General features: G+C 41.0%; 1 protein-coding gene across 2 annotated transcripts; it reads left to right on the forward strand.

Moving 5' to 3' along the window:
* Positions 1–20,563: 20,563 nt before the first annotated feature.
* Positions 20,564–56,362, forward strand: GDNF (glial cell derived neurotrophic factor). Of its 2 annotated transcripts, none has more exons than XM_044657769.1 (3): positions 20,564–20,597; positions 26,875–27,048; positions 55,707–56,362. In XM_044657769.1, the coding sequence occupies exons 2-3, from the start codon at positions 26,901–26,903 to the stop codon at positions 56,183–56,185; spliced, it is 627 nt and encodes a 208-aa protein (XP_044513704.1). In that variant the 5' UTR covers positions 20,564–20,597; positions 26,875–26,900; the 3' UTR covers positions 56,186–56,362. The 2 variants fall into 2 exon arrangements, with proteins under 2 accessions (XP_044513704.1, XP_044513705.1); XM_044657770.1 differs by having other exon boundaries at positions 26,875–26,973.
* The last annotated feature ends 15,727 nt before the right edge of the window (positions 56,363–72,089 follow it).

Consider the following 72,089-nt stretch of genomic DNA (forward strand, 5'->3'; position numbering starts at 1 on the left):
TCTCTAGGCCTGGATTTCTATCCATTGAGCAACCCAGCTACCCCTTACATTCATTCTTGATATGTGATCCTATGTGTAATGTATTACTTATGGTCTATGTTTTTGCTCTTTAATGAATAACTTTATCATCCTGCTAACTATAGCTTTAACATGGTACCTACAGGTGGCTTTTGTCATTGGAATACTTGCCTTTGATTAGTCTATATGCAAATAAACAGCTGTTTTTGATATTTCCTTTCAAATGTACTTAGGAAATCATTTTGAATTTTTGTTTGTTTGTTTAGTCTTGTCCAACCCCATTTGAGATTTGGGGGGGGGGGGCAAAGACACTGGAGTGCTTTGCCATTTGTTTCTCCAGTTCACTTTGCATTTGAGGAAACTGAGGCAGCCAGGGTTAAATGACTTGCTCAGGATCACACAGCTAGTAAATGTTTGCATTTGAATTTAAACTCCTAACTCCAAGCCTGATGCTCTATCCATTGTGCCACCTAGTTGCCCTTATGTCGTTTCCTTCAAAGAGTGGATTAGGTATACATGATAACATTTGTATAACCCAGTGGAAGTACTTATTGGATCTTGGAGGGGGGAACAAAGAGGGGAAGGAAAGAAAATGAAATATGTAAACATGAGAAAATATTGGAAAAATAAAGTAAATAAAACAAAGGGTGAATTAAAGTAAACAGAGGTCAAGAGACTTGCTCAGAGTCACACAGCTAATAAGTGTCTGAGGCCATATTTGAAGTCAGGTCTTCCCGAATCTGGACTTCCAATGCACTGCCTTGACTCTGAGGAAGTGTACTTTTTTTTTGCTCAGAAGAGGAAGCAGTGGAAATGAGAAAAGTCCACAGGACTTCTTTTCCCTTGGTGCTTATAATTTGAAAAAAAAAAAAAAAACAGGGAGAGAAATACACTGGCTAGGTATCTAGTCTAAGATGGGTGGCTGTATCAGATAAGCACTCTGAGCAGTAAGAGAGTCTTCTGGATAATGGGAGATCAAAAAAGGAGAGCTGTCCTTGAAGCAGGGAGACAAAAGGAATGTGCGGGCCAGGATAGCCATGGTATTTCTGAGCCCAGGACTCCAGGCAGAATTCTGTGCATGACTGTGGACCCAGGCCAAAGGCTTCACTGATCTCCAGCCTGCCTTTAGAGACATTAGTGGAACTCTATAAGGACAGTAGGAGGCCATAAGCTTTTTAAGGACACACTGAGCTTCGTGTTCTGAAGCAAACCTGTCCCTTCTCCAACAGGCTGTGGGGATTAGACTAGAGTCGATTTAGACAGGCTTAGATTGTAATCCCCCAGGTGCCTTTAAGGAGATAAATCCATTTGTGTATAGAAGCAGAAAATGATTCTATTGGTTTCTAATTATCTTCTAGGCCATTGATTTTCTAGTTATTTACTCTGATTTTACTTCTAAAATGTTTTGTTTTTCAATATGGAAATAAGTTTTGCAGGATAATATATGTATAACCCAGATCGAATTGCCTGGGAGTACCAGGATGGGGAAGGAGAGGGAGGGAGGGAGGGAGATAAATTCGATCATATGACTTAGAAAAACTTGGGTGGAAATTTGTTATGACGTGTAATTGGTCAAATAAATAAATGACACACAAAAATGAAGAAAAATGCTTTGCACGGGCAGCTGGATAGCTCAGTGGAGTGAGAGTCAGGCCTAGAGACAGGAGGTCCTAGGTTCAAACCTGGCCTCAGCCACTTCCCAGCTGTGTGACCCTGGGCAAGTCATTTGACCCCCATTGCCCACCCTTATCAATCTTCCACCTATGAGACAATACACCGAAGTACACGGGTTAAAAAAAAATGCTTTGCTTTTTTATTTCTTTGCCTCACTGAAGAGCAAACATTGCACATTTGGGGCCCTGACCAGAATTTACAAAATTGCTTATCCATAAGAGGCCGCAGTGATCCTGGGAGAAGTAATAAGGAGTTCTAGGATCTGGATTTTCACAAGGTCTTCAGGTACCTGATAAATAATAATATGAACATTTATATTTTTCCAAATCCCTTCACCTATATCCTCACTTAATCCTCACAATAAATTTATTAGATAAAAGAAATTAATGGGTTTCCCTTTTACAAATGAAGAAACCAAAGCTCAAAGGTTTGTCTAAAATTCCCAAACCAGCTAGTGATGGATCCGGTCCTAGAAGCAAGGTATTCCAACTATCTTGATCCAGCACACTGTGGTAGAGTTTCCAGGAATAAGTAATGGAACTCTGTACAGACTAGACTATGTATCTGGAACCTTGTATTCAGTTCTAAGTACCATAATTTAGAAATGGGATTCATGAACTGGAAAACATCCAGAAGAGAACAACCAGGACAGTGAGTGAGAATAGGTTGAAACAACTATGACTGCTTAGCCGGAAGAATATACTCGAGGAAGAACATGATAAATGCCTTGAACTCAAAGCCTGTTTTGTGGCATTTGGACTTGTTCTATTTGGCTTGAGAAGGCAGAATCTGGAGCAATGGGAATGAGTAACAGAGAGGTAAAATATGCCTGAAGTCAGGAAAAACTTCCTCCCAACTAGAGTTGTTCATAAATGAAATAAGCTGGCTTGAAAGGTTCTGACTCTCCCCCCACCCCCAGCCATTGGAGGTCTTCAAGGAGAGGCTATATATAACTCTTACTGGACATTCTGGAGTGAGAATTCCTTCTCAGTTATGGATTGAACATGATCGCTATTGAGATAGCTCTAAATTCCATGGTCCAAACTCTCCATCCCCTTTCTTCCTACTGCCAAATTCCTTTGCTCTCCCTTCAAATATATAGCAGGAGCTAGGTAGAGAGCTGAACTCAGAGCTTCATCTTTTATACTTTGGTACCATAGCAGGTAGGAGGCACAATAGAGCATCAGATCAGGAGTCAGGAAGACCTGAGTTCAAATATGACTCCAGACATTAGCTGTGTGACCCTGGCAAGTCACTTAACCCTGTTTGCCTCCATTTTCTCTTTGAGCTGGAAAAGGAAATGGCAAACCACTCCAGCATCTCTGCCAAGAAAACCCCAAATGGGGTTGTGAAGTGTCAGACATGACTGAAATGATAGAATAACACTACTTGGGATTTTTGTTTTCCACTTGACACTTTCTTCCAACACTTACATATGACCCTCCTAACCTAGCACACTCTTCAAATGCTGGCAATAGGAAGGTGTCTTAATTAGCTACAATCATTTTGGCTTGGATTCTTCCCTTCAGTAATAGCAGAACACACCTGTGTGTGAAACAAGCATTTTGATGAACTATGCCTTTACACAAATACAAACACAGGCACAAGTGCTCACACATACATCCCTGAAACTCCATGTCAGCCTGCACCATTTTTTTTTCTTTCCTAAACCAATTTTTGCCATTGTATGATCTAGATCGAGTAACGAGTTTGAGAAGTAACATAGGAAAGATTCCATGTACTACAAGTTTAGTGAAATTAAATCAGCTACAATTTTCAAGTTACAGTGCATAAAAACTATTCTTAATATTTCTGTGACATAATATATACAGTTTAGTCCCGTCAAGAGCAGCAAAGAAATTTCTTAAAGGGCAAAGCAATTAAAGTAACAACAAACAAAGGCATCTTTAGGAGAGACTGAGTTCTGGGAGCTTGCAGTTCATTAAAAATCCATCTGAAAAAATCATTTTTCCCATTTTGGGTAGTTTGAGATAAGCCACTTCAAAAAAAAAAAAAAAAAAGAACACAAGCCTCCAAAAGGCAAAATGTAAAATTTCTTCCAGGACAAACCAAGATGGTTTTGTTGTAGTTTGTAAATTTGTGTAATTATTATAAAACAGAAATAATAATAATAAGGCCAATCCTTAAAAATTCATTTAATAGTTCTAAAGCAATATTGTACTTACCCTACTATTATCCCCAGATAAGGGCAAAAGTTCTTCATGGCAAGGGGTTCTTTTCAGAATTCTATGAACACTTCCATTTGTTTTGCAAACTACCGGCCCCATGTGAGCTGGAGAGCCCAGTGCTTGGAGCTTATCTGTTCCCTCAATAACGGGTAATTATCAGGCTCCAAGCACTGTGCTGACATCTCCTGTGATAGGAGTACACAAGTAAGGAAATAAATACAAACAGCTGTGCTAATTCCAACAGTATTCAAAGCCTAAGAAAGATTGGGGGGGGGGGGAGGGTGGAGAGAATTGAATTCATGTGAGAAAAAAAAATCTGCTCTCCAGAAAATAATTCTGCTAAAGTCAAAAAGAATATAATCATGGAATAGGAAAGAAAGAAGTACAAAAACTATAGACTCAGAAAAAATAATCGTTGAAAAATGTTCTTTCTCTTCCTAATACATATCTGTAATCTATGAGGCTCTCTAATGGAGATCACATTCTCACCTGCCAAGTTTGCACTGTAAATAGCTCACTCATTGAAAACATTAGATGAGATGTGACTTGTCTACAGGAGATATGGCAGAGACCCTTCAATTGGGGGGGAGGGGGCACAGAGGGGGCTCCTTGAACTGTTTGTTGAAGATTGTGTACCCCTTGACTGAATGCTATTTTTAAGTGCATACAATAAAATATGTAGGATTACAAAGGAAACCAATGTAATTTAAATACATTTATCTAAAAAGAATTTTATAAATCTCATAGACCTTAGGTTTGGTGAGGGGAAGGGGGATGATGTGTGTGTATTAAATAATAAGCATCCTAAAATTTCCAATATACCTCCAGCTTAATTCTACACCCTTCAAAGTGGATACCTTCAACAACTCTATTTAAAAAAAAAAAAAAAAAAAAAAAGATCTTGAGAAAGTAAATGCTGGGTAGCTCAGTGGATTGAGAGCCAGGCCTAGAGACAGGAGGTCCTAGGTTCAAATCTGGCCTCAGACACTTCCTAGCTGTGTGACCCTGGGCAAGTCACTTGACCCCCATTGTCCACCCTTACCACTCTTCCACCAAGAAGCCAATACACAGAAGTTAAGGGTTTAAAAAAAAAAAAAGGAAATGTATACTCTATACTTAAAATAGTGAAACTACCATTTTTGTTTGTTAATTAATCTCAAAATCAGTTTAGGAACCAACCCCAGAAGATTAGTTTCTATTTTATAGTCACACTCTCACTTATTTTTTTCTTATTTGTAAGATACATTTTATTAATGTCTTTACATCACAGACATGGGGAGGACTTCTCCCTCTGACTGAATCCCTCCCTTGTAACAATGAAAAAATTAATTTTTAAAAGTCACCTGATACAATAACAATGTCAGATAAACATACCAACATTTTGCCATATTTATTCCCTACCTCTGGACCAAGTGGACAAAGTATGTTTCATTGTCTATCCTCTGGCACCATCACTTGTTTTCCAACTTGACTTCCTTTTATCAATCTTTTCTTTTTTTTTTAAACCCTTACCTTTCATCTTAGAAAGACTACTGTGTATCCATTCCAAGATAGAAGAGAGGTAGGCAATCCTAGGGTCACACAGCTAAGAAGTGTCTGAAGCTACTTTTGAACTCAAGACCTCCAATCTCCAAACCTGGCTCTCAATCCACAAAGCTACTCAACTGCCTGCTTATGAATCTTTCCATTTACATTACTAAAGTCACTGAACTAAAGTGAGTATGGGGTAACTAGGTGGGGAAGTGAATATAGTGCCAATCCTAAAGACAGGAGGACTCATCTTTCTGAGTTTACTAGCCTGTAAAAGTCACTTTACCCTACCTCAGTTTCCTTATCTGTAAAATGAGCTAGAGAAGGAAATGGCAAACCTCTCCAGTATCTCCTTCAAGAAAACCCCAAATGGGGTAACAAAGTGTTGGATACGAGTGGACAACAAAAGTCATTGAACATATTGTTCTTTTGGTTCTGTGTATCTTGTTCTCTGTGTTAATTCATATAAATCTTTTCGTGTTTCTCTGAATTTCTCAGAGCTTTTGTTTCTTTTAGTACAATAGTTTTCCATTATATTCATATATCATAATTTTTTCATCCATTCCAAAGTTTTTAGAAGTTCTTTATTACCACATTACCACAAGGAGTCTTGTTAGGAATGTTAACATATATTAAAACTTTGCTCTTGTCTTTGATCTTATGCCCAACTTTGATCCAAGAAATATTTTTCTAAGTACATTTTTATTGATCATTTGTTCTTACACCACTTGGGTTTTCCTTATATTACTCACCTCTCTGAGCTTTCTCTTACAAAAAAAAAGGGAATTTTCAAAAGAAAGAAAGAAAACAAAAAGAAAAATTCAATAAAACCAATGAAAACATTGGGGAAAAAATGACTTTATATGCATTGCTCAACATCTATAGGCCCCTCCTTCTGCCTCCTGCAAAGGAACAAGGATGGGGTGTCTTCTCATATCTGCTCTTTTGGACCAAGCTTGTTCATTATAATTTTTCGACATTCTTTTTCTACTATTTCATGGTTGCTTTTCTTTGCATTTCCTACCTTGCAGTCTTCATGTTTATTGTTTTCCTAATTCTACTTGCTTCACTTTTCATAGGTTTATTTGTCTTTACATGCTTCTCTGTATTCATCATGTTTGTAATTTACAACAGAGAAATTATTCCATTATCAGACCAAAAAATTCTATTGCCCCAGTTAGTCACTGTGAAAGATTCAAGCTTGGGGCCTTAGGCCTTACTGACCTCTGTCAGTTAATGAACCCCACCTCCTCCTTGCAATGGATCCAAAAGATCTTGCCCTTAGGCCTCAGGAGTTGCATCTTTCACACATTTCTACATTTCACTCATCACTGAATCCCACCTACCTCAAGGCCCTGAGTCTCCTGATCTCTCCAGGTTTCTGAGCCTGCTTGGCTCCCTGGGTTGAGAAATCTGTCCCATTTAAACCCTAATTCTGTTTTTCCCTTTCATGCCTCTGCCCTAAGAGCTGAATTGCTTGTATTTGTTCTTTCTTCCCTTTCTTACTGCTGCTATTCTATACCAGAAGGATTGGGGGGGGGGGGGGGAGGGAAGGAAGAAAGAAGGAAAGAAGGAAAGAAGGAAAGAAGGAAAGAAGGAAAGAAGGAAAGAAGGAAGGAAGGAAGGAAGGAAGGAAAGAAGGAAGGAAGGAAGGAAGGAAATATAAATTCAGCACAAATGCAAGAGGGTAAGATAATTAGGAAGGCATCAAAGAAAACTAGCCAACCATGGTATTTGACTTCTTATTCTATCCAGTTACATTTCTCAAAAGCCAAGATTATCCTATGCGTCTTCCAACTATATGAAACTGCCAGCTGCCTTAGCCACTCTAGCAAGAAAAAAAAATCTTTTTCTAGAAAAGACCTCTGCTGATTTTTAATAGACTAGATAAAATTCATTAACCTATTTTGTTCTCTCAGACTCACTCTCAGAAAACCAGAAAATACATCTTGGTTACTGACTGATGTTTGATGTTTCTCATATTACTATTGAGTCAATCAATCAACTACCTAAGTAAAACAAGCTATGTCAATATATCCCAATAGAGGGTAAGAAGAAAAAGAAAATGTCTTATTTAATTAGTATTTCCTATTATCTCTCCAAAAGTACACAAAACAAATTAGAATCGCCCAGTTTATTCACCTGAGCTGGCACCAAAATTATTTCTGGATTTTTCCAAAATGCAAAGTTTATAAAAACAAATAAGACACAAGAACTTGTGTCTTTCTGCCATCTTACCCTCTTGTATACCTCAGTGTCCATCATATTATCCCACATATTAGAAGCACTAAATAAATCTTTATTTCTCAAAAGTTATCAAATGCTACTTGCACACTCTAAAGTTAGTTCCTAACAAGGAGTTACAAAAATGGTTTGGGCAAAATTAGCTAACCCTGAGGTATCACTTCTGGGTCAGCCTTGGATCTGTTTCAGTTCTGGTAAAGCATCCTTCTAATGACAGGAGTTAGACTCCTAATTATTGAACCAATTATCTCATCCAGTTCCACACTCCATGCTCCTCAACCCTACCCTTGGGACAGTTTTACTAATTGGTTCACATTTAGGAATGCTAAACACAGGAAAGCTATGTGCCACAGTGGATGGAGTCTTTCTGAGTTTAAATCTGGCCTCAGATACTGTAATAGATAAATAGACTGAAGCAGATTTTGCAAGCAGGCTAGAGGAAAAACCTTGACTGTCAGCCATCTACATTCTAAATGGAATAAAGAAAAGAAAATTGTTTGCCCTTGAGGACTCTGTTCAAGCTGGGAAAGGGAGAGGGTGTGGATGCCTTTACCTGCCCAGTGAGGAGCCCAAGGAGTGTGGAGTTACCACTGAGAAGGAAGGGAAGATCAAGTGAGCAAGAAGATCTAGCTGGGGTGGTGGATATCCCAGTCTGAGACAAGCTCCTTGATTAGCATTTCCTGGACTTGCCTTCTTGTGGACCTGTTTTCTATACCATCAAGAGGAGCTGAAGTGGACATGGCTTTGTGAGAGAGCCATTTTCCCTTCTAGTCTGTAATAGTCTGATTAGTGAAGTGTAGGCTTTAACCCATTCTCCCAGCCCCTGTGTGGTCCCTAGTGATTAGATTCAGTGTGACCTTTCCCCATTATCCCTGACCCTCAATTATTATTAAAACCCTGTGTTTATAATTCTTTTGTCCTTGTACTACCCTGTCACTTGTTGGTTTCACAGACTCCCTGGCTAGGTGGATCAGTGTGACAGTTAAGACTCAACAGTCACTCCTCTCAACTGCCATTCCCCAAACTGTCAAACCCAATTTCCTAACTTGTTTGGTCCCAGTCTATTGTCCATTCCTGTCTCCTACTCACCCTTCTGAACCCAGATAAAATATATAAATTAATGTATAACTTAAGAATACTTACCAATTGTGTGACCCTGGCTAAGTCACTTAACTCAGTTTCCTCATCTGTAAAATGAGCTGGAGAAGGAAGCAGCAAACCACTCCAATATCTTTGACAAGAAAACTCCAAATGTAGTCATGAAGAGTTAGTCATGCCTGAAAATGGCTGAACTTCATAAAAACACAGGACCCACATAAAAGTACATTTGACAAAGAAGATCCAATGATTTAAATACTGTTAAACTTTTCTGGGAGTCTGACAGACCCTTTTAAAGCATAAAACGGTTTGCAAGACTACTAGTTAATCATTTTACTTTTGCCTGGTTTCGCTGTTGTCTAAACAAATCCTGGTGCATCAAGGTTTGAAACAATTTCTTGTCAGCTGTTATCCTTTTAGAAAGAGAAGTAGCTTCCCCTGCCACTAGCCAACTCCAACTTCATGAAACTCAAGGCCTCCAGACCTCTCCAACTCACAATGTCACCTTCAAGCCTGAACACATCCATCTTGATGTTGATTCTTGGTCACATATTCCTGAAAGGAGACGTTTTTTGAAAAGAAGAAGCCCAAGCCTAGGTTCAGGCTAATCCTTGGAGCAGAAAATGTGCTTTGCCTGTCATAAACTTGAGGCTACCTGGGACCAACCAACCCAGTTCCATCCACCTCTCAGGACACAGTTCAAAAGACTCTTTCTTTCTTTTTTCTTTTTTTTTTTTAAACCTTACCTTCTGTCTTAGAATCAGTACTGGGTATTGGTTCTAAGCCAAAGAGTGGTAAGGGCTAGGCTATGGGGGTTAAATGGCTTGCCCAGGGTCACACAGCTAGGAAGTGTCTGAGGTCATATTTAAACACAGGACCTCTGGTCTCTGGGCCTGGCTCTCAATCCACTGAACTACCCAGCTGCCCCCCTCTTTCCAAATTAGCAACCAATCCCTTCTGTATATCCACTAAGTCACCAGTTACTTCTCTGTAGCCAATAAGGGGGTTCATCATTTTATTTGAGTATTAACCCTCAGCAATGAGTCACATGTGGCCAAAACCAACCCCCCCACCCCAGTTTTCATTCAGTTGCTCCACCCGGGAATAGTAATCCTGAATATGTTCCATGGATGGAGGGGCAGGGAGAGGGGCAGGGGAAGGAATGAGAATTAGTCCCTGCTACTCCAGCTTCATCAAAACAAACATAAAACTGACAGAGACGATTGACTATATTTTTTTAATATGTCCCACTATTTTCTGTAAGATGGAGATAATAATGCTTGTTGTACCTAATTCTCAGCATTGTTTTGAAATTCAAAGGAGATGATGCATATAAATTGCGTTGCTAACTTTAAATCATTACATAAATATTAGCTACTAAAAAAAAGTTGCATTTTTATCTACTCAAAATAATAGTTTCAGGGGGCATCTAGGTGGCTCAGTGATTGAGAGCCAGGCCTAGAGAGGGGAGGTCCTAGGTTCAAATCTGACCTCAGACACTTCCCAGCTGTGTGACCCTGGACAAGTCACAGAACCCCCTTTGCCTAGCCCTTACCACTCTTCTGCCTTGGAGTCAATACACTGTATTGACTCCAAGATGAAAGGTAAGGGTTTTTTAATAATAATAATAATAATAATAATAATGATTGCAGCTATTTGTGATGATCACTTCCCTTAGTCTTTCCCCAGCTACTGCCAAGCTTTTAAATCGTGGTTCAGCTTCAGTCTACTAAGATTAATGATTAAAAGTCCTGAATACATCTACATTTTCTCCATGAAGTCAAAGCCACAAGATCCTATCCTAGGAGTTCATAACCTGAGATTCATGAAATTATTTTTAACATATTTCATTAACTGTATTTCAGTGTAATTAGTTTCCTTCTTAATCCCATGTATTTTTTTTACATTTTAAAACATTATTCTGAGAAGGGATCTATAAGCTTCACCAAACTAACTAAACCTCTGATTGACTCAACAAGCTCAATAAATGGGCACCTACTATCTTTACTGAACGTATATTTTATGGGCCTTCAGAGGCTTCTGATAACACTTTATCAATACCCTTTAAAATAGTAGAATGTCTGATAAATAAATACCAACCCCTTTGCCCTGATTTCTTGGTATTGTTGGTTCCTTAGATTCTGTGCCCAAACCTTGCTGGGACTGTTTGAGGATGGGTCTCACAAGATCAAGAGACACTGGGCTAGATCTGTTTCTGCTACTAATTAACTTTATGACCTTGAGCAACTTAGCCTTGGTGTACCTGCCTCTGTTTTTCTTTTTTCTTTTTGTTCCCCCTTTCCCTTCTCCCTCCTTCCTCCTTACAAGAACAGCAAGAGAATAAATAAGATAATCAGCCAGATTTTCTAAATTCATAAATGACTCCTTGGGAATAATTTACATTGCATTAACTCTTTCATGCCACTGGGGTACCATTTTGTAAATTGCTATACTCCTGCAGTGTACTAAATGGTACCCAAGTGACCTGAAAGAGTTAACTCCTCCTTTCCAAATGATTAACTTACTCCTGGGGCATAATTTGTACTCTGAAAGGATTTGGCAGACCATATGGGAAGTGCTTTGAGTTCTTTGGAAGAAAGTTAGCTGCAGAAATTCAAAGAATTAGCATTGTATTCGACACATTAGAAGACTTGCTTCAAGGGGTCCATCTTAACTGTTTTGGGAGGTAGGCCATTATTATCCTTTCCAAAGACAAACAATAGACAACCAAAAAACAGTCAAGAATATAGCCAAAATGGGTCTGGGGAGTGTCATATTTGTAGAATGACTTCCATACCTTTAAGGGGTCATAGTAAAGTATATGGGAGGTGAGGAGGAGAAATTGTTTATTATAAAGTATGGATATAGCATTCCTCCTCAATCTTCCCACTGTGGAGAAAGTAGAAAAGACAATCAAGAGAGAGTAAGAGTCAGGATTAAAAAGAAAGACCCTTGCAGCTACCTTTTTTATCTCCTTCCAAAAATGAAAATACAAAGTACCTTATCCTCTATTGATTACAGGAAAAGAGAAAATCTAGAGTTGTATCTTATAATTTACATAGAAGACTAGAGTGGTTTTTTTTTTTAATATTTTTGCTTAGAACCCCAAAACATCTAGGTCCACCATTGACTTTTCTGATTCTTGACATGAAAAAATCCAGACACTAGTAGTCAAGACATAATGTAATGGAAAGAATTTGAGGGCTAAAAGTTAAAGATATGGGTTCACTTATTAGCTCTATTAACCTGGGCAACTTGCTTTACTTCCCTGAATTCCTTCTTCTCTGACTTCCTTCTTCTCCCCTATTTGTCTTCATCTGCAAAATGAGGCCATTAGACTTGGCCTCCCTAATTCATCCAGTTTTTGTGAGGAAGGCACTTTGTAAACATAAAATGAGTCATTGTTGTTATCATCATCATCATCATCATGATCACCATCATCATCATCATCTTTACTTGTGGTAATTAGCTTTCAGAGCCACCATTTCCCTTAGTTTTTCATTTATTAGAAAGGCAACACAATCCATTTACTTTGCTACATTCCCTTTCTGTTCAGGATCATTGTGCAAGTCACTTGGCCACTCTGGGCTTCATTTTCTTTATCTATAAAATGGCCTCAGAGAAGGCTCCAACTCTGTAGCCCATAGGCCTGTGGCTCAAGTATACAGAGTCTCACTTAATCCTCTTATTTTCTTGACTCACTTAGTGACGGTGTAAGCTCTAAAGTCACTTCTAGCCCCATAATTCTACACTAAGCATCATGATTATAATTATTTTATAATTATTATTATTATCCATTAGGTTAGAAATTCTCTTACCAGATTTTTCTTTTAAGATTTCTGATTTTCTCACAACCATGTCAAAAAAAAAAGGCTGAATGAATGAAGAATGAAATCAATGAATGAAATTCCTGGTCCTTAGTGAAAATTGATGTAATCATTGGAGGTTCTTGGAGGTTCTCCTGTTTGAGTAGATAAATGAAACAACATTTATAAAGTGTTTCAAAAATGCTGAAGTGCTATTTAAATGGTAGCTGTTACTATTATTAGTGTCATGGTTATTTTAAATTGTTATTAGAAATGTAATAAACAATGTGGCATAATGGATAGAGAAATAACTTCAAGGACTGGAAAACCAGGAAAACTGTCTCTGCCACAAACTGACTAAATGAATCTGGACAAGTCTCTTAACCTCTCATAAATTATGGGAAGGTACAAACTATACTAGTAGTGGAGGGTTTCCTCATGTGGGAGTTCCCTAGACCAGTGATGGGCAAACTTTTTAAAGAGGGGGCCAAAGGAAAGGAAATGCTCATCTGTCAGTCTGTTTCTAAGGTAACTCTTTCAAAGTTTCGTTGTATTGTATCCTACTCATTGTATTCGTCAGATTAGGAATAATGTCACATGGCCTGATAGAATATTTCAGGCCCCACCCCCAACCGCATCTGGTCTGTGGGCCATAGTTTGCCCATCACTGCCCTAGACCAATAAAATCACAGCTCCAGTCCCCAGTCCCCAGTTCCCATCACTAGTCATATAATAATAATCAACAAAACCAGAGGAAGAGTCTCATTCCTAAACTCCCCTTACCACACTCCACCTTTTAGGTTTGTTTTACTCATTGTTGTTTTTCATTTTCAAAGAGGACCAGTGGTATGAAGGCATCGTGGGGTGAAGGCTTGACTTGCTCATGAATTGGATTTAAGTGAGGCAGAATTGCACAAAGTCATCACCTCTCTCCTCTCTCTCTTCCAGAGTCATCAAAGTCCAATGGCAGGACAAAAGTCAAGACAACTGGCCATTACCCAGATGCGGTGGATGACTTTGGTGTCCACAACATCTGACCAAGCTCTAAGCACTCCACAGCTCCTGCTTCAGCTGCCTTCATGGCCGTTAGAACAAAAAAGAAATAAGGGTGGAAATGAGATCCTTCCAGGACTCTCCAACTTTCAACCTGTTTTTCTTCCTTCTTTCCAGATAGATCAATATAGCTATGGATACAGATATATCAGTATGTATGTATGATATGATATGATACGTGTGCATATATTTTTTGTTAGAATATAAACATTTTGGTTCTGCTGTATTTCATTTTATATTACCTCCTATAGGTTTTTCCATATTTGATTATATATTTCATATTTGTCATTTTCATGGTACCATAATATTTCATTATGATAATATGCCACAATTTATTCAATTATTTTCCAGTTGTTGGAGAGAGGGCATTTCCACTTTCTTTTTACTATCACAAATAGTTCAGCTAAAGAATATTTTTATATTTATATTTCATATAAAATATGTTTTATATTTTATAATAAAGAATACAGATTGATTCTTATTAGAAAGAAAAAATCATTTTCTCCAATAAATCTCTCCCATTATCAACCTCCAAAGGAACTGCTCCTTATAGTCTTTTTAAATAGACTTGAAGTATGATGGCAGACTTGGGTTTTTTATTTTTAAGCAGCAGTATCACTGGTAGATAATGACTGCCTCGTATTGCACATTAGATTTTATAAATTAGCCTGCTGCCAAAGTAGAAAGAAAAAATATTATTTCCTTATTCTACAGATGGAACAGAGATTGTCATTTGATGATGATTTCATATCTAGGAAATGCCAGAACCAGGATGTAAACTCAGGGCTCTCTTGGTTCCAGTCCTTCTCTCTTTCCTCTTCTCTCTCAGATTACTATAGAGTTGGTAACTCCAATAGAGTTGGTGTCATATCATATCATACATAGATGCTGATATATCTGTACATTTAAAAATGAAATACCTACTAGAAGTCAATGACTTTGCCAGGTGCTATAGATACAAAGATGAACTAAGACTTTGAAAGAGTTTACTATCTAAGGGCAGGGGAGTAAGAAATGCATGTCAAGAACTATATCATAGAAATGTGACATAGAAAGATGGCAGAGTATAATGGAAAGAGGGTCAGCTTCACAGTCAAGAAGGCCTGAGTTTGAGTCCTACCTCTGCCACATACTAATTAGACGACTAAAAAGGAACCCATTTTACCTCTCAATGCCCTAGACTACTATCAAAGAACATAAATTACTTCATTGTTGTTCAGTCCTTTCAGTCATATCCTATTTTTCATGACACCATTTGGGGTTTTCTTGACAGATTGGTTTGCCATTTCCTTCTCCAGCTCATTTTACAGATTAGGAAACTGAGTCAAACAGTGACTTGCCTAGCATCAAACAGCTGTGACCTCAGTAAGTGTCTGAGGTCATATGTGAATTCAGGTCTTCCTAACTCCAAGCCCAGTACTCTTATCTACTTCACCACCTAGCTACTAGATAGGTAAATTAATTAGGAGTTACCCATCTGCATTACTGGAGAGAATTTTAATGCCAAGAATTCTGATATTGATGAAATCAGAAATTCAAACCCCCCCAAATACCATGATATTATAAACTCATTACCTCTTCTCCTCCACCTTTTAGACGGCTTTCAAAGTTCAGCTTAAATATTAAAGCTACATGAGGGGCAGCTAGGTGATTCAATGGATAGGGAGCCAGCCTGGAGACAAGAGACTGCCTAGGTTCAAATTTGACTCTAAATATTTCCCAGCTGTGTGACCCTGGGTAAGTCACTTAACCTCAATTACCTAGCACTTATTGATCTTTTGTCTTGGAACCATACTTAGTATACATTCTAAGGCAGAAGGTAAGGGGTCTTAAAAAAAAAAAAAAAAAAAGCTATGTTAAGTCTTTGGATCACCTCAGACACTAGTATCTTCCTCTTCCCCATCAGATTGAATTATTTTTTAACATATTTCTACATGTTCATATTTTCCCAGATTTTTTAAATTATTATTTTTTAAACCCTAACCTGCTATCTTAGAAGTAATGCTGTGTATTGGTTCCAAGGCAAAAAAGTGGTAAAGGCTAGGCAATGAGGGTTAATTGACTTGCCCAGGGTCACACAGCTGGGAAGTGTCTGAGGCCACATTTGAACCCAAGACCTCCTTTCTCTAGGTCTGGCTTTCAATCCACTGAGTCACCCAGCTGCCCTCATTTTTTAAAATAAGTCCTTAGTGGACAGTGAGGAGCTATTTCATATTTGTCTTTTTATCACCATCACCGTGCCTGGCATGTAGTAGACGAGTGACAAATGCATATTGATTAATCAGATGATTGAAAACCCCATGAGGAACATGAAGGGTACATTATTTTAACCTGATTACATCATAAAAAGCAGAGGAAGAAGTTTCCCCCAAGATACCCTTGAAGGAAGGAAAGGCTCTCAACAGGTGGAAACAGTAGGAGAGAGCAAGCAATCACCCCAGACATGGGGACCTGTATGAACAAGCTCAAAAAGGCAGGAGAATTCATGCAGCCCAGACTCCTATCAAATAAACTTGTGACTTTAAAAAGACAAGCTCCCATGAGGCAGTGAAAAGCAACCTTGATTTAGTCAAGAGCCTGGATTTGTATCCTGCCTTCTCAAGCTTCCTGGTCATATGAACATTGGCATGTTACCATCTGTAAAAGGTGAAGAAGAGTAAGGCTTGCAATGCCCACTTCATAGGGCAGTTGGGAGGATTAAATGAGATAATGGATGCAAAGTGCTCTATAAACCTCTCAGTGTAGTGGAAAGACCACTTGGCTCTGGAGTCAGGGAACCTGTATTTATATCTGATGCCAATTATCTATGTGACCCTAAACAAGTCACTTAAGCTCCCTTGGCTTAGTTTTCTTATCTGTAAAATGAAAGGGATTAGACTAGATGGCTTCTGGGGTCCATCTATGGTCCTATGATCTTGTAGAACTATGAGTTAGTTATTATTGCTATGAGAACTGTGATGACCAATGTTATAATGGAGCCCAGGGACACAGGTCCTGGCTCTTACAAGAAAAGCAGCTGCACCCTGGGCAAGAGCACATGGAGGGCTCTGTATATAGACAAGGACGGAGCCATAATCCCTGCCACCACCCCCCTGCACTTGGCAGCCCACAAGAATCAAAGGAGTCTGGGTATGAAAGTGTGAGGAGTGAATTGTGTGTTGTAAACCATCGCAGCTATAAACAGTAAGGCCTTTCCAATACAGTGATGTTATTCCCCCTGCCTGGAATGTCCTCCCTCCCTACCCTAGTCTGAGTCCTATCCTTCCTCTGAGACCTAGTTCAAGCCCCATCTCCTCTTCCAAAGGCCTTCCCTGACCCACCTCAGTTCTCTTGGATCATACTCTCCTCTAGGCTCCCACAGCAGTTACATTATTGCAGGACCACAGATTCTAGAATTGGAAGGGACCTCAGGGACAACTAGTCTAGATCCTCTTAATTTTACAGATGAAAAAACTGAGCCTCTAAGAGGTAAGGATTTGGCTGAGATCACCCACAACCAAAAGGTGGCAGAGCTGGGATTGGAAACCCGGTGTTCTCAGACCAAATCCATTGCTCTTTCCATTTAAACATCCCATTTATTTGGCTTTTTGTTGTTGTTGTTGTTCAGTCATGTCTGACTCTTCCTGTCCCCATTTGCAGTTTTCTTAACAAAGTTACCTGGCATGGTTTCCCATTTTCCCTTCTTTAGTTCATTTTACAAATGAGGAAACTAGGACAGAGTTAAGTGACTTGCCCAGAGTCATACAGCTAGTAAGTGTTTAAGGTCAGATTTGAACATAAGGAGATGAGTCTTCCCGATTCCAAACCCAGTGCTCTATCCACTGAACCACCTAGCTGCCCTGTTTGGCTTTTAGTCATCAACAAATATTCACTTAACAAACTTTAAAGGTCTAAATGGGGATTGTTCTTTGTCTCTTTACCGTTCTATGTTATCCACTCCCTCCCAACTAGATTGTAAGCCTCTCTGGGCAGGAACCAGATTGCCATGTCTTATATTCCTTTGTAACTCCTTTGCCTAGCATGCATCATATGGTAGATACTCTATAAATATACTTTGCCCTGGACGATAATGATGATGAAAACCTCTCTGAGCTTTGAAATGCTTGTCTCAAGGAAGGGGTATGATGAGCTGAGCTGTCCTGGATTTCCTGCTAACCAGGGATTTACATTTCTGCAAAATGGCAGGTTGTGGCCCAGGGTTCAATCTGGGACCACTGAGCAGTTTCTCTCCATGCAAAGCTCAGTGGGAATTAAATCCATGATGAGCAGGGACCTTATTAGCATACTCTTCTCACCAAATGACCGAATGACCCAAGTAGAAAGTTTTCTGGAGGTATAAAAAGACACAACTGATGAGAAGTGTTTAATGTCTTCATCTTCAAGTTCCTAAGAGTGACCCTCAGATCCTAAAATCTTAACCATCAACCTACAACGCTGCGAAAATAAACCAAAAGGTGCCAAGCTCCCATTTTCTCATTCTCTAAAGGTATGCCATAGACCTATCAAAGAAAATAAAGGTGCCAACATTTCACGGGGCTACCAAAAAACACATGAGGGATTCTGGGTTAGCTGAAGTGAAGATGAGCATAGATCATCAGACCTTTGCTTCCTCACAAACTGAAATCCCAGGAATGCTAGTAGGAACAATTTTCCTCCCACACTAGTTTCAACTAACAAGTCTCCAAAGTAGCTGATCTTTGACTTTTACAAAGAGTTTAATAATACATGATCTTCCTTCCCTCTCTCCCACACTACCCCACACTTCCCGGGTCTATTGTCTGTATTAGCTAGTGAAGACCCGCAGGCTCCCCACCAACCGGATGAGTCATAAATATAAGAGGTATAGGGATGTAAACTGACACTGTTTATACTTCCTTGGCCTCCTGCTGATCCACTGAACTTGATTGTATTGCCTTCTGCAATGCAAGTTACTTCTTATCAAAGAAACAGTAACCTTATTAAGTATCACCTCTTAACAGATAAAGCTAATTTTACATCTCACTGAAAGAAAAGTTCTCTCTGAACCACTGGAGAGGGCTGTTGGAACTGGCAATAGAAGTTTGCTAACCTTCCTTCCTCTATAAAGAAAGGAAGACTGGTTCCACGTATTTAGACGGAAAATGGTCCTGCCTCTGCTTTTCAAGGCTCTCCGAAGCAGGTATGATTCCTGCAACCCAGAAATTCCAAAGACCACTTGCAGAGAATTGGAGTGTTTTTCTTAAGATTTTTTCCCCCTTTGCATTTCTGAAAACTTGGACAAAATCAGGCTTAGTCAACCTCCTGTGACCTGTTCTCGCAGAAATGATCTTATGATTCTGGAATTGCGATTTCGAATGTATGTGCCTACCCCAGTGTCTGGTATTATATTACATCAGCATGAAAATTAGCCCAGGCCTACGGAGCCGGCCAACTTCAGAAGCCTTCTTCATTGCTTGCCATGTAATACATGATATGTAGAGCCTCTGACTTCAGCCAACAGACATTTGGAGACCGTGTTGGCCCTAGCAGAGGGTCTAATCTAGCGTGTGTTTAGGTCTGAAAGCGAATCAGAAAAAGCACTCGAGGGCACGTCACAGAATAAGAGCCCTATAAATTCATCACCACTTGCAGCTTCCCCTGGCAAACCGACTGCTCATATTGGACGGCTGCACATCTGTCCTCTGTGATACACCTCCAGCTGGCAACTCTCACTCCTCTTTCCTTCCCCAGGAGAAAAGAGTGAGTGACTAAGAGGAATAAAAGGAGACCAGGAGAAAGGACAAAGAATAGGAAAGAAGAAAAGCAAGCATCCCCCTTCCCCTCCCCCCAAAAAAAGACCAAACCACCATCAGGTCGTTCTCCTTCTCTCCGACCCCAGAGACTAGAGAAGCGGATCCAGAAGCCCGGAACCCTTTGGTCAAGTTTGGATTGCCCTAGTTGATCGACCCTCTGAGCTCTTCCCACATTTCATTCGGATCTAAGTCTGGCAATGTGATTCAAGCCCTCGCCTGCTTTCCGGGGATCCTGCAGCGTCTCCATGCACTGCTGATCCGCACCTCCGCAGCGCCCCTCTCTCCTTCGACCTCGCTTAGTTGTCTACTCCTGACATCCACTCCCACCCACCACCCACCCCCAACTCGGAAGTCTCACCACGGTTGCCTCCTTTTTCTTTTCTTTTTCTTCTCTATTCCCTAGTTCCCACCCCCACCCCCTTCCACCTCAAGCCCGGGTGGTAAGTGTGTGACTGTGGGCTCCCTCCTCCCCCGTCTCCCATCCCCACTCTCTTCTCTCTTCCCTTCCCCCTCCCCACCCCATCCCCAATATCCCCTCCCTTCCCCGTCCCCCGCCCCCGAGCCCAAACTCGGGCTCTCCTGGACCAGCCGCTGCTCCAGGAGCCCTGATGTCTTCATTGGACTCCCCGCAGGGGTTGATGGGGTGTCTCGCTCAGCTTTCCAAGCAAGAGGATCTCGGCTTCGGCGGTAGGAGCAGCAGCAGGAGCAGCAGCGGCGGCAAAGACAGCATCCTTCAGCCCCATCTAGTGCTCCCAGGCGGCGCTCCCCGCGGCGCAGAGCGCTGCCGCGGCTGAGCTACTGAGCGGCTGGGACTCGAGCCAGCGAAGCCCGGAGAGCGGAGCGCGGAGAGCGCGTCGCGGCCAAGCGCAGCGCAGCACAGTGGGATTGTCTCCCCCCACCCAAGGCAGCAGCGGCTGCACAGACTTGGTACTCTGGGGGTGGGGGGGAGCAGCAGGGGAGCTGTCGGCCGTGAGGATCCCAGCAGCAGCGGCAACACGCAACAGCCTCCGCCGCTGCAGCCGCCTCCAACACCTCTGTCCTCCCCTGGCTTGGCTCTTCTCGGCACTGCTTCCAGCAGGGATTGCGAACTTTGTCCCCAGACCTGCTCCGAGGGTCTCCGTGGTCCTGACCTCCGCCCCCATGTGTTTCTTGGCTGGCACTCGGGCTTCCTCGGGTTAATGTCCAACTGGGGGTCTGCCGAGACCGGATCAGAGGTAAGCAGGGCTGTAGCGGACGGAGGGCGTAGGTCTCTGCCCAGCACCCACCCCAATAGAATGAGGGTGGGGAGAGGCAGGGATGTAGAGGAAATGGGTCTCCCTGACCGGCCCGGGAGCACCAGGAGTGGGACCAGGGAGCAAAGGAGAGAGGGCAGGAGGACATGCGATGGACAAGAGGAGCGAAGTAGAAGGATAAACAGGGTGGGAAACTAGGACGAAAGAGTGGAAAGGGAGAAGTTGAAAATGAGGAGGGCCTTACCTAAAAGGGGACTTAGTTGAGCTTCAGGAGACGGTTGTCTTCACTTAAAGTGCAACCTCTCCAATCCTCCCCCTTCCAGAGTCCAGGATGCCTCCCTCAGGAGGCATGGCTGTGCCATTTAATCTTTTTCTGTCCTGGGGCAGGGCGCAAGGGAAAGTGAAATCTTCCTCTTCCCACTACTTAAAGTGCCTGGGCTGTCTGTCCCTCTGTGCTCGTGTCTACCGTGAATCTAGAAGGAAGCGACTATTAGTGAGCTTGATTTAGTTTCCCCTGGGTTGAAAAGAAATGCAGATACCTGGGAGAGTGTGGCAAAGATGTGTAAAAATGGAAAGTAAAGAAGATTCTCCTGGTGACTTTTGACCGTCATGTTAACGCGAACTAAATTGTTAAACTCATCAAAATAAGTTTACTCTACTTAATGTTGTCCTCCTCATCTAGGAGGTTATGGAAAGATGATTGTCCCTTTCCTCATCATGTACACCTGTATGGGAGTTCATCTTTGCATTCTTCTCCCTCAGGACTTTCCAAGCCTCTTCTGAGCGACATACTTTTCCCATTGATGTCTCTCAAACCCACTCCACTCGCTCCCCACCCCCACTAAAACTGGTTTGGGGGTGGGGGCGTTCTGCAGCTATTTTCCTTTTCTGTAGACAAATTGTCAAATTTAAGGCTGTTAGGCATAGCATGTGATAGATGTGCCCCTGGTCCAAAAGACTCTGATCAATAACCAACTGACTTTCTATATTTTTAAATCTTGTATGGAAAATTTGTTTAAAAAGCTAAAATCCAGCTATGACATGAATCTTTTATTAATGCTTTGATTTTTTGGACTTTTATTTTAAATGTAGCCCCCATAACATCCTGCCCCCCTTCACAGATAGGGTCTCCAAAATAGCTACTGCATATCTCTGTGGATATGTCTTTTTTCAAAAGGATGTGTCTACTTTTTCTCTAGTCTTGGCTTCAAGTCTCTCTCTATATAAATTCCAAGCTGAGGAGCCTAAGGAAATTCTCCATCCATGCAAATCCCACAAAATAGTAGCTGCTTAGGAATCCTAGCTAAATAATCTCAACTTCAGCCAGTAAGCCTGGGCCTTGATCTGCTATGCCTCCACTTTATGAAAGTAGGGGTTAAGGCTGTCAATGTAACAAGTGTCCAGTGAGGGGAAAACTACAGGGTGAGACTAAACAATCTCTGTGGTAGAGCAAAACTCCCACCAACTTATTCAGTCCAGGACAGACTTTCAGTATTTAAGACATCACTGCTCTAGTCTGTTTTGGACTTTCTCTTTTCTTCCATGTTTTTAATAGACACCTTCCACCCTGTGTCTTGGGATAGTAGCCATAACCTAGCAAGAATCCAAACGGATAAACTTGAAAAGCATGGGATGAAAACCAACATGCTCAGTTCTTAAGAGGATAGTGGATCGAAGCTCATAGGGTTAAGATAAAAGGTTCACCTTATCATAAATGTAGAGTTAGAAGGAACCTCAGAGACCAGAGATGTTAAGTGACTTGTCTTAGATCTCCTGAGTGAATAGCAGTTAGTTACTCCTTTCCTCACCTTCTCCTTCTTACTGCCCGCTCCATGCACACGTTTCTCAAAGTATGCAATTTAAAGGCCCATTGTTGTGATTAACGTGTTATTTACAAATCTCACTGTGTGAATACTTTCTTTACTCCTTTCCAGTCCTCCTTCCCGACAGAGATTGGTTTAAAGCTAGCAGGGCAATCTTCTCAAACTCTATATCCTTTTTTAAAAAATGTCAATCTTGAAACTAAAGCCAAACATAACTTTCTCAGACTTAAGAATTAAGGAGAAAGGAATTCTGGTGATACCGGTGTTCACCTGGATGTCTGATTGACTAGGTTGTGTTAGGTGAAGTGTGAGGAGGGACTTCAACTTCCAAAGAGGAGTTGCAAAAAACTAACTCAGAGTAGGAGGGAGGTGGATTGGGGAAGAGAGAAAATCGGCCTAAGAAACTAACGAACACGACGGTGGTGAAGTATATCAAAGAGTTCTAGGGATAACTCCATAAGATTTTAAGGTGAACATTTTCCCCCTTCTGTTATACTTAAAATGACAAATGACCAAACTTCCCAGCTATGTAAGGCCGTCTTAATGCACTATGGTGGTTTTTAGTGCCCCCTAGTGCCCAGAATGATGAAAAGTTATTCAAACATTGGGCTGGGAAGAAAGCGGTCTTGTATTGCAAAGTGACCGACCCTCTTTCCTATGCCACTGATGCAATTCCTCTCTGGGACCTGTACTGCGCAGTGCACCTCAGATTTAGGTGCTTACCAGCACACCGATCTTGTACATAAAATTGTTCATTAGCAAAAAAAAAAAAAAAAAGCCAGGAAATCTGATTTCTTATCCTAGTTCTGACACTAACTCCTATGTTGACCTTAGACAAGCTTCTCTGGTCCTCAATTGATATTATTATATCATTATCATCATCATCATCATCATCATCATTAAGCACTATACTCCAACGCTATATTTTTACTTAGTTTTTGGAGAGTAGTTTAATTTATCTCAGTGAATCTTTACAACAACCCTGCAAAGTATTATTATTATTCTCATTTTTATGATGAGGATACTGAGGCTTAACGGCTAAGTGACTTGTGCAGAATCATCTAGCTAGTCAATGTCGGAGTGCCTTATAAAATGAGGTGATTTGGGACTACTTAATCTCTAAAGTTCTTGTAGTTTTCTAATAATTTACTACTCAATGACTTTTTCACTTTCTTTGTGAGGATTATTTTCTTTTTAAAAAAAGTGATAAAGCTGTATCTATCTGAAAACACTTTGGAGAATATCATAAAGGCGCCTGTGCAAATGCAAGACGCTGTTATTCATGGTTTGCAGTTAAGCAGGCTATTCTGAAAGGGAGTGGGGAAAGAAGCAAGAGGCACATTTCTTTGGGGCAACTAAACGGGAAGAGTGAAGAAAAGCAGAGAGAAAAAGAAGGCAGGGAGAGAGGGACAAAACTCGGAGAGCTAAAAAGAAAAACAGACCTAAGCCTCTGAGAAACACATCCAGGCAAAGCTGGGTCTGCTTTTTGCACCCCTCTGGAGCCAGGCGGTTTGCATAAAAAGAGCCTGCATTTGGTTTCCTCCCCAGAGCATGGACAAGGCATTAAATAGGCATTCTAGCTCAAGAGCCTTCTTCAATGAGGGCTTCCTCGGAAGAAAAGAATGCGCTTTCCCCAGCCCAGGGGGCCTGTTTCGGGGACAGGAAAGAGTCGGGCCGAGAGCGGGAAGACAACCAGGAATCGGGGAGCCTCCTCTTTGGCGGAGCGTAGAGTTTTCCATTTCCCTCCCTTGCCAGCTTCGCCACACTCCTAATTGAGAAGCTCCACGTCCAATTTTTGAAATCTCCCATCCGCCCACAGCAGGGGGAAAACAGGGGAAAGCCCTTTTAATACGGAAGGGAAATCTGCCGGCTCCTTCTCTTCCTGTTGGTGGGCGGGAGGGGGACTCTGGCGGGCACCTGGATTTTGAACGATGCATTAACCTCGTGCCCGCGAGCTTTTGGAAGGCTGCAGGCTTGTAAGCAGGATGGGAGAGAGAAGGCCCTTACGTTCCCTAAACGTACCCCTCCAACCCCCCCGCCAGTCGACAGGGAGCTCGATGTTGTTCTGTTTATTTGAAGGCGATGGAACCATGACCTTGCCTCCCTCCCTCGGGAGTCGCTCGTCGCAGCCCACTCCCCCAACCCCGTCCGTCGCCACCGCCCAGCAAACAAGCCCAGACTGGATTGGGAGACTCGAGCCGCGGGTCTCTCAGAGTTTCTTTTTCCTCCTTGCTAGTGCGGCCAAACAGCTGCTTAGCTAACAAACAAACGCCAGGAGAATGGAAAACGCATCCATCTCCGCCGATCTAGCCCCAGGGCGGAAAATGAGCACCGTGGGAGGTGGCGGCCCAATTAAATGCTTCTCTAGTTGGCCCTGGACTGGCACTGAGGGTATGGGTGAGGAGACAAGAGGAAGGTCTGGAGTGCCTGGGAACCAGAAGGGGAGGGGGCAGGAAAGATTTTGCCTAGATGACACCGGCCCAAGGCAGCTACCAACTTTTCATCCAGTGTTTGCTGATAACTCTCCTTGCCGCATCTCTCCTTCCTAATCCATCCCTTCTCTTTTCTCTTTCCTATGGGGGCAAACTTGTTCTTTTCTGACGGGTATGTCATTTAATAGGCAAGAAAGGCAGAGGTGTGGCGTTAAACTTGAGGCGTTTCAGCTGCAGGGTCCGCCACCAAAAAGCCAGAAGCATTGGAAGGGAGAAAGTGACTTTGGAAAGCTGGAGTCAGCGGGCGTCTAGTAAAGACCTTGACTGAATTAGCCCATAGAGGTCCCCGCCTGGGAGAATTGGCAGGCACGCACAAGCACACGCACAAGCCTGCCTTTCCTCTTCCCTCTCCACTCCATTTCACCCCAAGTTCTCGCGGTGAGGGAAGAGGGGGCGCGAGTGAAAGATTAAGATTCGCTAGTAACAGAAGTTGGACGACACAACTTTCTTTCCGCCTTGACTATGCCTTTTTTCGGGGGGAGGGTGTTGGGGGGTGAGGGGAGTGTGAAAAGTCCAAATGGTGCCCCCTGGCTGAGGGAAGCTCATATTTATTGTATCACGCTCCTCCTGCCCTAAACCCCCACCCCGCCCCAAACTGGAGCCGGAGCTCGATGTGAAGCGCCAGCCCGGGCTTCCCAGTGCCTAGGTCCCCTGCCGAGAGCGAGCAACGCCCCAGAGGCGCCGCGGGCACGTCCTTTTCTGCTTGCTCCCTGTCGCGCATCCCGGGCGATCCCTCCCCTGGAGCTGTGAGCAAATTGCATTGCTTTGTGCCTTGAGAGACTTGGCTGGGTCTGGGTGTGAGAGAGCGCGGGAGACTTCAGTTGGTCTGGTCTCTCTGGAAGGGAGAGGACACGGGGAGAAATTCTCGGTCGAGGTGGGGGAACAAATGGGGGAGGGGGGAGATTTGGAGAGTGGCGATGCTGATCAGATGTTAAGACAAGTGCCATCGCTGCCTTACACTTACACAGATTAAAGTTGCCAGATGCCTACTAACATCTCTTTCCTGTCCCCAATAAAAGTTGGGGGGGGGGGTCCTCCTTTGGTGGGAGGTAAGGAAGGGTAGTGAAAGAAAAAGAAAAAAAGAACGGGCTTCCAATAGACCAAGATGCAAGTGCATAGAGGGAAACTGGCTGTAGCCACTTATTGCAAGTGATGGATCAGGAAACCCTTGGGAGAAATTTTATTCTAGTTCTACCTATAGCGTGGGTGAGCTGAGGGGTGGGAAGAAAGAGCCGCTTTCACCGCGGGGCTCCCCACAGAGCGAAGGAGTTTTTTCTGGGAAGTTTGGTTTCCCTGAGCTGATTTTGGGGAACTGGGGGTAGGTGTTAAAACTGAATCAAGGGGCGGGGTGGGGTAGAGAAGAAGGAGCTTGGGCTTGGAGGCTGCAGCCTGTGCTGCAGATGAGGGGCAGGGCAGGAGCAGCAACCCAGTTCCAAAGCTCCCCCACCCCAGAGGTGGGGGTTGAGTCGGAGAAAAGGAGGGGACTTGAAAAGAGACCTGCACTGGCTGTCCAGTCCCCAGGAAAACATGAGAAGTGGAAGGCGCCCCTGGCAACAACTATGTGGCTGCAGGGATTAGGGACCGAGCTCATTGCCCCAGGGTTGGAAGGTGTCGTCTGAGGGACCTCTCCCCCCTTTACATAGATGAAAAATGGTTGCATCGGCAGCCTGCATTTCCAGCAGAGAAAGATTCATACCTAACTGGAAAGTCTGCTGCCAAAGGGAATGGTAATCATAATATTGGGGGTGGGGGAGACGAAACCTTTAAGGAAGCAATCACCTGGGAGTTCGAAGGTGCATGAGGTGGCATGAATGTGAAAGTTGGAGGAGAGGGCTGGCTTTGCTGTGGGAGGGAGAAGGGACTCTGCGGATGTCCATACCCCTGGAAGGTTGACCTATCTCTATCTCTCTCTCCTGACCCTTACCCCCACTCCCCCACCCCCAGGAGCCGCCGCTGGACGGGAATCTAAGATGAAGTTATGGGATATTGTGGCTCTCTGCCTGGTACTGCTCCACACTGTGTCCGCCTTCCCTCTGCCTGCTGGTAAGAAGCATCCCGGAGGGCCAGAAGAAGAGTACTCCCCCAACCGACTGGCTCCCTATGCTGTGAGAAGTGACTGTAAGAAACGTTCCCCAATTCATAGCCACCCTTTCTGACCTACTAATCATGCAAAAACCGTAAGAGCTTCAGAAAAATAAACAAACCGTGCCCCCAGGGGTAGTGAGGCCGCTTGCTTTAGCTTTTTGGGGACCATGGGAGGGCTAACAAGTGTGTACACTCATAAAAGAAGATGGAAGGGTGAGCTTTTCCCCAAGCTAAGTAATAGGGAAGAAAGGTCCAGGGGAAAGACCAGTGATTTTAGCATCAGGTGCCTTGGGTTGGGATCCCAACTCTGCCACTTGGGAATAAATTTCATCACTTTTCTGGACCCCTGTTTTCTCTGCTGTAAAATGGAGTGTTCAGGGAAAGGGCTGTGAGGACAGAGGTGTGTGTGTTTGGCCTGTGTTTGTAGTCTGAAAAGAGCACTAGATTTGGAATTGCAGGACCTGGGTTCAGAACCAGACTTCATTGTATACTGCCTGGGTGGTGTAGGGGCAAATTCCTTCATTGCTCAGGGCCTTAGTGTCCTCATATGTAAAATGAGAAATTTGGACTAGATGACTTTTGAGCTTGTCCCTTACATCTCTAAATCTATGATCCTGTGACAAGATAAGCTCTAATGTTCCTTCCAGCTCTAAATCCCATGATCCCTACGAGGTTCAGAGTTACGGGATTATTTTTAAAGTGCTAGCTGGTAAAAAGAAGCAGAAAGTAGATTTCAGGAGGTGGGGGAACTTGGATGGCAACATTGTTTTCTTGTTTTCATTAGCCTGTGATTGAAAGTTAGTATTTTTTCCAATTATTTTTAAATATTCTGAGATAGGGTCCATGAGCTGCACCAGACTACCAAAGGGAGATGACACACACACAAAAATTTAAGAACCCTTATCTTACACCTAGCTATTTAGTTGGGGAGAAAATTATTTAGTATGTAAGCCCCTTGGGGGCAGGGACTGTTTCATTTTCATTCTTAATAAATGTGTGTTAACTGACTGAGGTTCACCATGCAGAATCCCTCATCTGCCATACAGTTTACCATTTTAGTCCACCTTTTCCAAAAGGAAATGACCCGATTTCACATATGCCCAGTCACACACAAAGTGTCTTTATAGAGAGGGCACGTAATAGGCAGGGTCTAATCTAGACAAAAGTCTCCATTCCAGTCATAGGTAAAATTATTGCCAAAGTAAACTCTGAAGTGCTTCTTAAAGTAGATTCCCAACTTTTCTTCCCCTACCCACCTCATCATGCTTACGATGGGGCTTCTGTATTCACTGGACCTTTGGGGATCTGAAGTTAGAATCATCTAAAGTGTGTCATTCTATGTCGTGCCTAGACTTATTTCTGATGTAGATGTGCTACTCCATCCCCACATCTTGTACCCCTTTCGGAAAACCCAGATTTGAATTTTACAGCAACACTTAAGTCTGAAGTTCTGATCTATGTTTTCGTCAGCATGGAGAACTTCTTCTGCTAACCTAGAGCATACTGGTGCCATAAAGGGTTAGAAAAGGAAAGTGTCTTAGTCCCTGAGGTTATTCACTTTGTCTGAAGTCAATATGTGTCAGAGGCAGGACTTGAGCAAAAGTTTATTTGATGCTAGATGGCTCAGTGGATAGAGAACCAGGTCTAGATATGGGAGATCCTGGGTTCAACTCTAGCCTCAGGTACTTCTTAGTTGTGTGACCCTGGGCAAGTCACTTAATCCCCATTGCCTAGCCCTTACCACTCTTCTGCCTTGGAACCAATTCTTAGTATTGATTCTAGGACAGAAGATAAAGGATTTAAAAAAAAAAAAAAAAAGGTCTATTTGATCCCAGTGCTGGCCTCTATCCACTATACTTACTTTTGCCTACAACAACAAATAAATTAGATGATTACTCACATTTCAAAAGGAGTCTTTAGTTTATTTTTTTATTTCACAAAAATATTCACATCAGAGAGCCTATAAATAGCAAGCTGTATAGCATTTCTTTAAAAAGGTGATTTGACTAAGTGAAATGTGCTCCACTCAAAAACTTTCAAAAGCACAGCTTGATTGAATGAATTGATATATATCTATATTATAATGATTAATGATAAAAAGTTCCCATTCAAGAAACTGACCTGATGACTCTTTTCTTTTTTTTTTAAACCCTTCATTTCTGTCTTAGTAACAACTCTTAAGTTAGAAGGGCAAGGGCTGGCAAAAGGTGCTAAGTGGTTTCTCAGGATTACAGAACGAGGAAGTATCTGAGACCAGTTTTGAACCCAGGTCCTCTCATCTCCAGGCCTGGCTCTCTATCTACTATACTACCCAGCTGCCCTTGGCTCCTTTCTTTTCAAAGTTCTAGGGAACAGAAAGAGACAATTCAGAGGATAATTAGCGATAGAAAATTCCCATCCACGGAAACGACCTGATAAATCCTTCCTTCTCTTTTCCCAAAGTCATTCTCCATGTAGGCATGGCCCACCATCCAGTCTAATCCTGTGAAACATACTTTGATCATAATCATAGCAGAGGCAGCCAGAACGCTCTGGCCATATGGTAGGAGGTGGAGATTAATAGTCAGCTTAGACCCAGAGGCCTTAAGGCTAGGAAACAGCTTATGGAATGTGACGTGCACATTATGGGCCTAATTACAGCAGCATAACCATCTTCTTTCCAAGGGCCCCAGGAAAGAGGAGCGAGCTACATTGTTTATAGTGTGCCATAGATGAACACAGATAGGTAAATTAAGGATGGAAGAGTGATTTCTCAAGGATTGAAAGAGGCAATACTGTTGACACCTTGAAATTAAAGTACCTGTTATGAGAAGTCCTGCCAAAAATAGTTGTTGTAAGCCTATTTTTAAAAGTGCTAGCTAGAGCCATCGATTGGAACTGCTAGCTCACCTCTTAGTAGGTGTAAATTTCCTAATCATTTGCAAGAACCTCTCACGGTAATATTAAAAGGAATAGTGCTGCCTACTCACCCAAGTTCCCTTCAAACCCCATATCCAGAGCAATACACATAAGAAGGGCATTAACAGCCCTTTTTATACCACCCAATAGAACAATAGATCAGCATAGGTTGGGAAGGAAAAGAACAAAATGGAAGATAACTGCCTGCCAGCCATTGTGCAAATAGGATTTATTTCCAGCCCAGGCTGGCTAAAGCAGTGGTGGGCAGAGAAGTGTCTTGGTTTTGGTCTTAGAATTGTGGATGGCTTGGAATTGGATGGATGTGAATTGGAACCCCAGCTCCAAAATGGAGGAGCTATGGGATCATGGGCACAAGATTCACATCTCTGAGTTTCAGTCTCCTTATCTGTTGAAGGATGCACCTTACATCAAGAGATCATTGTGATGAAAACTGTGAAAACCTTAAATAGATATATAAATGTTATAAGCCGTTAGGAAAAGAAGTCTGATATAGTGAAAAGAATGTGGACTTGGATTCAGAAGCTAGAATTTGAACTCAGCTTCCACACAACATTCAGTCACTGTGAGGACATAAGTAAACTATTTAAATGAATCCCCTCTGAGTCTCATTTTCCTCAGCCATAGAAGGGGCATGCTACCTACTTAAATTGCCCGTCTCACAGTCACCAGGAAATCATCAGGAAAAAGGTGTCTTACAAACCTTAAATGGCTGTGTAAACAAGAACTACTCACACATACATATACTATACATATATTTATAATACATTGTTATTCTTAATTGGGCAGCAAAGTGGCACCAATGGATAAAGTGCCAAGTCTGGAATCAGAACGATCTGAGTTCAAATTTGACCTCAGATACTTACTAGCTATGTGATCTGGGGCACATCACTTTACCCTGGTTGCCTCGGTTTCCTTAATTGTAAAATCAGCTGGAGAAGGAAACGGCAAACCACTCCATTATCTTTGCCAAGAAAACCCCAAATGGGGCCACAAAGAGCCCGACATGACTGAAAAAAGGACTAAAAAACAACTATAAGAAATTGCCTTATGACAGTGAGCCCCCCATATGATTACCTAATTAATAGCATATATCTTTATAATATGTTATTATTAACTTTTTCTATATTATACACTCTTATAATAGGACAAATATTATAAATGTATCTGTATCATTTTCATATATTATAATGTATTAATGTATAGTTAATTAATTGTATTGTTGTAATAATGCATAGTACTATTGTATAGGTAGCATAAAGGGATCTTGAATGAGAAAACTGCAAGACATTCTTAGACTCTTTGACTTCATTCCAGGTCTGTCAGCCTACAAGATAAATGGCAGTGGGTCCACTTTGAACACTCAGCCAGTGCAAGCAGTTGGCAATAACAACGCCAGTACCATTACAGTTTATCGCTGAGGTTCATGCTTTTCTTTGTTCGTGATGCACAAAGACTTCTGTAGTAACCCATCACACATGTTTCTAAACACTGGATTCCATTGGAAAGTAGGAAGGATGCCCATGGCTGAATCCATGGGTATAATGGTAAATGTTTAACAAATAACTCTCTAAAAAGGAAAAAAGGGGGGGAAAGGACCTGTAACACACTTTTAAGTTTAGTTTTCACAATTAACATTTTTTAAAAAATCTTTACCTTCTGTCTTAGAATCGATGCTGGGTATCAATTCCAAGACAGAAGAGTAGTAAAGGGCTAGGCAACTGGGGTTAAGTGACTTGCCCAGGTTCACCCAGCTAGGAAGTGTCTGAGGCCAGATTTCAACCCAGGACCTCCTTTCTCCAGACGTGGTTCCCTATCCACTAAGCCATCTAGCTGCCCCCTGTTAACACTTTTTCAAATATAGATAGTCAACAAAACTATAAATCTTGCCCCAATTTGTATTGTTGACCATTTTCAGAGATACATACGCTCATAATAAAAATTAATCATCTCTCAGGAGCTAGTTGGAACTGGCTCTAGCACACCCCTAGTTGAATCTTTCTGATTTCTCAAAGGCTGGCAATTTTTTTAAATCCAAAGTTTTTTGAGTCTGTGAAGAAGAGAGGGAATACACTGTGGTAGAGAGAACCTACCCACAAAGTCAGAAAGAACTGGCTTCTAGGTATACCTCTAACCCATACTAGCTATGTGATGCTGGGTAGATCCCCAACTTCTCATGGCCAAGTAACTCTCTAAGACTACGGATTGCAAAGTAGTTGCTCATCTGTGTTGGAAGAGAGAATTTCTTCTCTGGGAGTTCAATATATCAGCAAAATAACAAGTCAAGACTAATAATAATAGTAGTAGTAGTAGTAATAAAGTTTGCTGGAGAAAGAAATGGCAAACTACTCCAGTATCTTTGCCAAGAAAATCCCAAATAGGGTCACAAAGAGTCAGACAGCCGAAACAACTAAACAATAATAGTAGTCAAGTTTATAAAAAAGAAATCCATGTACATTGTGCCCAGTTCACTCTTAAGTTTGAGATGAGAGATATTCTGTTGGTTCTGATGCAAATGAGGCTATTAAAGCAATTCAGATGGGTGGGTTACTGATCTAGGGCCTGTTATGGAAAATATTTATAACTCCTTCATTGCTATATATAAACTTAGCTTACCTTACAATTTTTTTGTTCCCTAAATGAGAGGTACTTGGACCACACAGCTTCTATATTTCCTCATTTGAGATTTAAGATCGATTTGTGAGTTATCAGAAATTTCCTTCATTCCTGAACTCTACTCACCAATATCTTTAAAAGAGGAAGAATCGTGGGTGACCCTCAAATTATTCAATTTTGATACATAGGGGGAAAACTTGATGGAAGGAGGAAGTCACAAGTTCATAGGAATGGTTTAGCAATTCTAGCATCTAGCCCCTTCATTTTCAACATGAAGAAATTCAGCCCCAATTTGAGAGTTAATTTGTGTCTTAAATGTTTATATGAAGACACCACAACTAGCTATTCTTATCCCTGGGAAATGCTTCAAGAACTGAACTCCTGAAAGGCTCCTGAAAGGGGTCCAGAGCCAGAAGTTAGGTACAGAGGCACACAGAGCCTGGAACAGTCTCTTTCTGACCAGCAAACCTGTGTCCTTTGATCCCCAGCTTCATTTTTGCACCAACTCTTTCTGGGCAAATATGCTTATAAAATTGTGATAATGCAATATAGGACCAACCTAAAATTGTGCAAGGGATGAGGCCTCTTTTTAATGTAAAGGCTCAGTGGCACCTGAGGTCTATTTGGGTCAAGGTTTATGATTCTGTGAGTTGTTCCTGCTTTTCACAGTTCCTTCCCTTCTGCTTTTGAATCCCTAATTCACTAAGTCATTTTGTGGTTTCATTTTTTAAATCATTCCATCTAGCTATTTTGTACTTTTAAAAAAATTATAGCTTCATGAAAAATAAAACCTTGAAGGAAGGTCACCTGGTTTGACTCCCTCATTTTACAGGTGAGGAAATTGAGGTTTAATCTGTTTAAGAATAAAAGCTATCTTTTATCTATCACTTTAAGATTTGCAAATTTTTTCCACTTTACAAATATTATCTCACTCAATCTTCCCCAACAACCCTGGGATGTAAGTGCTATTATTATCTTCCTTTTGCAAATGAGGAAACTGAGGCAGACAGAGATTAAATGACTTAGTCAAAGTCACAAATCTGAAGCCATACTTGAATTAGGATCTTCCTGACCCCAAGTTCAGTGTTCTATCTGCTATGCTAGCTGCCTACATCCCTACATCGATGAAATGTTACTATTAAGATGGCGCCTAGAGGCAGCTGGGTAGCTCAGAGGATGGAGAGCCAGATCTGGAGATGGGAGGTCCTGGGTTCAAATGTGACCTCAGACACTTTCTAGCTTTATGACCCTGGGAAAGTTACTTAACCCCCATTGCCTAGCCCTTATCTCTCTTCTGCCTTGGAATAAATACAACTTATTGATTCTCAGATGGGGAGTAAGGGTTAAAAAAAAATGTTATATAACATTTGTTATATAACATATAATGTCAAGTCCAGGATCAACTGAGGTAGCCTCTACTGGTCCATATTGTTTAGGTTTGTACCATACTCTGATATTTCACTGGATCTGGGATCCCACCTAGATGGGTCCTCCCTTAATTAACGCATCTCATATCCCAACCATATTCTCTTCCTCTTTTGCAGTAACTCTTGTTGGTGCCCTCTTACCACAGTGGAACCCAATGTACTGGGTTCTCCTCCTAGATCAGTGGTTCTCAGAGTGTAGTCTAGCAATCCCCAGAGATCATTTCAGTGGGTTCATGAGTTAAAACTGTTTTCATCATAATACTAATGTATTTTAATGTATAACATGGTAAATATAGATCGATCGATATAACCTACATAAGCAAAAGCCCTTTGGAGGATGCTCAGTAATTTTTGAGAGAGTAAAAGGGTCCTGAGACCAAAAAGTTTGAGTCCCGCGACTCCAGACTTCCTGACATTGGGTAGATGATACTAGCGGAGCACCCGAACTAGCCATGGGCTACCCCTTGCTCTCACTCCATTGCCCGGCTGGCCCGCCTCCCTTTCCGGTCACACGTCTCCCTGATGATATCCCTTACAGGTCTCTTTCCTTGCACAATTCTTGGTTGGTCATAGGTTGCATAATCACAGTTATACAAGCACATTCTCCCAGAAAGGACTGGTGCAAAGATGAAGCTGGGGATCAAAGGAAGGCAGGTCCCAGACCACGGACTCAGGTCAGGTTGCAGGTTGGAAAGGGCCTGTTCCGGACTCTGTACCCCCTGAACCTAACTTCTGGCTCTGGACCCCTTTCAGGGGCTCAGTTCTTGGAGCCTACCCTGAGGATAAGAATAACTAGTTATGTGGCTCTTCATATAAATATTTAAGACTCAAATTAGCTCCCAAATTGAACTGGCTCTCCAGCATCTATTTTATGTAGTAAATTAGAACCTTGAGCCTGAAGGATTTCCTTTAGCTAACCTAGAAATCAAAGTAGTCTAGTCACTAATTGACCTTCCCTCCGTGTACTTTATTTTGGCAAAATGCCGCAAGATTCCCTTGTTTTCCCAAAATGCATGAGTCCAGTCTGTGAACAAGCATTTGCTTACCAGCCACCCTGAGCTCCAAGTTATCCTGAGGTCTTCACAGAGAAACAGGCAAGAATCTGCTCCTTAAGGAGCTTACAATCAAACTGAGCATCAAACTTTTTGGTCGCTTCAGACATGTCTGACTCTTTATGATTCTTGTCAGAGACACTGGAGTGGTTTGTCATTTCCTTCTCCAGCTCATTTTCCAGATGAGGAAACTGAGGAAAGCAGGATTACGTGACTTGTCTAGGGTCATGGGGACACAGCTAGTAAGTATCTGAGGCTGAATTTGAATTCACAAAGATAAACCTTCCTGATTCTAAACCTGGTGCTCTAACCACTGTGACACCTAGCTGCCTGAGTATCAAACTAGAGCATTGTAAACAGTATTTAAGTAGGAACAAAGTAGTAACCTGCTGAGGGCCATAGCTGTGGGTGGGTGAAGGGAGATAGAGAGCCATTTTAGCTGGGAGGGAAGAGCACAAAGAAAGGTGGGGAACTGGGAATGAGCTTGCAGGAGGAGAGAGAGACAGTGTAGACTCTAGGCCAATTGCAGCAGAGGGTTAATATATTTGAGGGAGAAGGGCAAGTAGGGGAAGGACTGGATAGTTACAAGGGGAACTACAAAGAGACCTTTAAAAAGTGAGCGGAGGAACTTAACCTTTATTTGATGGGGATACTGGGGAGCAATGGTTAGTTCTTGAGAAAAGTAATAGGAAACCAAATCACAGATACAAAGAAATTTAAAGTATGCTTCTCAATTGCCATATCAGTCAGTCACTATGCCTAATCACCAAGGCATTTATTAAGCATTACTATTTACTAGACAAAAATAAAATAGTCCCTGACCTCAGAAATCTTATATTGTGTTGGGAGAGACAGCATGTATACCTACAAATCCATACAGATTTAATACAAGGTAATTTGTTCGGGAGACAAATTCCTGGGGAAATCAGGAAAGCTTTCATAGAAGAGGAAGCTGATAGACTCTAAGAGGAGGATGTACAGAGGGAGCACATTCAAATGACAGAAGTCTGTCTAAATAAAGGAGATTGAATGTTGTGCACGAGGAACAGTTAGAAGGCCAGTTTTGTCTGAAATGTGGATTATATGAAGGAGAATAACATGTAATAGCCTTGGAAAGATAGATGGGAGCCAGCACGAGATGAGTTTTAGATGCCAAACAAAAAAATTGACGCTAGAGATGATAGGGAGCCGCTAGAGTTGAGCCATGGGCAGTTACGTAGAGCAATGAATAGAGTGCACAACCTGGAGTCAGGAAGACTCATTTTCCCGAGTTCAAATCTGGCCTCAGACATTTATGAGGTGTATGAGCTTGGGCTAGGCACTTAACCTTGTTTGCCTCGGGTTCTTCATATGTAAAATGAGCTCAAGAAGGAAATGGCAAACCACTCCAGTATCATTGCCAAGAAAACCCCAAATGGGGCTACAGAGAGTCAGATATGACTGAATGGACAAACGTGGTCAGATATGTGCTTTAGGAATATTGCTTTTGTGGACAATGGTTTGTAGACACACCATTTGAGGGAAGGACACTTATTGAGCTACTACCATTATTCCAATAAGAAGTGATGAATGCATAAACTAGAGTGGTGACCATTTGATTAGGGAGCAGAAACAGGTAGGAAAAGCTTCCTGGGTAGAATTGACGCTATTTGGCAACTGACTTGATATATGAGGTGAAGGGAGACTAAGGAGTCTTGACTCCAAGACTGTGAATATGAGTGATTAAAAGATGGCGGTGCCTTTGGCAAAAATGGGCAGGTTTGGAAAAAGAATTGGGTTTGGAATGAAAGATGTTGAATTCTGTTTTGGACATATTGAGTTTGATATGCCTATGGGATGTTTAATTTGAAATGCCTGATAGGTGGGTGGTGGTGTGGGGACTGGCATTCAGGAGAGAGATTATGACCGGATACGTGAATCTGCAAATCATCTGCATGTTGTTATTGTTCGGTTGTTTTCAGGCACATCCAACTCTTGGTGATCCCTTTTGGGGTTTCCTTGGCAAAGATACTGAAGTGGTTTGTCCTTTGCTTCTTTGGCTCATTTTATAGAGGAGGAACTAAGGCCAACAAAGCTAAATGACTTGCCTAGGGTCACAAAGCTAGGAAGTATCTGAAGCCAGACTTGAACTCGGGAAGATGAAGTAAGTCTTCATAACTCTAAGGCCAGTGCTCTATCCACTGAGCCATCTAGTTGCCCCTGACAGCACAGAGATAATAATTAAAGCTAGGGGATCTGATGAGATTACCAAAAGAGGGAATGTAGAGGGAGCAGAGAAGGACTAAGACAGAACCCAGAGTTAGGAAGCTTTGTATGGATGGTAACCCAGCAAAGGAAATTGAGAAGATCATGCATAAACAGGGACTGTTCAGTATCGGAGTGTAGCTAGAGATGCTCTAATCTATATATGGTCAGAAGCATCTTTAAGGTTATTTTTAATGAGTTGTGTTCCTATCTTTTAATAAGTCTCTGGTGAATCAGCTTACTAAAATGCTTAAACAAGAGAGATTTAAAATGCCACCTGATAGCCTAAGACCAAATTAAACTGGAAGGCACCATTGAAATCACCTAATCCAACCTTCCTCATTTTTCAGAGGAGACCCAGAGAGATCAGGGTCATACCATTATAGATTTTGAGCTGAAAGGAAACTTAGAGCTCAGTTAATGCCCCTCACTTTACCAAGCTGGGACTCTAACATGGGTCCTCTGACTCCATCCTTCAGCCTACCTAAACCAGTTTTCAGAAGGTAGGGTTTGCCCTAAGACTGAATGAGCTTTTTTGGATCAGACAAGAAGGAAGTTCCACAGAAATTATTCCCCATCCCTACTATTAGGATTCCCCAGGATTCCCCAGAATTCCTTGCCTTTAAAGAATAATAATTGATAATAATAACTAGGATTTACATAACCATTTAAGGTTTGCAAAGTGTGTTTTATATTCTTTAACTCATTTGATATTCACAACAACCTTGTAAGGTATTATCCTCACTTTACAGATGAGGAAACTGAGGCTGAGGTTAAGTGACTTGCCCAGGGCCACACAGCTAGGAAAGTGTCCAAGACTCCAGTCTTCCCTAATTCTTAGTCCAATATTCTATTCACTGAGCCACCCAACTTGCCAAATCTTACAGATAATTTTCCAAAAAGAACTTTAGATCTCCAAAATCTGTAATAACCTTAGACGTTTGTCAGTAACACTGTTACCCACCACTAACCAGTATGGCAGCTCTTTCCACTTCTTCCTCTATCAGGAGAAAAAGAAAACGCAAACATCTACTTTCTGAAAGGATATTCAAGTTCTCCCCAAAACACAGTTTCCAGAAAAAAAACAGAGAGTAAACAGAAAGGAGGAGCTGGGAATATTGACTCTCTTTTAGGTCCAGGACATGATTTCTATTTGGGTCATTCAGGACACGTCATCCAATGATTATGAAAAACTGCTTGTTCCAAAGTACAAATCAGGAAACCTGGTCCTGAGAAACATGAATTGATTTAAGTTCTCTTGCAATACTATTGTCTTTCTTGGTGAGAGTTAAATAGTCTCACGGATGAAGCTGAAGTGAGGCATGAGGATAATGATCTGGATTTTTCCAGCAAAAGGACAGAAAGTCAAGAAGGCAACTTGCTTTGGTGAAAAGATTCAGAATCAAAGGATATATGTTCAAATCTAGGTTCTACCCCTTCACTCCCTTTGTGATCTTTATTTTTTCTTAAATGTTTATTTTTTGTATTAGTGATAGCTCTAGGACAAGAGCTAGGCAAATGGATTTAAGTCACTTGCCTAGGGTCACTCAGCTAGGAAATCTGAGACCAGATTTACACCCAGGTCCTTCCAGCTCCATGCCTGGTACTCTAGCCACTGTGCTAGCTATCTACCCCCTCCGTGGTGACCTTTGGCAAGTGACTTAACCTCTCTGAGGTATATTCTTCTCACCTGTGAAATGAGAAAGTTGGCCTTAATTACTTCTAAGATTTCTTCCATCTCTAAACCTATCACCTTGTGCACCTAGCACACTGCCAGGGTACTAAAGAAATGGTCTTTGCCCCTCAGGAGCTTGCTGTTTCATGAGGAGAAGGTAAACACTGAACTTTTGTTCCATTTGTTACAGACAGATGGAAGGTAAGAGTTAAAAAAAAAAAGTTAGCTGTACATTGTGGAATAGAAATCTACTCTTATCTTAATTAATATAGAGTAGAAATGGACCATTTTAAAGGAATAATCTAGTCCATTGTCTCAATTCTTCACTGTCTATTGAAGTTCTGACTAGGGAGAACAATGGCAAATGGTTTGACATTCTCCCTACATCATGATGTGATATTTGCATCCTTAAACATCATCACAATGAAGGGCTCGTGAAAAGGGGTGGTTCAGCAGTGAACTCCCTAAATTCAGGGATAAACACTGTCTGGCAAAGTGATAGATAGAAGAGAATCCCATGATTTGTTCCTTTGTTTATTCACTCATTTAACAACCATCTATTTCAACTGTTCGTTACATCCAGGCTACCATGCTAAGGAATGGAACTGATGCAAAGTTTTGGTATGAGGTGACTCCTTCCCTCATGGACCTTACAATCCAGTAAGACAAAGGTATAGAAGGAGACTATCAGGAGGTCACTGGAGGTCCATTAGATAAGTTGGAGTCAGTTTATGGAGGGCATTAAAGGCTAGCCTAAGTTTATATTATGTCTTATAGGCAATGTGAAGTGACTGAAGGTGTTACATCAGGAGAATGGGTTGGGGGGAGTGGCATCTAGGTAGATCAGTGGACAGAGCACCAGGCCTGAATTTAGGAGGTCCTGGGTTCAAATGTGGCCTCAAACAGTTCCTAGCTGTGAGGTCCTAAGCAAGTCACTTAATCCCAATTACCTAGCCCTTACTGCTTTCCCAGATATATGTCATAATTTGTAAAGAAGAGAGACTAGAGGCAAGAGAGATATAGTGGTCCAGCTTAAAGGTAACAAGGTCTTTAAGCCAGGATAATGGTAAAAGGCAAGAAAGGACAAGAATATCAAAGAGAGATATTGGGGCAATCCTACTTTATAGCAATAAAGAGACTTTTTCAAAATACTTCTCCCTTAGATATTATTGGGGATGTAGACACTAAACAATAACTCTAGTCCAACTATCAATAATATGGAATTAGGTCTTAATCAATGATACATGTAAAACCCAGTAGAATTGTGCATCGGCTAAGGGGGGATAAGGGGGTTGGGGGGAGAGGGAAAGAACATGAAACATGTAACTCTGGGAAAATATTCAAAATTAAAATTAAATATTTCTCCCCTAGCCAAAAAAAAGTTGTTTGAGAGATTATTAGGGCCCTGAACCACCAGTGTCCAGAAGATGAAACATCATTCCTTAAATCCTGACTGTGAGAATTTTGCACTTACATAATACTGAGACGTGCTTCTCACAGCTTACAAATTTAAAGCCTAGGGAAGGAGCCAGGATTGTGAAAATACCAATGAGACAATTCTTCCAATTTTAAAAAAAGAAAACCGAGGCAGAGAGGTTGTGCAATTTGCTGTAACATTAGAACTCTGAGGCTTCTGAGGCTCTTTGGTGGGTGTATTTAACTTCTGTCATGTCGATGGCAAGGTTTGGATGTAACTTATGATCTGATTACCCGGAGACTCCTGGGCTAACTTTCCAAAGAGCTCACTCATCAGACAAGGATATGCCCATCAAACTGTTCCCATTATGAAGGGCATGTCCATGTATCCCCTTCCAATCCTCCTATCCTCCCTCTCCTTCTTCTACCACCCTTGTTTGCTCAGTCCCTCAAGGACCCCATTCCCTTCTGTCTAATTCAGCCAATCACTAGGTCTGGAGTAAGCTGGGAAAAGCCTTAGAAGGGTCAGTGAAGGAAGAAAGGAAAATGGTCAGAGTGTAAGGAGCAGCTCAGTGATGGCATACGAGGCTTTACTATGTTCTCCGCTCTGCTCAGTTGATTTAAATAAAATCTCAGGGGGTTATTCTTTTGGAAGATCATTCTATAAACTTTTCTGTGAAACTTTTTCTTCCTTCCAAAGCACCATATTTTACAAGGGCAGTCCATAGTATGTATGCTTATTTTTTTAAAAACTGTTCTTTTTGGGGCAGCTGGGTAGCTCAGTGGATTGAGAGTCAGGCCTAGAGACGGGAGGTCCTAGGTTCAAATATGGCCTCAGCCACTTCCTAGATGTGTGACCCTGGGCAAGTCACTTGACCCCCATTGCCTACCCTTAACACTCTTCTGCCTTGGGGCCAATACACAGTATTGACTCCAAGACGGAAGGTAAGTGTTTAAAAAAAAACTGTTCTTTCCATCTTCGAATCAATATTGTGTATTGGTTCCAAGGCAGAAAAGTGATAAGGGCTAGGCAATGGGGGTTAAGTGACTCACCTAGAATCACACAACTAGGAAGTGTCTGAGGAATTGTCTTGAACCTAGGACTTCCCATCTCTAGGCTTGACTCTCAACCTACTGAGTCACCCAGCTTGCCCTCCCCATATGTACATTTACTAATGTTAGGTGTTTATTACATCCTTGAACATGTTGAAAACCTTAGACTTCTGTCCTATTAGAATACACCAGGTGTAGATAAGTTAATAATGATGATGATAATGATGCCAATAAAGATGATAATGATGATGAAGATAGATAGATAGATAGATTAGATAGATAGATAGATAGATAGATAGATAGATAGATAGATAGATGACAGATAGACAGAGACCAACAGGTACACACCCTGTTGCTTGTTTTGCTCATTTATAAACAGGAAAATGAGGATCATTTATCCAGGGGAACCCTACTGCCTTGCTCCTGCATTGTTATTAAGGAAGCTAGGAAATGAAGAATTGGCCACATATTCAGAAATCAGAGCAGGCCAAATTACAATCAGATCTTAGATCCTCCTAATTAATGTAACTTCACTCTCCCCAATTTTGGGGTTTGTGGTGATCTATGTTTCTACAGAAGCATTTCAGGAGATTTGTTGCCAACTATCAGAAAGGCAGATTTGGTCTCAATATAAGAAAAAAGTATCATAGTCATCCATGCTATCCAAAAGCAGATCTGAGCTACAGCAGGAAGCAAAGTCATGTGTCTTCTTAAGTTAAAATCATCAAACCAAATGGATGGCGACTGTTGTTATTAAGTTGTTTTCAGTCATGTCCAACTCTTCATGATCCCATTAGGTGTTTTCTTGGCAAAGACATTGACATGGTTTGCTTTTCCTTCTCCAGCTCATTTTACAAATGAGGAAACTGAGGCAAACAGGGTTAAGTGACTGGCTCAGAGTCACACAGGTAGTAAGTGTCTGAGGCAAAATTTGAACTCAGGAAGATAAGACTTGCTGACTCCAAGCCTGGTACTCTATCTACTCTATCACCTAGCTGACCACCTGTTCAGGATGCTGTTTGTACATAGAATTCATGTTTAGATACATCTTGAGCTGGATGGACTCTGAGGGCTCTTCCAACTTGGAAATTTAGATTTTTTTGGTTTGTCTCACTTTTTAAGGAGATACTTGCTTCCTTTTAGCTTGATTATAGAGAAAGAACAGGAAGATGTATGACTATGGCTTAGAAGCTGAGATGGTGTTAGCAAAAGTGAGATGGGACTAATGTAAATCAAATAAATGCCATTTCAGTGACTTCTGAAGACTTTTTCCAAGGCTATATTACTATACTGTTAGATTATTTGCATTCTAGCTGCTTTTGTTCTCTGCACTTGAGAGAATCCAGAAATGCTTTTAAACCAACAAAACACTGATGTTTTTACAAAGCAAATACTTTTCAAATAAACCAATGTCATGCCTCATTGTCAACAAACCACTGGTCATGTAGAAAGAGTGCTGGTAGCTTTCTAAATGGTCACAATAAATTAGTAAATTGTAGCAACTAATAGCAGTTCATGGGAAGATGTATTTGTTCCTGAGCCTCTCAGTTAACTACAGATCCTCCTAGAACCATAAGTCTCTAGTTAAGCATTAAATGAAAAATCTCTAGCACTGTTTTTGCCCAACAGGGTTCCTCTTTGGTTCACCAAAATACATTGGTGGCTGCCACCATATAGATCTTTAAAGGTTAAGTCAATTAAGTTGGCAAACAAAATTAAAATTTTGAAATGGTAGCAAACCCAAAAACTTCCCAGAATTCTTTCTGAGAGAGGGAACACTACCATAGTGAAAAGTCATTGATTAAACCAAAGAAGTCTAATACAGAGGGAAGACCAGTGCCCAGGAACCATAAGACTTGTATATCTTTATTCTGATGCTTAGTACCTATATAACCATAATACCTGTGTAATCTTGGGCAAATCAGTTAGGCTCTCTAAGTCTCAGTTTCCTCCTCTGTAAAATGAGTAAAAGGCAGCAGGATGACCCAGTGGACAGAATTCTGGGCCTAGAGTCAAAAAGCCCTGAGTTCAAATCCAGCCTCATAAACTAGCTGTGTTAACCTGGGCAAGTCACTTAACTTCTGCCTCAGTTTCCTCAACTGTAAAATGGGAACCATAATAACATTTAACTGATAGGGTTATTGCGAAGAGCAAATGAGATAATATTTATAAAGCACTTAGCACAGCATTCAGTGTATAGTAAATGATTAGTAAATGTTCATTCTCTTTTCCTCACCTAAAATTGGGGGAAGGGAGGAGTTCGGATTAAATGTTCCCCAAGATCTCTTCTAGTTCAGGATAGATAATTTTATGAGCTAGAGTGTGTGATGTCCTCTTCAGAACGCTGGGAGTTTGAAAAATTCCTGGAAGTCAAACAATGGCAAGACATAATTCATTTTATTCAGATTACAGTTTAATCCCCATGTTGACCACAGTTGGTGATTCCTAGCCATGGTTTCACATCCAACAGCCAGCTCAATGCATCGTGAAATTCTTAAAGCAGGAGAACAAGGAAAAATAATTCAACATTTTTATAAAATGGGAAGGTTTGCATTTGTAATTTTTAAAGAGAAAACTAAAGGAGTCATAGATTGTTCAAACTGTGTTAAATAGCATTGGTCCAAATTCCTTCTTTTACAGTTGGGGAAACTGAGGCTCAGACTGGGTAAGTAGCCTGCCCAAGAAGAACTAGGATGAGAATTCATCTCCCATGGCTTATATTTCTCACTATACAGTGCTGCCTTTCATTTCAACAAAGACATTTAAAAAAAAAGATGGCTTGGAATGATGAGGATGGGTTGCATTCATTTCAAAAGAGTAGCCAAAGAAGTCACTACATAAAAGTTTAAAGCCACTTCTTGTCTGCACAGAGTAGCTATAGCAGCTGATTCCAGGGCCTACCATGGGAGAAGCAGCAGGTGGCAGTCTCTCTCCTACTGAGAAAAACTATAAAACCCATCAATATAAAACTGGGCATCACTACATTCCAGCCCATTGCTTTGTCCTGAGATTGCAGCCAGTCTTTGAGGCATTTCAGCCCCTAGTAAGGCCTCCAGATACCCCTGGAATTGTATCACAATTACTCCATATGGAACTGGAAAAGCTATGTTCAGAGGCATAGGAAAATGAGAGCACAGGGTCAAGAAAGTTTTGCAGGGATCATGGGATCATAGCTCAGAAGTGAGATGGAATCTCAGAAACCCTCTTGTCTAACTCCATCATTTTGAGGATGAGGAAACTAAGACTCAGAGAGATTAAGTGACTTTCCCAAGGCCACACAGATAGTAAGCATCAGAGATGAGATTTTAACCTAGGTCCTCTGTGTTCGGGTCATTTTCCTCTTTTCCCTTAGAAACTGGGGATTTTTTAAGAAACTGATATTCCATTGACCCTTTCAGAGGAGTGCTCCAGACAGCTCAAACATCAATAACACACAAGAGCACATTACTAAATTTTCACCTCAGAAATCAGCAAATACTAAAAATAAGGAGTTGGTTTATTGTTTTGTTGGTTGTGTAGATTTAAAGAAAGTGAGGAATAAAATGCCAGTTATATGAATTAAATTCAAAGGTATCCTGGTAAATTCTTTTTTTTATTTGTTTTTGTTTTAGAGATCCAGTTGTTAAAAATTTACCAGCATGCATTGCTTCTGCTTTTGTTATTTTTACCTATTTTTTCTACCAGAAGTTTTTTCTGAAGTTATCCATGAAGATGATAGATAGAGAGTGGCTCTGTCATTTTCTGCCTGGAATTCTGCCAGCAAATTCATGTAATTAAACCTAACACACACTGCATAAGTATCAAGGCGTCTTGTTTCAATGGGTCCTGAACGGTCAGATATCCATTATATTCATATAAATTATACCAGTTTTTAGTGCATGATGGACTTTTGCTATTTGGAAGACTCAAATAGTGAATTTTATAATGGAGAGAATCCACTTATTTATCTTTTGCATGAACCCACCTAATGTGTTACTTTTGCCTAATTCAATTGTGTAGACATTTTTTAAGCACTTGCTCTATGCAAGGTACTCTGCTAGGTGCTAGAGATACAAAGACAAAAATAATACTCCCTGTCCTTAGGGAACTTCCATTCTAATGAAGAAAACAGCATTCGTGCATAGAGTGCCTGGGATGCACCTTTTAAAGGGATGTAATTTTTGGATTAAATACAAGTTTTGGATTGAAATAATTGTGAACGGGAAGACAAACATTACTTATCCCTAATAAATATTTTGAAGAAGAAAAAACTGTGCAAAAGAGTGTCACTAGTTGGGGCTTCCTCTCTAGGGAACTGCCTTCAAGGCATGTGAACAAAGATTTAGAGTACTAATGCATGGATGGGTTACATGTCCATTTCTGTACATAGTCAATATCTGCCTTCTTTTTATATTTTGTTTAAAGAGTGCTGTTTACTTTACTTGGGAAGTAGGTTGGGTCTATTTTTTTAAAAAGCAGCTAAATCAGACTGAGCCCAAACATCTGGTGTTTCTAGTTTGCTGCTGCTGCTCCTCTCTCTCTTGGCTTTACTTAAGAAGAACATGGAAATGCTAATCTCCATGTTACACACTTATATACACCAGGAAAGCAACCGCAGGCAAATCAGATGGACCAAATTGGAATGGCCCCATATCCAATTTGCCCTTACTATAAATGCAAGAGTGTAGCCTATTAAGTTGGACACCAACCACAAGTGAGGAAACATGGGGAATATTTCAGGACAGGCTGCTACTCTGTGAGACCTTAAGGCTTCAATATATACCTAAGATAGCCAAATGCTTACCCTCACTTACCTCATAAGGACACTTTCTGTCATTTTAGCCTTGTCTGATTCTTCCCAACCCCACATTTGGGGTTTTCTTGGCAAAGATACTGGAGTAGTTTGCCATTTCCTCCTCCAGCTTATTTGACAGATGACAAAACTGAGGCAAACAGGGTAAAGTGACTTTCCCAGCATCCCACAACTAGTAAGGGTCTGAGGCCAGATTTAAACTCAGAAAGATGTCTTCCTGACTCCAGACCCAGCACTTCATCCACTATGTCACTTAGCCGCCTCATAAGTATGCAGTACACATTAATAAAACAGTGGTAAAAATAGACAGAAAAAGGGAGGAATCTCCTTTTCCCAGATTCTTCTGCACCCACAGGTAGAATCATTGCTCTGTTCCTAGCACTGGGGTAATGGCATTTTAGGTGGTTCTAGGTTCTACTCATGGAAAATCCAAGTGCAGGTAGTCATATCCTCTTCCTTGTTTATCTTGAACCCTGGGAAGAAACCAGCCACGTGTCTCTTTTCCATTCTCAGGCAGTAAATTGAAGAAGTCTTGTCTCCACCTTTAAGGGTTTCCCTCCATCAGATTACAATAGTTTATGACTAATGGACCCAGAATTTGGAGAATGAGGGGCAACAGGATATGAACATAAAGCAACTCCAATGACTAAACCCTCATTGTTATGGATACTATGACTAGTAAACAATGAAAAAATTACATCTTTGACCTTCAAGAAGCTTCTTATATAAGGCCAAACCTAAGCTCCACTTTTTCCAAAAGAAAATGAATATCTGAAGAATTCGTTTTGTCTGAAGTTGACAGATATCGCCCAGTCTCAACTCTTGAGAATGACTACTCTAATTTTAAATATATGATTTTTTTAGCATGACCATTTCAGGAAGTTCACTGAGGCCTTAAGTTGTTCCTGTAAAACAGCATTGTCTTTACAAAATAACCCACTCTTCAAGCTTTTGTTATGGAGGTAAAGAGTTTCCATTTTTCCCTCATCAGTCAAGGGCACAGTGCCCCCTAAACCCTCTCCTGCCAAAAGATTTCATTTGTTAAAGTAACTCTATGTTTATACTATCAGTGCATCAAAGTTAAAACACTTTAAAATAGAAAAATGCCCAAATATTTGGATGCTCTCTGAATCATGGCTTAAGTGCATTATTTTGGTGCTTATAAGCTTCCATTCCATCTCAAAGGACACATTTTCCAGCAGATGCCATCCTAGTAGATTTGGGAAATGAGCAGGTATTAGACCTTTTTAAAAAAATTAGACTTTTTTTTTAAGTTTGCAAACATCTTACCATTGACATTATTTAATACCAATAAGCATCATTCTGTGTCTGGACAACATGCCAGGACCTGGACAGAAAGCATTTGTTATCTTAAGTAACTTAGTTACTTTAAGGAACTAATCCAAATTAAATTCTCTTCCTTCTGCCCAGGAGTACTTAAATCTATGGTTTCTGAACACGGTTGGGATTTTTTAATACATATTTTGATAACTGTATTTTAATATAGTTGATTTCCTCTGAAATGTAATTTATTTTGTGCATCAAAAAAAACCCGATTCTGAGAAGGAGTCCAAAGGTTTCACTAAACTTCCAAAAGGGTTCATGACACAGAAAAAGTAAAGAACTCCTGGCTTAGAAGAATGCGCATCTCTGGCCTTCTCATTTTAGCCTACAGAGTTTTTCTCCTAGACTTAACTCAAGAAAAAAAAATTTTAAACACCTGTCTGTACAAGACCCTTTCCTAGGCCCCAGAGATACAAAGACTAAAAAAACAATTTTAAAGGTCTCTGTCCCAAAGAAGCCTAATTCTGAGTCCAAATTCTTTCTGCAAAATTCACTGTGGTAGAGTCTTAAAAGTTCATTAAAAAAAAAAAATTAAGTTCATTTAGCAAGCCTCTGTGGGAGAGGGTGACCAATTAACCCTAACCCCTTCCCTATCCCTTCTACTAACATCAATACATCAAGGCTTCCCTTAAAGAGTTCAGAAGTGATCACAGCTCCAGGCCTTATATTTTCAGGAGTCAAAATGGAAAGAAGAGACTTTTTGTTGGAACGTGGTTTTTAAAATGCAAAGGCTGGTCCTTATCTCTTTTCCAGAATTAATAGTCATGCAGATCCTTGAGTATACATACTAACTATTGATTACATTTTTCAGCAATGAATACAATAAACCATTAGTTTCATAAGAGCAATCATATCTTGGAACTTGATCAACATCCTTTTAAATGGCCCAATTAACAAAATCAATGAGGTTGGTGTAATTCCAGTCTTTCCTTTGAGAGTAAAAAACATTTGTCTAATTCAACATTGATATTTTCTTGTCAGACTACCAGGATGACAGGTAGTCCCAGGAATGGTTTGGACCTTCACATTACTGGATCTTGACCCTGTTAAAAAGATAGTGGATATCTTTAACTGGCAAATTCTAGGGGGGAGAGAGAGAGAGAGAGAGAGAGAGAGAGAGAAACAGAGAGAGAGAGAAGAGGGAAGAGAGGAGAAGTTGATTCTCTTATTTCCTAATAACAAATGAAGCCCCTGAGCTAAAATCAAAAAAATCAGGCAGAGGTTATGATTTCTAGAGGGAGCTAGCTATCTTATCCATACTTGGCTCCATTATTCACACACTGTAGACATCCACTTTGATATCTCATCTTTGAATAAATGTTTATAATTTGTTCTGGGGGCCAAAGGGTCACTTCAGAACCATAGTTACAGAGATGTTATTACTAAAGCCTAGACATGTTATCATATTCAGATCACTGGGTGATATTTTGAGCCATTTGGAGACCAGCCCTGCTAGAGTCTGTCGGCATTATCCTTCAAAATCAAAAAATAAGATAAAACAGTCTACAAGTTCTTGGAATACTTTGTGTAGTTCTGCGCATGCTTTAGGGACTGAATAAAAGCTGATTCATATTGCCACCTTTGACGGACTTAATTCCCTCCCCCCCCATTAAGGTTTACAGATGTGTTCCTAATCTGCTTTAATTTGAATTTTTACGATTCAATCCCCCATTCCAATCCCCTACTCTAACAATTCAGAAATGCTTTTTTCTTCCTTTCTGATGAATCTGTTATAAGTATCTCCACATGTTAATGCAAACTTCTCTTAGTCCTGCGAGTCATCACTTAAATATGGGAATGCCTTGTGAATCCTTTTGTAAAGGATCCTTCTTAAAAGTGATTAAATACTACCCACCAGCCTTTTATGATTTCATATTTTTATCCATGAAGTTTCCATAGGATCCTAGGATTTAAGTCTGGCCAAAACCTTAGGTAGAGGTTAATCTGGTCCAGCCCTCTCATTGTACAGATGAGGAAGCTCTTGCTTTGTTTTATGCAGGGAACACTTGTATTTGTTTCCTCTTTGCTAGCTAATTATTAAACATATTTCAGAGCATGAGTCTTCCCAGAAAATACCTCATCTATGTCCTTTCATGACCTGGTACAGTAGGTTTTGTTCTGTAGAAATCAAAGTGTATAAGCAGCTACACCAAAAAAAGTCTTCTAGTGACCTCACTATTCCATATTAATCTTTTTCAAGAATGTGGCCCTGGGTGTAGAATATCACAAATACTGTTAGACTTGGTAGATATGGCAGTTCATTTTTGTTGTCGTTCAGTAGTTTTTCAGTCATGTCTGACTCTGTAACCCTATTTGGAGCTTTCTCAGCAAAGATACTGGAGTGGTTTGCCATTTCCTTCTCTAGCTCATTTGACAGATGAGAAAACTGAGACCAACAGGGTTAAGTGACTTGCTCAAGATCACCCAGCAAGTGTCTAAGATAGATTTGAACTCAGAAAGAAGAGTTTTCCTGGCTCCAAGCCATGTACTCTATCCATTGTGCTACCTAGCTGTCCTATGTTCATTTTACCAATTTCCTTTTTTCTTTCTCTCTTTAAAAAATCCTTGTTGTGACAAAAGATGGCCAACTGAGCAGGGAACAGATATATTTAGAAATGGATGTGATAAAAAGAAACAAAAAGCACAAATAAAAAAGTATGAAAAATAGATTACTCTGTGGGTACAAGCCCTTTTATGCCCCTTTTTTCAAGTGGTAAATCCCAAGAATAAAGACAGTGAGTATTTATCTGCCAAGAAGCATTAATTAAGTGCTAACATTAGGCCAGGCATGGTGTTAAGCAGTAGGGATATGAAGATCAAAAATACAGTCCCTGCTTTCAAGGAAGTCACAGTCTGATGGAGAAGACAATGTGCAAACAGCTGTGTATATAAAAAACATATACAATGCAAATGGAAGGTGATTTCCGAATTGGAGGTGGCACATGGATTCTTAAGTATAGAGATAGGAGTAAAGTTGAAGAAGTCTACAAAGGTCGGCAGAAGCCAGCTTGTGAAAGTCTGTAAGGATCAAACAGGATTTTCTGTTTGATCCTGGAGGTAATAGGGAACCACTGGAATTATTGATGTCAGCCCCCTCTATTGGAAGATCATTTGGCAACTACATAGAAGATTGAAGTTGGAAGAGACTTGAAGGAGGGAGAGCAACCAAAAAGGAATCCAGGCAGGAGGTGATAAGGGGCCTATCCCAGGATGTAGCTATTTGAAATAACTTTTCCTTGTGAGGGTGGGGGTTCAGGGGAATGGCTAAGGAATATTTTTCCCCTATTAATTTGTTGTTCTGTCATTCCCAGTTGTACATTACAATAAGTTTAATGAACTATAAATTAGATCTCATCGAAAATTTTAAATCAGTGCCTAAAGCCAGAATCATTTTAGGGGGTATAAATTGATTTGGGGAAAGTATATTTCAGAAGATTCAGAGATCATGATACACATGAGCTCATCATTAGTGATTCTAAAAGAGAATCTAGCTTAGGAGGTAGAGGAGGCTCTTTAAAAGGAAATTCAGACAATTTGGTCACATTTGATGGGGGTGGTATCTAAAGAGACCAAGGGCTGATAAGCTCCAAAGGTAAATGGACATTTAGACAATATAGAAGCAGGAACAGGTAAAAAGCAAGAATAGAAAAGATGTGTGCCCCCAAGCCCAAAATAAGCGGAGGCTTACAATAAAATGGTAGGTCCATCAGAAAAAAGGACTATGTTTGAAGTAGAATGAGAAGAGATAAACCATAATGCCTTGGGGGAAATGATATAACATTGACAAATGAAAAGGGGAAAAGTGGAAATACCCAATACTCTATCAAGAAGAATGATGCATAGACTAGAAAGGATATGAGGAAAGCATGGTTAAGAATTCATTAAAAGGGGTGGGGGGAAGGGAGGGGAAGCAAGATGGCTCAGTGGATAGGGAGCCAGGTCTACAGGCAAGAGGACTTGGGTCTCAGACATTTCTTAGCTGTGTGAATCTGGGCAAGTCACTTTATAACCCCATTTGCCTAGACTTTACCCTTCTTTCTTAGAGTTGTTAGTTACTAAGACAGAAAGAAAAGGGTTTTTGTTTTTGTTGTTGTTTTAAAGAAATGAATCTGAGTTTCTGTAGGGATGAGAGGTCCTTCTCTAGGAAGACACCACATGTAAGCCTAGGCTGAGGTGGGAAGTGGTTGGGGGGAGGAGGGATAAGCAGCACTGCTATATTCAGGAATAGCACTGATTTTGGAGACATGAGTTTTGGGTTCAAGACTCAGGGCTACCACTTATCTAGTGTGACCTTGAGCACATGTCACTCAGGGAAGTAATTCCCCAAGCCTATATCTTCATCTTTAAAATGAAAGAGTGGGAACAGATGGATTCCAAAGTCCCTTCTTCCAAATCTAAAATCCTATTGAAAAATAGAGATTTTTCAATAGGATTTTTCCACTCCTTAAAAAAAAAAGCAAAAGCACTAAAGCTTTCTTATAGAATCCAGTCTAGTGGATGCAGTCTAATGCTAATCTTCAGAAATCAAATGAACATGGTATATTAGAGAGATCACATAATGTCTGCCCTTTTTATTTCTTATACTATGCCCTGGAGACTAGAGAAGCTTAGCAGGATTTTGTTTTATATTACAGAATATTTGAGACCTGCTAAATCATTAAATATTGGATCCATAAAACAGTAAATACTAGACCCATGCCAAACAACCCAAGACTTTGCAGTGATTATCAAAGGCCTCCTGTCCTGGCAGTTACTTTCCTTCTCTCCCCATCCCCACAAGCTTTCAAGGACTCAAAGGACCCTGGGAACCAGGGAATGCTGCCTGCTGGTGTAGATGGAAGCTCAAGACCCTAACTCCTGTCCATTTCAGAACGGATGCTACAACCAACGTTTAAGACGTTAACCAAATAAAGGGTGGGGAGAAGGAAAGAGAAAGAGAGGGACACAGAGAGAGGGAGGGAAGAGGGAGAAAGGGATAGGGAGAAAGAGAGGGGGAGAGGGAAGGAAGGAAGGAACAAACAAATGACAAAGGAACAAAGGAAATTATTACTATTATTATTACATAATACGCAGAGTTCTTTAGAGTTTACAAGGAGCTTTTATCACAACCACCCTGTGAAGAATGTAACAAATGTAATATGAGTATTATTATCACCATTTTACAAACCAAAATCAACCACCATTTTATGGTAACAAAAAAGTCAGTATATATAATAATGGTTTGTGTTAAAATGAGTCCTGTTATGTGTTAGTCACCACAGATCAGTTGTGCAAAGAGGTGATGACCTTGATTAGAGTTTTGATTGAGTGGAATTAATTCAGGCCCTTTGATGTTCTAATACAGTGATGGACAAACTACTGCAAGAGGACCAGAGTCAGCCCCCTGAAATGTTCTATCTGGCTGTGCAACATTATTCCTATTCTGATGAATACAACAAGTAGGATACAATACAATGAAACTTCGAAAGAGTTGCCTTAGAAACAGACTGACAGATGAGCATTTCCTTTCCTTTGGCCCCCTCTTTAAAAAGTTTGCCCATCACTGGGCTAATATATAACATAAGCCTGAAAGCAAACTGGAACCTCAATGTTGTTGACTCTGACCCCATGAGGTTTTCTTGGCAGATACTGGAGGGATCTGTCCATTGCACCATCTAGTGCCCCAAATCAAACATTACAATAAGGGAGAAAACTAAAGAACCAAAAAGGACCTAGCCCACAACCATGATGAACCACATAATCAGCAAATTCAAATCCTACCTCTAATGTACATTAACTTTGTGACCAAGAATAAGACATTCTCTCTGAACCTAACATTCCTCACCTATAAAATGTGGATGATAATACCTATAATACTAACAGAGCTGTTGTGAGGGACAAATAGAATAATGTTGGTAAAGCACTTTGTAAATCTCAAAGTACTTTATATGTGTCTATTGTTTTTCAAACGTGTTTGACTTGTTTGTATTTCTTTTACTTAGTTGAATCTGGCCAACTCAAGGAAGATTCAAATCATTCTCAATTTAAAAGTTAGAAGAGCCCATCTACTCCAACTCATAACTGAATAGGAACCCCCTTTACAAAATCTTCAGCCATTGGTCATCCAGATTAGATGTCCTGAGGCAGCCCATCCCACTTTTGGACAGCTCTAAGGATTAGGAAGTTAGTCCTTACACCAACCCTAAATCTATGTTTCAGCATCTTCTACTCCTTGATGTTCTTTGTGCCCTGTTGGGTCAAAGGGAACATATTTAAATCCCTCTTTCGTATGGCAGCCTTTCAGATACCTGAAGATAAGCTCTTAGGTTTCTCCCTGAATCTCCTCCAGGACAGACACTCATATCAGAGGAGTTAGGTGGCACAGTGAGCTCCAGACCTGGAGCCAGGAAGTTTGTTGCTCAGTCGTGTCTGACTCTTCATGACCCCATTTGTTTTTGTTTTTTGTTTGTTTTTTGAAAGAGATATTAGAGAGGTTTGCCATTCCCTTCTCCAGTTCATTTGACAGATGAGGAAACTGAGGCCAACAGGGTTAAGCAACTTGTCCAGGGCCATGCTGTTAGCAAGTGTCTGAGAGTGGATTTGAACTCAGGAATATGAGTCTCCCTGACTCCAGGCCCAGCACGTTATCCACTGTACCTACCATCTAACTGCCCCTGAATTCAAATTTGACCTCAGATACTTGCAAATCACTTAACCTCTTTTTGTCTCAGTTTCCTCAACTGGAAATGAAAATCTACAGTATCGACCTGCCACAGGGTTGTTGTGAGGATCAAATGAGATAACTGTAAAGCACTATTATAGCATGCTGCCAGGCACATAATATGCACTATATATTATTACTATTATTAATTTCCCTTTATTAATCTTTGGTCCCATTCAGCATCCTGCCTGCCCCCTTTTTGATGTTCTCTAGCTTATCTATGTCTGCTTAGAGCAAGTAATAAGTTTTAAATTATTTTTAATTAATTAATTTTTTTTAAATTGTAGTTTTTAATAGCAGACCTTCCTAAAAGTCTCTTAAAGACATCATTTCCTCATTTCATGCAAGAACACTCAGTAGTCTGCCTGTGTTATGGTCATGTAGTTGGAGAAGCCAGGGCTGAGAGCTACGTTACTCACCTCGGGTTGCACAGGAAGTCAGCGAGACTGCTATAAACAGAAGCCAGAATCCCTGGCTCTAGGTCCTTGGCTATATCCATTATAATTACCCGGAAACGGAGTAGAAGCAAAATACCACTGCAGTTCTTCTGCACCTACCTACCAGTTCACCTAAGGATTTATCTATTTTATTGCTGCTTGCATGCATAATGTCATCTGGTTCTGCCTCTAGCTGCCTGTACATTTGCCCCTCTCTAGGCTTTTTCCTTAGGCCTTTTTAGTTAAGGGCTACTCCAGTGAAATAATGAACAGAGAACTACCTTACAAGGTAGAAGGAGGATGTTCAGGCACCCACCTCTGACCCATGCTAACTTCTCAGTGCCCCATGCATCTCCTTCCGACTAGAAGTTGTCACAGGGGTGCCATTTTATGTTGGCAAAAGGGATTTCCTCCCTTGTAATTCCCTCTGCTTATGACATCAGAGATCTACTACAAAAACAAAAACAAAAACCTTAGTTGTACTTATGAATATTCTGCCAAAACATCTTCTCATGCATTCATTCTTGGCTTTTTCAGTCACACAAGTGCACCAACCTAAAGCAAATAAACCATCAGTAGAGTCGGGCAGTGTAAGCATGGCCTGTCCTAGAGCCTCTACCATACATATACCAGGAAAATGAGTCTTCAGAGACTAACCTCCTCTTTCATCCTTTTGCACAGAGTGACTCTCACACTACTAGAAAACAACATAAGCAACTGATGGCCCAATTCTCCACAGGGAAGCAGTCAGCCATTATTTCGGGATATTTACTCCTGGCTCTCCAGCAGTTTTATTTACATAAATTTGCCTCCCATTTAAGGGTGTGAACATACTTTACAGCTAAGTTCTCCAATGAATCTTCCATCCCCATCACAGACTTAAAGGCGGAGAATCTGCTTTTTTTCCCAGGGGGGCAGACTTCTTGGAAAGAGAGTACTTTACAGGTCAGTTCGAATGCAGGTAATGGTTATTTATTACCTCCTAAGTATGACTCCATGTCTTTTCTTTTTTAAAACAGCAAATATGCCGGAGTATTATCCTGACCAGTTGGATGATGTTGTGGATTTTATTCACAACACAATAAAAAGACTAAAAAGATCACCACCGGACAAACAAGCAGAATTGTTTCCTCGGCGGGAGAGGAACAGACAAGCTGGAGCAACCAACGCAGACAGGAAGAGGCAGAGGGGACAGAGGGGCAGAAACCGGGGCTGTGTCTTGACCGCTATACATTTAAATGTGACAGACTTGGGTTTGGGTTATGAAACCAAAGAAGAACTGATTTTTCGATACTGCAGCGGATCTTGTGATGCAGCCGAGACCACATATGACAAAATATTAAAAAACTTAACCAAAAAGAAAAGGCTGGTGAGTGACAAAGTTGGGCAGGCCTGTTGCCGGCCCACCGCTTTTGATGATGACCTGTCATTTTTAGATGATAATTTGATTTACCATATACTGAGAAAACATTCCGCTAAAAGGTGTGGATGTATCTGACTCTGTTTCCGGGAGACGGCTATGTATTGCATTCCTGCTACAGTGCAAAGAAAGGGACCAAGGTTCCCAGGAAATGTTTGCCCAGAATGGAGAATGAGGACCAAGGATGAAGATGAAGGAGGAGAAACAGGCAGAAGTCAGCCATCATGGGAGCCTGGTGGAGGGAGATCCAGCTAAAGACGGCTGGATAGGAGAGAGAACGGCCCTCTCGTTTCTACAGGAAAGCAACTTAAAGGCATCACAAGCTCAGGGCTGGTGTTCCTGGATGGGTGTTGCCACTGGCATTTCATTTGGTACAATCCACTATCACCTATCATCAGCTCGGAATGTGCCGAAAGGACACAATCACTTAGTCTCCTGTGGTTCGTTTTCACATGTTTAATTACACCAGTCAGAAGATGCTGGTGTAAACTCGCGTGGCATTAAGAGTCATTACTGAAAGTCAGGAATTTTATATATTTTTTTCTGTCACTCAGTTAGGGCATACTTATCCCCTCCTCCCATTTTCCCTTCTCCCTCCCCCCCTCAAAAATATAAATATATATAAAACAAACAGACACTAGAGACAGCCTTTTGACTTTGCAATTGAGGCCTAAGGTCTACTTGGACAGGAATCTAATGGTTGGTTTATTTTGAACATAGGGTGTTGGGTGGGAAGAAATTGGACAGAAACTAACAGGCTGTATTCACTGACTAAAGAAAACCTGAAAGTATTTTTTTTAATATATACTCTTGGAAACAGGAAAGGAGTTGTGGTTTTAAGTAGCATACATTTCTAGGAGAGTGAGGGGGAAAACAAGCCCAGATCCACCATGGTGTCCAAAGAGATGGACAGGTCTCTTTCAGTTTACAGCTGGACAGGTATCACATCATCACTACATTTATACTTGGTCACCAGTGGCCAGATAGACTACTTGATGCAATGCATCCATTTCAGATACAGAAATATATAGAAGATATTTATTGAGATTTAAGTTATTGTTATTTATTACAGTTCACTAATGAGTTTCTTTTTTCCCCTTATTTATTAAAATTTCTTTTTCAAAGGTGCCAAAGTGTAACGTGCTTGCAAAATACAAAGAAAGAAAGAAAGAAAGAAAGAAAGAAAGAAAGAAAGAAAGAAAGAAAGAAAGAAAGAAAGAAAGAAAGAGAATCAGATTGGGAACAAGGGTCCATGCTTTTAAAAAATGTTAACAGTTTTTGGCTAGCCAAAAAAAAAAATCACTTACTTTACCTTTTTCCACAAAACTTCCTGGTTAAATTCTGTAAGTCTACCTGTTTGCTGTCCATTTGTCTAAAAACAAGCAGAGAAGCAGTGTTTATGAGGGACCCCCCCCCCTCCACACACATCCCTTTTCTCAGATGATTTCCACAATCAATGAGCAGAGCCCAGCGGCACTTGGATTTATTCTCTGTTGCTCCAACTCAGAACAGACATGCCATCATTTCCACTCTACGTTGTACTTAAGCTTTTTTTTTCCTTCTACATATATTTATCTGTAATATGCATAAATACATATAAAAGGCATAATGCCTTTTAGTAGTTAGTCCTGGATTTTAATGTCGACTAAAAGGTAAACAATTCATGGTCAGTAACAGCCAGAGTTCTGCTATGATCCACCAAGAGTCATTCACACACAGTCCCAATCCCTCCACCAAACAAAACAAAACAAAACAAACAAAACAAAACAAAACAAAACAAAACAAAACAAAACATACCTGATTTAAGAAGGAAATATTCTGAGCTAGGAGCCGGGTGCTGGCAAATGGTCACCCGAAGCAGATTGCCGTTTTGCCCCCAAAAGCTTTTTGACTACAACCTCAGACCAGTAAGTAATGAGTTGTTCCTTTTGTGTAAAATCCCTTTAGGGTAACACAACACGACTGAGGAGGTTAGAGGCTTCTGGCCTGGCCACAAAAAAAACAAAAAAAACATGTATATGGCTGGATTGAAGTTCCCTAAAAGATTCTGGGGGATGGAGTGGAAGAAAGGATGGGGATGGCCATCTTTGCCAGTGTCCCTAACGTGGGTTTTCTGACAAGCTAATTAGGATGTGTTTTCACAGAGAAAATCAGCATCAGGCCCTATATTGTGGCTTTTATACTTGTTTTCATTTCTGTCAGAAGAGATATTTTATTGTTTTTAATCAAGAAAAGATACATGGCTATTAATAACAATGGTTTGATAAGAGTTGGGCATTCAAATTGGCTTCTAACTAATTAGCCATGCTCCTTTGCAAATCAGCCCATGAGCTACCAACAATAAACCTTGTGAGACCTGAATTCTCCTCCTCCCCAACCCAACTTTGCCCTTCCTGCACCTCTAGATGGGAAGCTGAGGATAGGATGGACCCATCCCTCCCAGCAGAATGGAAAGGCCAGGCCATGCAACTTAGAGAAGACAAATCTGTTTGTTAATTCTCTGGAAGATTTCAGAAGTGTACCCCCAGAATCACCCATCTTGCTCAGATAAGAATAAATGATCGACTGTGTGCAGAGTAAACTGCTGATTTCTTTTTTAAAGTTTCAGCCTAAATTAGCTTGCAGCCTTAGAATCAGAGCCCTTGCAACATTTCAGGGGGTGCTACCGGCAGATTCTCTGTGTGCCCTCCACACCATAAGCAGGTTTCAACTTTTGCAGATCTAAATATAACTGACATACAAAAGGGTAAAGTTTGTGATTTTTCATCATTATTATTCTAATTATTATTAGTAGTATTATTACCATCTAAAATAGGAGTGCACTTCTTTTGGAAGTTCTGATTTCACCTCTGATCTATGTCTCAGTCATTTGTGTTATACAACCAAAGTTCTCTACAAACTTTATTTTTGTACAATATCATTTTGTAACTTTTTACAAATAAAAGCTCATTTCTATCGTTCTCTGTATTCTGTACTTCCTCAAGGTGCTGCCTGCTATGTGGGGGCTCTGCCCCCTTGTTCCCCCCTCCTCAGTTGAGTACGCAAGGGATGTTTAAATATCTCCCCTACCAGGAATTACTAATCTCCGATCTTCCCTTGGATTCCTGCTACTGTGCCCTCAAAGGGATGATGGTAAAGTAATTCCACAGTACAGGAGGGTCCCAATGGGGAAAAGCAAGACCTGTTTGAATGGATACATCCCTGACACAGTTTTCTTGGGAGAAGCTATGGCATCACTCCTTCCTTTGGCAAATAACATGCTAGAGAGGAAGTAGCATTAGAGCTGGGGCTGGACCTGTGATTTCATTAGTATAGAGAACATCCCAAAGAGGAGAATCTATTCCCTGAAAATTACAGGCTCAGAATGTTGCTTAGAGCACTGAAAGACCAAGTGCATTGCCCAAGGTCAAAATGCTAATATGTGTCAGAGGCAAGATTTGAACCCAGGTCTTTTGTAGAAAATTAGCTCTCTCCACCATCTTCCCTGGTTCTCAGTTTGCTTATTTGTAAAATGGGGGAGTTAGACTAAACCATCTCTAAGGACCCCTCTAGTTACTAATCTAGGTCTTTTAGGTACAGTGGATAAAGTGCTAGGCTTTCTTTTTTTAAATAATTTTTACGTACATAAAATAGGAAATCGGGACCAAATTGATAGTTTCAAATTTTGTATTTTAATCTTTCCCCCTCCCCATGCAATGAATCTTAGCAATAGCAATCAGACAGAAATGGAATTAGTGGGGCAGCTAGGAGGCACCATGGATAGAGCACCAGCCCAGGAGACAGGAGGAAATGGGTTCAAATTTGGTCTCAGATACTTCTTAGCTATGTGGCCCCAGGGAAATGATTTAACTCTGCTTGCCTTGCCTTTGCCTTTCTGTCTTATTACAAAGTTGTTTTGTTGAGTTGTTACAAAGACAAAGACAAAATACAGGCCAGATGATTTTTTTTTATATTAAACAGCATCCTTTTCATTATCTTCATCATTTCTAAGGATATCCTCCTACAGGAAAAAAAGTCCATCTCATTTACTTACTCCATGGGATATGAAAGGAAATTTGAAAGGGAAAAAAATAAATTTTTTCTGCTGTTTACATCCCCTTCCATCCTCGCTCCCCCCTCCCCATCTAAAACTATGAAACCCAAATACCTAAAATAATTTAATAAAACCCTCACATTTAGGTTGTATAGTGCCAGTCCTGGCGTCTGGTAGACTCACCTTCCTGAGTTCAAATCTAGCCTCTGATATAGCTGGATGACCCTGGGTAAGTCATTTAATACTGTTGCTCTCAGTTTCCTCATCTGTAAAATGAGATGGAGAAGGAACTGGCAAACCACTCTAGTACCTTTGCCAAGAAAACTCCAAATGGGTTCATGAAGAGTCAGACATGACTGAAATGAGTGAACGGCAACTGATAATTCACAGACAACCTCCGTGATCCATTGTTAACTCAAAGGCAACTTCATTGAGACATTATTAGATACATATTGTTAAAAAAAAAGTATCAACAACAAAAGAGAGAAGTTATTGTTGCCCTCATCAACCTGTTCCGTAACCTGGATTTTCATATGGATAGTATTTTGAGCAGGCGGCTCAGTGGTGCAGTAGATAGTGTGCCGGGTCTAAGAGTCCAGAAGACTCATCCTCCCAAGTTCAGATCCGGCCTTAGACACTTACTTAACTGTGTGACCCTGGATAAATCATTTAACCCTCTTTGCCTCAGTTTCCTCATCTGTAAAATGAGCTGGAGAAGAGAATGACAAACTACTCTGGTATCATTGCCAAGAAAACCCCAAAAGAGGTAATTAAAGAGTCAGACATGACTGGAAAGACTAAAGAAGAAGTATTCTGAGCAGTGTGATGTTTTGCTTTAACTGCCCTCACGTTTCCTAAAATGAGTGGCCTTTTGTTTAGAGCCCTCTTCCCCCCAATTCTATTTGAAGAACAAGGCTATTAGTAGGGTGAGAAAAGTTGGGACTTTCCCTTCAAGGCACCCACATCTAAAATTAGGGGGTTGAGATGATGCAAAGAGCAATAGCAAAATAATTTTATTTTTCACCTGCTTGAGAGATTGATCCATAAACTCCCCAACAGCTAAACGTTTTCATCGTAGCCCCATTATAGGGCCAGGAATCTTTTATCCAATGTTTTTTTTTTACCTTTTTTTTTTATTTTAAACCCTTAACTTCTGTGTATTGACTTATAGGTGGAAGAGTGGTAAGGGTAGGCAATGGAGGTCAAGTGACTTGCCCAGGGTCACACAGCTGGGAAGTGGCTGAGGCTGGATTTGAACCTAGGACCTCCCGTCTCTAGGCTTGGCTCTCAATCCACTGAGCTACCCAGCTGCCTCCAGTGTTTTTATTAGAGTTCAATAACACACTGTTGGGATTCTTTTCATGGCACATTCTGTAGGAGACTAAGCCCAGCTGAGGTTTGGTTTATAAAGTCTCTCCCTGCCCCCACCATCTGGTGCCCCAAACCAATCTTCCCCTGGCACTAGAATCCCAAGTTAGGACTCTGGTAGAGAAGCCGAGGCGATGGTGAGACCAAGAGCTGATGTGAGCCTTTTCCATAGGGTGAGATGGAAGGAACCTAGAGGCCAGACTCTTTATCTAGCCATCCATGCCTTCTCTAAACAGAGATGCTGGAAGATGGATGGATGTTTAAAAAGACAGCAAAGACCAAAAAGCAAAACAAAGCACTATTTATTGTGGCTTGGCCTTCTTCAAGAGGAAGTATGACGTACTGAAGAAAGAACTGACTTTGGTTAGGAAGATCTGGGGTCCGTGCCCCTTCTGGCACCTCCTGGGTATGTTTTCCTTGCCAAGACCCTCTGGGCACCAGGCAGAAAGCACTGGACTTGGAGTCAGGAAGAGGTGAGCTCAAATTTCCCTACTGATTATGTCCCCCCTCCAAGGCACTGGGAGCAACTCTCCAGGACCATAATTTGGGGAACAGGTACTGATCTCTAATGGTGGAAGAAGTTTCCTTTCTAGAAATTCCTATATTCAATACAGTTCTTAAATACCAACAAAATCACAAGTGTGGACATAAAAAAAAAAAACCACTTTATTTTCCTATTCCTTCTATTGTAGTAGAGAAGCAAATTCAAAGAGAGGAATTAAAGAGGTGCATTCCTGGAAGAGAGGTGGGGAGGCCAGGGGGCCACTAAGAAAAGAGAAACAATGAAGAAATCCTAGGCTCCTGGTAGGGATTGGGGTCCCTGAGGCAAGGAATACATTTTTTAACACCTGTCTTCCATCTTAGAATCACTACTCTGTATTGGTTCTAAGATAGAAGAGCAATAAGAGCTAGGCAATGGGGTTTAAGTGACTTGCCCCTCCCCCCCCCGGTCACACAGCTAGGAAGTGTCTGAGGTCAAATTTGAACCCAGGATTTCGAATCTCTAGTTCTGGCTCTCTATCCACTGAGCCACTCAGCTGCTCCTAATACATTTCTTAACTCCCTTTTCCCAAGACCTTACCTTCCCAGCTGAGCATTTAAAAAGAGAAGAGGTCATGTTTCAATGAATATTAAAAGCAACACTAAAAGAGAGAAAGAAGTGACCAAAAGGCTTTTACAAATCAGTGTCTCATCCCCTCATGGTGTGTGCAGCCCATGGTGACATAAATACCCCTGTCTTCCACTGGCAACTAGCTGTCCCAGTAGATAGAGTGCCAGGCCTGGAGTCAGGAAGCCTCATCTTTCTGAGTTCAAATCTGACCTCAGACACTTCCTTGCTTTTGATCTTGGATAAGTCACTAAGCCCCATTGCCTTGGTTTCCTCATTTGTCAAATGAACTAGAGAAGGAAATACCAAACCACTCCAGGATCTCTGTAAACAAAACCCCAAATGGGGTCAAAAAGAGTCAGAGACAACTGAATAGCAACATTTTTCTTAGCAAACAGAAAGGAAAGAGAATTGTTAGTTGAATTCTCTAAGACAAAGTGCTTTTATGACTGACTTTTTTCACTCCCTGAAAAGTTGAGGTTGTCTCCTGGTTAGTCCACCAGTCGATCTCTCTTAGACAAAGGGGACAAAGAGTGATGCAAGTCCAGATCTGAAGAGGTAGAGGAGGAAAGAATGGAAAGGATTTAACTAGAGAAACTACAGGGCTCTTTGAACAATTCCAAACTGCTCTTTAGAGCTTTTGGGGAAAAAATACAAACTCCTGGAGTCAGGAAGCCTCATCTTCCTTAATTCAAATCTGGCCTCACACACTAGCTGCCTGACCCTGGGTTAATCACTAACTTCTCAGTGCCATCCGCAATTAAGATGTTAAGTTACATAGCAGGTGCCAATCTGAGTAATATGTGAAGTTTTTTTCATCAGGGTATTCTAGGGTATATCAGGACAAGTAGGTAGCTCAGAGGATAGAGTGCTGGACTTGGAGTCAGGAAGCCTCCTCTTTATGAGTTCAAACCCAGCCTCAGATACTTTTCCTAGCTGTGGAACTCTGGACAAGCCACTTAACCCTGTTTGCCTCAGTTTCCTCATCTGTAAAAAGAGCTGGAGAAGGAAGGAAAACCACTGCAGTATCTCTGCCAAGAAAACCCTAAATGGAGTCATGAAGAATCAAACGACTCAATGGCAACCACAATTGTCCACCAGAAATGTAAGCTCTCCCTTAAGGCACATAAAGGGGTACCACTTACAATCAAGCAAGCCTGCCCAGCCTGTGATAGGCCCATTCATCATCCTCATCCTTGGCTTCCATTTGCTTTTTGTTCCTCCTCCTTGATGTCATCCGCTCATCCCAAGCCCCTTGAGCCATTTGTCCTTCTCCCCAAACCTGACCTACCTTGAAAAACTTGGGAGAAGGAAGGGTCTTATGCTGAAAGAGCCTACTTCAGAAAACTGAATAGATGTCATGCCCCAATAAAGGGCAAACCACTGACATTCGTTAATGTTCCAAGACACATGCATTATTTTTGGGAAAAGGAGAGAGGGGTGGGGAAGAGAAGCATGAAGCAGATGGTCTGGAAAGCCCTGGCATCTGTTTTTCTGATGCTTACTAGAAATCTGGGAAAGAGTGTAACTAAGGGGAGGTAACAGGGCAGAGCTGGAAAGAAAGAGAGGTAGAAAGACCTCGGGCTTCAGCAGAGCTAAGTGATGGCAAACAAGGATGACGTTTTGAAACATTTGGAAAAGATTATGTTACTCAGGAAACTTTTTTTTCTTTCTGATGAGAGCAGTTTTTAACCCTATTAGATGCTATGCTCCTACCTCAGAAGGACCTGAATTCAAATCTGACCTCAGAGATTTTACTAGCTGGGTAAGTCACTCAACCTCTGCTTGCCTTGGTTTTCTCATCTATAAAATGGGGATGATAATACCACCTGCCTCCCAGGGTTGTGGTGAGGATCAAATGAGATAATATTTGCAAAGCACAGGGCTAAGCATGGTGCGTGGCACATAGTAGGTATTTAATAAATACTTTTTCTCTTCCCTTCCTTCCTCCCCTCCTCACTGGGGTTACAAGAAGGTAGGAAAACAAGGTTGCTTCCCTGCAATTCCTCAGGAACAAGAGCTCTTTCTAGGAGGGGTCCCTCTTTAAGTGCCTAGTATACAATTAGTCTTTTTATAGTCTTTCACTCCAGCTTCAGGAAACCCCTCCCCAACATCAGGCACTTAAGTCTGTACCTTTATATAGCAAGGCCATATTTGAAGACCAAAAAGCCTTTATGATATAAATGAATGGTTAGCTAATGGTTGGATTTGAGCAGGGGAGTTGTTTTTTGGTGTTTTTTTTTTAAGATAAAATATAAGTTTTTGAATCTCTTCTGCCAATCTTTATGATCGGTCTGCCTAAATGCAGCTTCTACCTAACAGTCTTGGTATAGTCTAGACCCGCATTGGCAGATCTATGGTGCCCATGCTGGAGCCAGCTGCTCACCTCCCCCTCTCTACAGGTGCCCTCTACCCAGCAGTCCAATGGGAATGATTCCTCCCTCCTTTGTCTGGGGTAAGTGTGGGGTTTGTTATGATTATAATAACAGATAGTTTGGAGAAGCAGATAAATGTTTCAGGGCCAGATAGCTGCTTTAAGTTAAGAGCCAGAGATTGACAGGTTACAGTGAGGAAAGGAGGGGGTAAAACACTCCTGATTCTCAAACCCCTCCCCCTCTAACTGCTTCTGCTTCAGTTGGTAATGAAGACAGCAATAAGATCTTTCTGGTAAGTTTCTCTTATGGCTGAAACCCCAATAATGTTCCTTTCTTAAATTTGTATTCCTCTCAGGTCAGTTAGAGGAGATATATAGAAATTATTTAACTAACTGTTGAGGACAGAGGAGATCTTAAACTGGCAGCCAACAGGATTCAATCTAGAAGTTCAGACTGAATTGTAAGTATCTTCCAAATAATTATCAGGCACAGCTTTGAAGGTAAAAAGTTATATTAGGAATTAACAAGGAAAATTATATAAATCCATGAAGGGTTTAGGATAAATGAAAGGTGACCCTAAACTGTTAAATTGATGCCCCCTTCCTCCTCCTCACTAGAGAAGATAAAGCACTTAACTAAAACTGGCTCTCTTGCTACAGATAAATATCTTACTCTCTAATTACTAAATAATTATATAACTATATAATGAAGAATAGAAATGACAAATAGGCTAACTCTATGAGTAGAAACTACTGGCTTAAGCTACAATGGTTTCTCAGGAGAAACCCCAAGTCAGGAGAAACAAACAAGCTGAGTCTCTCCTTACCTCCAATCCCCCAAATTAACTGTCTTCAACCCTTCTCAACTGCCCCTCACCCCAAAGTTCTCCAGGGGGGTCCCCTGGAATTCTGGGTGAGGCTCTCCCTGTACCTTTGCAGGGATTCCATGCTTTGCATCTGCACACAACAGGTTCACACAGGGTATGAGGGTTGCAGTTTTGGGCACTCAATCTCTAAAAGGTTTACAATTACTGGACCAAATGGCTACTGTGGTTTTTCTTTATCTGGACTACTACAGTTTCTGGGTGAAAACTGCTCATGTCATATTTTCTTTTTTTTTTTTCACTTTACCTTGGACTGGGAGTTGATTTCATCACTGGTACTAGTGATTCTAATTTCTGTAAGTATATTCATCTATGACTTAGTCTTTGAGAATCACCAAATATTTAGAGAGTTTGAGTGATTTCATCCATGGTCATGCAACTAGTAAGTATCAACAACAGTACTTGAATTCTCGGGCATAGTGGGCAGAGTAGCAAGCTCAGAGTCAGGAAGACCTGTGTTCAAATCCTGTCTCAGACAACTCACTAGCTAGGTAACCCTTGGAACCAATCAGGCTAGGTTTCCTCCAGACCTCCAGTCTTCCATTCAGACCAGTGACAAAAAAAAAAAAAAAAAAAAAAAAAAACCTACAATGAAAATAAAACATTGCCCGGGCTCTGGAGAAAATGATCACTCACTGGCAATAGATAAGTTGGGGGTAAAAAATAGCACATATCTCATAAGGTTGTTAGGAGGATCAAAGGACATATAACATATGTCAAGCACTTTGCAAACCTTAGAATGTTCTATAAATGCCAGCTAAGCCCAACACTCTATGGCCTATGCCAGACAGCCTCTCAGTCTAATCAGAAGAGGAAACTACTCATCTCTGTCCCTTGAGTGGCCTTCCTGATGAGTAACCAGAGCCAGCAGCGCTTGGAAGCATAGGGAGCTGGGCATCCAGTGGGAGGGAAAGTATGAAGTTTTATAGCAATAGTACACACTCTACCTTGAGCCTGAAAGGGGTGAAGGGAACAAACATTTATTATTATTTTTTTATAAACCCTTGCCTTCCATTCTAGAATCCATACTAAGTATTGGTTCCAAGGCAGAAGAGTTGGGGTTAAGTGACTTGCCCAGGGTCTCACAGCTAGGAAGTGTCTGAGACCAAATTTGAACCCAGGACTTCTTGTCCAAATCGTCTCCCTCCCTTCCTTCCCTACCCCTTCCTGAAGATGGTAAGCAATTTGATCTGGGTTACACATGTATTATCATACAAAACAATGCTCATTTAAAACCAAAACCCCAAAATAAAAACACAAACTAAAGTGAAAAATCTTATGCTTTCATCTGCATTCTTTCTCCAACAGTTCTTTCTCTGGAGGTGGATAGCTTTCTTTGTCATAAGTCCCTCAGAATTGTCCTGCATTGTTGTATTGCTGAGAGTAGCTTTAATCATTCCACAATATTGCTGTTCTGTGTACAATGTTCTCTTGTTTCTGCTTATTTCACTCTGCATCCGCCCATGGTGTTCTTCCTAGCTCTCACTGAAATCATCCTGGGACTAGTATTTATTAAACACCTACTAGATACCAGGCACTGTGCCAAGGACTTTATAAATCTATATATATAATCTATATACATAAAAAATATGATCTTCAGTAGAGCAGTCCCTGGGTATCCAACCTGCAGCTTCTGGGAAGGAAGAAGGTTGGGATGAAAAGTTACATGATCAAAGCAAGGGAAGTTTTGGGGAGTTTAAAGGGAAACATCTACTTGATGTTGTTCATTTGCTGCATCAAACACAAAGGGACAAGAATGAAGCTTCTGCCAAGCACTTTATCTCCTTTTCACAGGGTCAAGAGCACTCTGGAGAAGGTTGGTAAACTGAGCTGTGAAATGTTAAAATTTTAAAGAAAAAAAGGAAAGAAATGCGGGTTATGAAATGCCTGAAGGAGATAAAGAGAAGAAACATTTATTAAGCACCTACTTATATGCTGAGCACTGTGCTAACAACTTTACAATTATTTGATTTTCACAACTCTGTGAAGGCCAGTTTTACCAGTAAGAAAACTTTGAAGCAAATTGAGGTGCAATGACTATGCCACTAGTCATACAACTAGTGAGTCTGAGGTTTGATTTGAACTCAGTTATTCTTAACTCTAAGCCCAACACTCTATCCACTGTACTAGCTTGCCATCTCTAAAGGTTGGTTCCCAATAGAACATTGTACACAGTAACATCAATATTGTGGGATGATCTACTGTGATACTTAGCTACTCTCAGCAGTACAATGATCCAGGACAATTCGAAGCAGCTTATGACAAAGAATGCTATCCGCCTCTAGAGAAAGAACTGGTGGAGTCAGATGTAGATCAAAGCATACTAGTTTTCACTTTAGTTTTTTGGGGTTTTATTTTGGTTTTGTATAATTATTCCCTTACAGAATGAACAATAAGGAAATATGTTTTACGTCATAATACATGTACAATCCAGATCAAGTTACTTGCCAACTCTGAGGATGGGAGGGAAGGGAGGGAGATAATTTGAATTATGTAACTTTGGAAGCTGTGTGTGAAAAATTGTCATTACATGTAATTGGTAAAAAATAAAAAATACATTAAATAATTTTTAAAGTTGGTATGTTTTCTTGTTCCATCTTTCATAACTATTTCTAATGCAAACCCAAAAAATGTAGAGTGCTTCAATTATACCAGAAGAAAGTTTTTTGAGCAAATGTTGCTGTTGCTGAGTTATTCAGTCATGTCAGTCTCTTTGTGACCTCATGGACCATAGCTCACCAGGCCCTTCTATCCTCCACCGTCTCTTGAATCATCCCATCCTCTGCTGTCTCCTTCCCTTTTTGCCTTTAATCTTTCCCATTTTCAGCTCCATTTTGTCCTATCTCGTCTGTAATGGGGCCTTCAGAACATGCCCAATCCCCCTAACATTGAATTCCTTAGAGGGCTTGCTCTAGATTTGGACAGACTCAGAAAAGTCCCCTTCAGTGACCCACACTGTTAGGGGAACTGGGCACGTGTCAGAGTCCCTACTATCTATTTCAATTTTTGCCTCCCTCACCCTAATAGGCAATAGTTATTATCTCACCCCTAGACTGCTCCCTAACCAGGAACCTCTGTCTTCAGAGTCTCTGTTGTTCAACTACTTTGACTATTAGAGTAATCATCTTCCTGTAGAATTGCTAAGAGAGCATCACTCCTCAACTCAAAGACTTTTACTGGCTCCCCATTATCCATTAAATAAAACCTAATCTCCTCTGTCCAATTTAATGCCTTCCATAATCTGGCCCCTGTGGTATAGTAGGCCTGCAGTCAGGAAGACTCATCTTCATGAGTTCCAACCCAGCCTCAAACACTTGAGAACTGTATGGCCATGGGTAAGTCACTTAACCCTATTTGCCTCAGTTTCCTCATCTGTAAAATAAGCTGGAGAAGGAAATGGCAAGCCACTCCAGCATCTCTGCCAAGAAAATACCAAAAGGAGTCATGAAGAGTCAGACACAAGATGAAGAGGTTTCTAGAGTATGATGGAGAACTACAAAGAAGGGCAGACTTGTAGGAAATGGAGATAGCTGGCCTGAGTGGTAGTGAGCTTTATTTCAAATTTCTGGCAAAATTCTAGAACTTTTTTTAAAAAACCTTCCATCTTAGAATCAATACTGATTCTGGGTGAGTCACTTTAACCCCCATTGCCTAGCCCTTACTGCTCTTCTGCCTTAGGATCCATACACAGTGTTGATTCTAAGACAGAAGATAAAGCTAGTACTAAAAAAATTCCTTTAAGATTCTTCCCAACTCTAAGATTCTAGGATTCTAGTCTCTGTAAGTATAGTTTATAGCAACTATAGCTGATGTGTAGTGAGAGCTACCTAAATGTCATGGGAGTTTTGTCCCCAGGTGCCAACATTTTGAGGTAGGGGAGATATACTCCCACCTCTCTGGCACTCTGCTGGTATTGGTTTGACCATCCCCTACTCTCCCACCCCTACCCAGGCCACCACACCTGGAGGTTTCCTTTACTGTGTCCTCATAGATTCTTTGGAACAGCATTGTTTCCTCTCCAGACATCATAAACCAGAAAGACAGTTTTTAGCAATGTATTCATACTAGCAAAATATTACAATTACACAATTTGGAGGTCCACTGGAGATTGTCATCATGGGATTTTGTCTTCATGGTGTTAGTTCTCTGGAGGGGATGAACTAACTAAGAAGCATGGGTTGGGCATTTGCTTTTGTTTTTTAACCAAGCCACATCTGCTGGGTTCTAATTGAATCTAGGTTTCCTATCATCAGTTCTGTCAAAACATCATTCCTTAAGAAGAGCTCTGCTCTCAGAATCAGATTTACAGAAAGAAATCAACCAGTGCCAAGCATTCATCTCTAATCTGTGTATCTGAAAGTGGGGCAGTTTCTCTGTTTTTCACTCCACACACTCCCCAGTCTTGGCATTGGTTTAAACATCTCCAATCATAGCCTTAGGGGGAGAGGGAAAGGGAAGGGAGAAACTGAGTTTGAGATTCAGCTCCTACTAGAGAACCAAAGGACCAGCCCAGAATACGGTGGTCAGGTCATTTTCCATTACATGGTCTTGATTTCCAGTCCAACTTTCCATTCTGTCAGACCTCTCTGTTTTCTGCTCTTGACCAAGTCACACAGGGAGAGGAATCAAATGAAGGGCAGAATGGAATAAGACAAAATGGCAACCGTCTCCAGCTGGTGGCCAGCCCTGGGAGCCATGAGTGTCCCTACCATTAATTGTCATTATGTATTCCTGGGACTCTGTGGAGTTAGCTCCTTTCCACCACCCACAGTATCATGTCTTGATCATTCCCTCTTGTTGGAGCTTTTCCTGACAACTGCTTTCACTCCAAGCAGTTTCTTTCTTCTTGAAGGCCATCCTACTAAACACTCCATTTTTTTCCTGTGAAGGAATTGCACACTATTTGATGTGTACTCTGGACTACAGCCACAATGAAACAAACAGAAAAAAAATCCATCCAAACCCATTAATCTCCTTGCAAGTTTCTTCCCTTCAGGGTTCAATGTTGACAGGGAGCTCTGTTCATTCATTGTTCTGGCTAGAATGCCATCAACAGGATGCTGATCTGAGACCCCTGGAGCTAATGGGCCACTTCCATCCCCCAGGTCTTCTCTATAGGGGAGATAGAAAGACATTTTTTTTGCTTATCTTCCACTGCTTTTCTTCAAGGAAAGATACCTATAACAGAAGTCTCAATTGACAAAGAAAAGGGGAAAGGACCTGTACTTACCAAAGTAGCTATAACAGCTCTTTTTGTGGTAACAAAGAATTGGAAATCACAGAAATGCCCATCAAATGGTGAAAGGTCGAACAAGAATGGTATGTGATTGTGATGGAATACTATTGTGCTCTAAGAAATGATGAAGGGGTTTGGTTGCAGAAAAACTTGGGAAGACTTCCATGAACTCATTCAAAGTGAAGTGAGCAGAACCAGGAGAAACACTGTACACAGGACTCGTGGTATTCTAGGATGATCAACCAGCTACTCTAATCAAGACAGAGATCCAAGATAATTCCAAAGAATCAGTGATGAAAAATGCCACCTACCTCTAGGAGAACTGATGAACTCTGAGTAGAGTTTGAAGCATTACTTTTTTTTTTTACCACATGGCTAAAACAGAAAAATGTTTTGCATGAATTCACATGTATAACCAATACCAAATTGCTTGCCTTCTCAAGGAGGGGTGAGAGATAGAAGGGAAGGGAAGAATTTGGAATTCAAATTTTTGAAAAATGAATGTTAAAAAATTTTAAATGATTGGGAAATATTTTGAAAAATAAAACTTAAAAAAACTTAAGTTCTGTTTGAGTACAGACAGACTAGGGTTAGTGTTTGAGGTTATCAATAATAACATTCCTATGTGGCTTGGGACCTCACCCTGAGCTTTCCCTGGGAATACCAAAACCTGACTCACTTCTAGGGTATTCAGGTCAGCTCCTTTAATAGCAATCAGATAGGCACCACATAAGTATTTTGAACATAAACATTGCATATAAAAATATACTTTCATAGTACAAAAGACAGGTAAGGACAAATACAAGTTAACATAAAAACAGATAAAGACATAAAGTGGACTCAGACCCAAATCCAGCAAGAAACAAATTCATCATTAGGCAAATCCTCTGTGTGTGTCCTATGATTGCTGTTCCCATGGAAAGTACCACTTCTGTGAATCAGTCTGCTGGCTGCTCCATCTCTTTGCTGCTGATGCTGC

This window comes from Gracilinanus agilis, chromosome 1, assembly GCF_016433145.1.
Source record: "Gracilinanus agilis isolate LMUSP501 chromosome 1, AgileGrace, whole genome shotgun sequence".
In the NCBI taxonomy this organism is placed as follows: Eukaryota; Metazoa; Chordata; class Mammalia; order Didelphimorphia; family Didelphidae; genus Gracilinanus; species Gracilinanus agilis.

Excerpts from the sequence above, each read along its gene's own strand:
- GDNF (XM_044657769.1), top strand. The coding sequence starts at position 26,901 with ATGAAGTTATGGGATATTGTGGCTCTCTGCCTGGTACTGCTCCACACT. Across the intron at positions 27,049-55,706 it reads CTATGCTGTGAGAAGTGACT|CAAATATGCCGGAGTATTAT; the intron begins GTAAGAAACGTT and ends TTTTTAAAACAG.